At 38.4% G+C, this 70695-nt stretch overlaps 6 protein-coding genes across 10 annotated transcripts in view; 2 read left to right on the forward strand and 4 right to left on the reverse strand.

The window, feature by feature from the left end:
* nr1i2 (nuclear receptor subfamily 1, group I, member 2) overlaps nucleotides 1-1518 on the reverse strand; it is a 19713-nt gene extending 18195 nt beyond the window's left edge. Inside the window, exon 1 of the mRNA XM_027011829.2 lies at nucleotides 1339-1518. The gene's annotated coding sequence lies outside the window, so the exon portion shown is untranslated. The remainder of the gene's footprint in view (nucleotides 1-1338) is intronic.
* A 1565-nt stretch (nucleotides 1519-3083) lies between these two features.
* cfap91 (cilia and flagella associated protein 91) lies at nucleotides 3084-18462 on the reverse strand. 2 transcript variants are annotated; one of them, XM_027011868.2, is made up of 17 exons: nucleotides 18279-18462; nucleotides 18046-18122; nucleotides 16967-17124; nucleotides 16424-16501; nucleotides 16097-16153; nucleotides 15775-15959; nucleotides 13360-13537; nucleotides 12960-13117; nucleotides 12433-12615; nucleotides 11466-11599; nucleotides 10995-11108; nucleotides 10658-10729; nucleotides 10091-10237; nucleotides 9191-9412; nucleotides 8486-8634; nucleotides 6439-6530; nucleotides 3084-3474 (listed from the first exon to the last, which is right to left on the reverse strand). In XM_027011868.2, exons 1-17 carry the CDS (start codon nucleotides 18364-18366, stop codon nucleotides 3269-3271), a joined length of 2298 nt encoding a protein of 765 aa, XP_026867669.2. In that variant the 5' UTR covers nucleotides 18367-18462; the 3' UTR covers nucleotides 3084-3268. The 2 variants fall into 2 exon arrangements, with proteins under 2 accessions (XP_026867669.2, XP_026867670.2); XM_027011869.2 differs by having other exon boundaries at nucleotides 3302-3470.
* A 6535-nt stretch (nucleotides 18463-24997) lies between these two features.
* Nucleotides 24998-32341, forward strand: si:ch211-214p13.9 (cell surface glycoprotein CD200 receptor 1). 2 transcript variants are annotated; one of them, XM_027011867.2, is made up of 8 exons: nucleotides 24998-25190; nucleotides 25387-25461; nucleotides 28151-28228; nucleotides 28779-29084; nucleotides 29657-29935; nucleotides 30275-30380; nucleotides 30711-30774; nucleotides 30896-32341. In XM_027011867.2, the coding sequence occupies exons 1-8, from the start codon at nucleotides 25052-25054 to the stop codon at nucleotides 30986-30988; spliced, it is 1140 nt and encodes a 379-aa protein (XP_026867668.2). In that variant the 5' UTR covers nucleotides 24998-25051; the 3' UTR covers nucleotides 30989-32341. The 2 variants fall into 2 exon arrangements, with proteins under 2 accessions (XP_026867668.2, XP_035390796.1); XM_035534903.1 differs by lacking the exon at nucleotides 28151-28228.
* Nucleotides 32342-33644: 1303 nt separating this feature from the next.
* On the reverse strand, nucleotides 33645-40245 carry si:ch211-214p13.7. The gene is made up of 7 exons (XM_035522016.1): nucleotides 40188-40245; nucleotides 39867-39900; nucleotides 39620-39678; nucleotides 39190-39252; nucleotides 38949-38971; nucleotides 38207-38211; nucleotides 33645-34012 (listed from the first exon to the last, which is right to left on the reverse strand). Exons 4-7 carry the CDS (start codon nucleotides 39216-39218, stop codon nucleotides 33830-33832), a joined length of 240 nt encoding a protein of 79 aa, XP_035377909.1. The 5' UTR covers nucleotides 39219-39252; nucleotides 39620-39678; nucleotides 39867-39900; nucleotides 40188-40245; the 3' UTR covers nucleotides 33645-33829.
* A 5465-nt stretch (nucleotides 40246-45710) lies between these two features.
* On the forward strand, nucleotides 45711-55259 carry zgc:113337 (uncharacterized protein LOC503741 homolog). 3 transcript variants are annotated; one of them, XR_003410763.2, is made up of 8 exons: nucleotides 45712-45848; nucleotides 46568-46643; nucleotides 46727-47047; nucleotides 47244-47573; nucleotides 49266-49550; nucleotides 50418-50519; nucleotides 53975-54062; nucleotides 54865-55259. XR_003410763.2 is itself a non-coding variant. In XM_027011844.2 (7 exons), exons 2-7 carry the CDS (start codon nucleotides 46574-46576, stop codon nucleotides 53977-53979), a joined length of 1053 nt encoding a protein of 350 aa, XP_026867645.2. In that variant the 5' UTR covers nucleotides 45711-45848; nucleotides 46568-46573; the 3' UTR covers nucleotides 53980-55259. The 3 variants fall into 3 exon arrangements, 2 of the variants coding, with proteins under 2 accessions (XP_026867645.2, XP_026867644.2); XM_027011844.2 differs by having other exon boundaries at nucleotides 45711-45848; nucleotides 47244-47513; nucleotides 53975-55259; XM_027011843.2 differs by having other exon boundaries at nucleotides 53975-55259.
* A 2118-nt stretch (nucleotides 55260-57377) lies between these two features.
* Nucleotides 57378-59787, reverse strand: si:ch211-214p13.8. The gene is made up of 5 exons (XM_035522010.1): nucleotides 59625-59787; nucleotides 58577-58915; nucleotides 57948-58100; nucleotides 57817-57839; nucleotides 57378-57716 (listed from the first exon to the last, which is right to left on the reverse strand). The coding sequence occupies exons 1-5, from the start codon at nucleotides 59707-59709 to the stop codon at nucleotides 57408-57410; spliced, it is 909 nt and encodes a 302-aa protein (XP_035377903.1). The 5' UTR covers nucleotides 59710-59787; the 3' UTR covers nucleotides 57378-57407.
* Nucleotides 59788-70695: the final 10908 nt, after the last annotated feature.

Genomic DNA, 70695 nt, shown 5'->3' on the forward strand with positions numbered 1-70695 from the left:
GCTGGTCAAGTGGTGAGAAACTATTTTAATTTTTCCTTTTTTATCCGTTTAGCTCCATTCACCTCCATTCATTGAGGATTAGCTTGCTGGTACCCTCTGGCATTTTGCAGTCGGTTTATGATATAACGAGAGGAATATGAAGTGGACAAGGCTCCTCGTAAAACGGCTCTGACGTTAAATTAACAATTAGTATCGTTAATTCTGGCCTTATGCTTAATTTGCTTTGGTAGATTCCCCACCTAAATTTTTTTTCTTTGTTTGACCCGTTACAAAAATGACCCATAAGTATAATATTTAGCATAATTTCCCATAGTATCTGTTTTTTAAAAAAACAGCTAACATTTTTACCTGTGCACTGGCTCGCAAGCGAATACAATGCTGCATTCACAGAGCTATGTGGAAGTGGAAAATAAACTTTAAAATGTTGAACTGCACAATCTGGCATAGTTTGCTCTCAAATTGCGATTGGTGCCAAGTGAGAACTTTGTCACTGGCGTCAGTTTTTTAACTGCTACTTAGCTTACATGAGTAAGGTATGTAAAAATACGTTTTGAGAGTTATCTGAACACAGCGTGATTGAGGCAGCGTCCCCGGTCGCCTTTGTTATGTTGTCATTCATTAATCCATGGGGGAAAAAAACGATCTAAAACCGAACAGGATTTGAAATTGAAACTGAAATCTAAATATTTGTATAGAATGAAAAATGAAAATATTGAAAATTCCAGAGTTTAATCAAAATTATATTTAAACAAACAAAAGAAAATCCTACACTCATTTTAGTTTTAATACATTGTTGTTTCCGTCAAGGTTCAAAAGTTGATTTCGTTTTTCAAAGTAATTCAACTATTGGCCTGGATTTGGCTCCATACAGTACGCCTACGTTATCTCTGTGTGACCTGTAAACCTACCTAGGTTATTTATACCAATCCAAATACAAATCTAATCTCATTACTATCATGGTTAACAAAGGCGCGTGATCTTGTTCAAACCAGCCTATGACGTCGCACATTCATTTCGATTCGGAAAGTAGCTGACTTCCGCAAATTCCATAGGTGACGAGAAAACGTGAGTGAAATGTCTTGAGATATGCTCAAGTACTATCACAACGCTTATAAAACACAACAAATAACATACATTTTAGGAGCCAAAGTACTATTTTGTAATGTTACTACCAGTTACTCTCAGTTCTTGTAGTTTAAATGCTATTACGAGACCCAATATTAAATTAAATTAAATTAAATATTTAATTTATTGTACACCATTTTCATAACCAACTGTTTACGCAGTTTTGACTCATTGCATGTGTCAAAACAAAGACATCCAGAGCCCCTTTCTTACCATGTCACGTACGCACTATTCTTGCAAAGTTCCGCATCCAGACGTAACATTTCAATCACGACTTGTGTCTGGGAAGTCGTGGTACAACAGACCCTTCCATATATCTAATTTTTGAATGCCCCTGCTTCGTCGTCTCGCAAATAACCGCATAGACACGTCGGGTTTGACAACCACGGTACTTCCTGGTTACGGATTTAGACTACGGTAAGGGAGCCGCGCTTGTGCGAGCTGGTTTGTCGCACGGTAATTTCTTATAGTTAATGTTCTCTATATAGGTGAATGACCGACTGGTAAAGCATACCAGTCTACTTTCGAGTACGGACACACTCGAACTATTCTTTAAATTTGTTAAATATATTAGTCAAGCGTAAGACAATGTCACACAGTCATTTATGCAACTAAATGCTGTGTGAATTGGTAAATCTGGTTGAATGCTGTCTCCCGTTAAGATGTCGTAAATACGTTTGAATCTCTATCTTATACATCTAATTACTGAAATATAAAGTATTTCATATTCCTTACTGGTAAACGTTAAACAAACAACTTTAAACAAGTTTACCTCAACATAAAAGTCACCAAGTTTTTAACAACACGATATTGTCTGAAGAGAACCGTACAGTCCTTTCCCTCCAAGGTGGTAACCATGAACCGAACACTGGGGTGGGAGACCAAATCTACTCAGGGGCAGGGAATTCATTAACTCATGAGATGAGTTATTATTATTGTTGTTGTTGTTGTTGTTGTTGAAAGAGACAAATAAAGTATAACCATGTAAACAGTAATCTGTTAAATGTTATATGAAGACAAGTTCAGATATTGTGACTATTATTATTGCTTTTTATTAGGGCTTTTCTTTATTATTCATATTTATTTTCACATGTAATTTTTAACAAATATAACAAAATATAAAAATACAAAAATATATTTTAAAAAATTAATATTAAGTGAATTTGCCAATGACCACTGTTGGATACTGCATGAATGTGTGGCTAATTAAATTTCCAGGTAAGTTAGTTATGGTAGCTAATGTCAGTAGTGATTGATTGATTTATCATTCGCAAAGTGGCCAATTCTCACCAAAATTGGGCCAAATACTGACACTTTTTAGTAAAATATTATTTATTTCTACAATTACAGTTTTATAGTAAAATTATGTATTGACATTAAAGTTACCTTTTACTACAAGTCAGATTTTAGCTAGTCAGCTAGCATAGTGATACGGTGTTACAATAATAAATGTCCCATCAAGAACAGATAGGAACTGATGGATCCTTACATTGTACAAAGCTAGTGAGTGGAAAATATATATATATAGGATCAGGTCTTGTCCCTCCCAATATGAATTGTGACTACAGCCACATTTCCCTCAATATGTGCCAGTGAACTTTGATCTTGATGAAGCATATGTCTCTGAAATTTGACCCATAATTGTTACCTTTTAAATTCAAAAGTCCAGTCCAGCTAGAAGGATGAGGCTTAGGGTCAACAGGATAGGACAGCTTTGCGAAAACGTCAGAAAGTACATCAAAGAACATTCCAGTGTCAGGGTCAAAATGCACAGTAGCACTGCTCTGAGCTCAGCTTTTAAAGATGTATTTAAGGAAACAAAATCTAGTTTGGTTACTATTGTGAACTTTAAAGGAAAATGTCTGAGAACGTGGCCTTTTTTCTTTTCCTTTATGTGAGGAGTGGGCTGACCTGAGGCATAATGAGGAATGTGAAACCGCACATATTAGGAGGTAAATTGCTTTATTGAGTGTGCATTAGCATGTACTTGTGAACAATGCTATTTTTATTTTCTACTGAATGTTGTCACTCTGCATTAAACACAACCATAGTAGACTCGAAAAACAGGGAAATTCTGTTGACACATACACATAAAAAACACACATAGTAATGCTATGGAGCTGAAATCTCAGTTCTCACCAGCCTACCCAAAGCTGTTCCTTGCTGGGGTCTCTGCTGGAGCCCCAGCCTCCTCCACCTGGTCAAGCATCTGGGAAAGCAAGGAGACTGAGACTCTGGCCGAGGGGGAAGGAGGGTGGAGGCACTGGACAGGAGATCCTACAGCAGATCCATTGGTGTTGTGGATGAGGGAATGTGCTGCATGCAAGTGCCTTCTCTGACTCTGTCTTACTGAAATAGAGTGAGTAAAAAAAACGAAAGGATAGTATTTATATAGGACTTTTCATACATAAACATGAATATAAAACAATAAAGCAACATAAATGAGTAGGAATAACACATATAAGTAAAAAGGGGAAAATATTTACAAATATTTTTGCTATATTAAAATATATTTAACATTTACCTCCTGATTTTTATTATTCACATTTATATTTATATATTTCATATATTCTACATAACACAGTATAATAGTGCCATATTCTTCATATTTGTACAGACAATGAAGTACAAAAAAGCCAGTGTGACTGTTTATTTCAATTTTGTGGTTCAACCAAAAAGGTGTTAATAAGTATTTCATGGAAATGTAAAACCTAAACAGTACAATGGAATCTTTGTAAGATGCTTTTTGTTTGCATTTTAGCCAGTGAAAGAAGAAATGAAGATGCCCAAAAATTGTTTTTATTTGTATTAAATGTTAAACTAGAGGCTATATATAGCTATAGCGACAAAATGTAAAACGAGTGACGTCATTGTTTTTCATTCACTGTATCTAGTGTACTCTCCGCATTGCGACCATTAGCTAAGTTGGCCACCATAAGTTACACACAGACAAAGCATGAAGGCCTGCCATGTTGTTGGTTTCATCCTAGTCATAACACAGCCCCTGCAACTGTTTGGTAACCGAAGCTCTAGCATGTATAGTTTGATATTGTTTGTTATTGCACTTATCATTGTCTGAGCTTATATGTGTTTTGCACTTCTAGGCATCAGCATTGATCCCTGTATTTCAGCAGTATTCTAGTTCAATAGTATCTTGAACTCTATCCTACTGTACTGGCTAGGATTGATTCTATGAGTAAATGACAAAGCACTTTTGTAAGTCACTGGATAAGAGCGTCTCCTAAATGCCTGAAATGTAAATGTAAATGTAATAGCAATTAATTTTTACAATAAGTACGTATTCATAAATAAGGCTTTTCCACGGAGTTAGCACAGCTAACTCATACATCACACATTACAGAGGCATTCTGTAAGGTTATAGACCGACTAGCACACATATAAGTGATTAAAGGCCCTGCTGAAAAATCAGGCAGATATAATTGTATAGCCTTAAAGGGATGTCTCAATGGCACTGAATAAAAAGGTGAAGGTATACATTTTTGACTAACAATGGAAATATCAGTTTTATGTGATTTCATTTATTGCAATATAGTGTGTGTGTGTGTGTGTGTGTGTGTGTGTGTGTGTGTGTGTGTGTGTGTGTGTGTGTGTGTTTGAATGGTCATTTTTGGAAAGGGAATAATTTGAAATATGTCATTTAAACACAACTGGAATTTTAATAAATGGGATGTATATTAGTCTCCATGTAGCATCTATTTGTACTTATTGCAGCGCATTCAGATGTGCACTTCTAAAGAGCAAAGTGCAACAAACCACATTAGATAAGTTCTGTGTATCTGAATGCAAAATAAATGACATTTTCAATTCCATTAGTTTGTGTCTAAGATACTTCCAGAAAAAATAATGATAGCATTTCTGAAAGGACACTCTGACAAAGAGATGGATGGCATGAATCCAGCATTCTTTTACGAATGAATGTTATGGTTTTGCAGCTTTTTTCTCTGCTGGGAAGGGGTGTCAGTTCACTGAGTCGGAATGTTTAAACACTGCTGGTTAAACCAGTCTGGTGATAAACCAGTCTGGTTTATTTGCTGGTGTCCACCCACTGCCCTGGCCCTTTCGATCGAAACAGCATCTTATAACAAAACCTTGTGTTTGCACCTCAACTGACAGACTTGTATAATTATAATTCAAGTCAAAACTGCCTCTCATTTAAATGCTACTGTCCTTGCAATCATTATTTGCAATTACCAAAAAACTCTGTAATTTCACATAGTCAGAGTATAATCTTAGAATACCATGGTTGACACTTGACAGTATTCGATCATTAGGCAGCAGACGTGTTACTAAATGGAATTCATAAATTGTAGCCTTTCAAGATTATGTAGCTGTGTAGAGGGCAAAAATTCGAAATGACCATTAAAATATCATTAATTTGTTCAGCCTTGAATTCCACCTGGGTAAAAAAACAGAAATTGAAAACTCAGGCAAGCCATTAGGTGCTCTAAATAGAACACTGTGTCAAGTCCCTTATATTCTTCTAGAGAGACAGATTCTGCAACCTTTAAATTACTGCACAAAATGCTAGCCAAACAGTAATGTTATGTGTTGTTTTCCTGGAACTGCAGGTAGCAATCTCAGGTAGAAACAGGAGAAGGTCCATGGTGAATCTGAGCTCATATTGCAACAGTGGCTATCCTGTAGGAGTTTCTAGGGAATGGTACCTTAGGAACAGCAAACACTAACAAAGGTACAGTCAGATATTTGATAAACTATTACAAAATATCTGTGAAATAGAAAATGGTGTATGTTTTAGGAATAACTAAAGTCAATATTAGCTGTTTTATCTTAGCATGATTTAAGTGAAAAAATTACTTAAAACTAATTTACTGTCAGAATTTTCTTCTCAGAGATATGCCATGAACAGTGTTGTCTAAATGTTGACAGTTCTGTCCAAACAATTTCTCTAGACGTTGCTGGCTTATTCAAGCTGCCCTTGCTACCCCCTTTGTGTTTGATCTGATGCTTTCTGTGCTGTTTTACTCTAACTCTTCAGAGAAGACTTTATACCATTGGCTTACAAATGACTGATTTTGTAAGTCTTTTCTGATTTTTGTTAAGTTACTAGGTGACAACACCAATTGTAAAAAAGTTTTGTACAAATAAGTTTGAATCAAATTGAATATTTCATACAAAACCTTAAATAATTTAAACAATACACTTTCTTTTGGTATTTATGCCAGCCATCTTTAATCAATAATGCTTCAGAAAACCCCTGGAGTTAGGTGTTGTTCGGTGACTGTGTTAGTTCCATGTTGTTTTGGTGCCATTGCTGTGGGATGCATGACGTACCTCTGTCTCTCACAGTGATCTTGTGCACCTCAGGAATGAGGAACCTGTAGACAAGCTCTGCCACTATCTCTTCTGACTGCACACTGTCCCTCCTGCTTACATACACACAGACAGAAAGAGAGAAAACATGGCAAAAATAGATTTTATCTCGTCTGTTTAGAAAACTAAAGATATGCTAACAGAATCACATGACGAGAGAGAGAGAGAGAGAGAGAGAGAGAGAGAGAGAGAGAGCACAAAACAAGTGTAAACAAGCCTTAATTTTAAGAACCACAAAGCATATCTTTCTAAGCATAAAATATACCAAATGAGTTAAACTTCAGATAATGCATTTCAGACCAGCACTAACTAGCTTGCAGCTCCCTGTTTTCTAGAGACTTTTTTAACCCCTTTTGAAAACTAGTTTTCAAACCTAAAACTATGACACTTTGTGTATTTCTTCTGACCCTTGGAGGTAAAAGACATAAAATAAAAGGTTATACTTCTATCTCTGCAAATATCTTTTGGAAAATTACAGTAGCCTATTTGCATTTAGAAATCTGCATCTTTTTATAAAGCTCACTTTCTTTGGATTTAGTTTCCAAAGAACTGAAAATACATTATTCATATGTGTTGAAGACCTTAGTCTCGACACAAGTACAAAGCTGTTACTCCAGAACAGTTCTCACTTGCTTCATCACCTCCATTACACCTTCGAGGCCTAAGTCTGTTTTGGCCATAATTGAACCCCTTCCTTTACTAACAGCTGATTCACCTAGCCCTGTCCATCCAACATACCTTCTGAGAAGTTGAGCTTCAGCTTCTGCTTCTCAGTTTATATTTGATATGCCATCTTTTGTAAGTTACTTTGATCAAATAATTTAATAAAAGTCAAATTAATAAATGCAAATGCAAAACGATAAATTAAATCTATATACTGTGTCTAGAGTTTATTTCACAAATTACATGCTTTTAGCTATGTTTTGCAATGTCGGCTAATCACAGACATAGTGTTTGGAGCCATAGATACTATGCCATAAAAGCCATAATATACTTCTAGAGTACTTATATAGCCATAACATACTTCTTATTCCTCCAATATTGTCTTCATGGTTCAATAGCAAGCACTTTAGCTTCAAGGATAAAGTGATAAATAGCCTTTTAAAAGTACTTTAAACCCAAGACCTATTACATCATAGTGACTAACAGAGTCTGTTGTATGCAGAGCATCATTACCACATTATAGCCTTCAGCCCACCAATACGTCTTCATCTGATCCACCCTCTAACATATGTGCAACTATCAATGGAACCATACAGAAATAACTGTAATATAATGGGTCCCCCAGGGCTCAGAAGGGCAGAGCAATTAGCTATGAACTGAAATTCTCTGTGAGCATGTATTGACCACAATGACAGGCAACAATGACAAACCATGTCTTTAGGTGTTTGTAAAGATAAAGTATTACATCAAAGACAGGGCAGACCTTGGGCTAAGAAAACATTAGCCAGTCATCTCAAAGACTAATAATGTGATTTGTTTCCTGGATATTAAAAGCAGACAGCTGTATTTATTTAAAGAGGACAGGAATTTTTTTTACTATAGTTATTTCACATGAAAGCTGAAGATAGCATGAGCTAATGTTTATTCAAATAAGATTATAGAAATGTTTTCCAGTGGCTTGTTTTATGGGCTCAGGACACTGAATCTTGATGAATCTCTTAGGGGTAGGAAAAATGGGGAAAATATGTGCATGAAATGTGATTTTCCTCTCCCCACAGGAATGCTATATGAAATTAAGTTCAAACTACATTTGACTGTGGTTTGGAATATGAAAATGTGGCTAAACAGAAAAAAATGAAAATGTGGCTTAACAGTTTGATTAACTCCATCCAGCTCATTGCCAGGCTCTCTAGAGCTAAAAAACAACATCTATGCAACCAATCTCTCTAACAACAGCATTGTCTAAACAACAGCATGAATAAACCTAAATTGAACTCCATGTGTGAGCCTCCTTGACTGATGCTTTAACTGGGAGAAGCTGAAGAGTAATTGGACGGCCACATACGGCTGCTCCATGGCGTGGGCAATGGCATCGAGTTCCTGGGCCATGTGGTGAATCTCTTCTCTGGCTTGGTCCTCAGCAGTGTGCTCAATGGTTCGAATTATCACATCCTCCAGGTATAGATCCACTGTGGCCTGGTGTACCTTCACCACCTGAGTGTACACATAGCACAGTTAGAGTCTACACACACACACACACACACACACACACACACACACACACACACACACACACACACACACACACACACACACACACACACACAGAGACAGAGCGAAACCAAAGGGCTTTTTTGGAGACGTGCCTGCAAAGGTTTTCTAATTTGAATAATTAAGATAGTTAGGATAATTAGTCCTTAATTCCCTTGAGAGCAGAAATACACATGGGAATAAAGGCAGGAAATAAAAGACCCCCATTAGGTCCCCAAGGACACTTTGACACTTCATGGCTTTTCATGAAAGCAACCTAACAGAAAGAAACCTTGAACTTCAGCTCTTTCACCCTGAAAACAGAAAGTAGAAAGCAAACACAACAACAGCAAAAGGTTATATTAAATGTTAAATGTTATATTAAATTAAATCAGATGCTTCTCATGACCAGCACTCAACTGAATGTAGGACATTGCTTTTTAAAACAAAATGTTACACAACTTCCTTGCTTGACAATATGCGCAAAAGTCATATTTTTTGGAGGAGAAAGTGTGTTCACCTGTTTAAAGATCTCATCTTCCTCTCTCCGTCGCCGCTCCTCCACCTGTCTCCGCCCACTCTCCTCTGCCTCACGAATGCGGCGGTCTCTCTCAGCCAATAGTGTGAAGGCGTGGATCCGCCTCTCCTCCTGTAGGCGAACCAGCTCCTTAGCCAGGAAGTCCAGCATGTCAACAAGTACTGCTCCAGACAGGCCGGCCATATAGGCATCTATTTGAGATATCTTAGCAAGAAAGAGGAAAAGGGAAAGAGAAAACTAGAGATAAATGAAAGATGTTTGACTTCATAGAAAAATGTAAAGATCTTGACAACAAGATTGCATACTGAAGAATCACTAGTTGATTCAAATGTATCAAAACAGCTGTTAGATCAGGCTACACTGACATTAACTACAGTCAAAGCAAGGCTAGTTATTTTGTCATTTTTCACCATCCACAGAGCTTGTTGAATTTAAGCCCACAAATTTGTTTTCATTCTAACAGGAAACATAAAAACCTACCACTCAGCACTTTTCTGGTGCCTGAACCTTTGCACGACAGCTAGAAGCAATGACCGAAATAATTCATTGTTATCCTCATTGGTAGGCTAATACAAGTTTAGTATCATTCCAATATTTTTAATACTTAATACTGTTCCCTGGGTCTTTAGGTACATATTTTTATTCACATTTAGGCTTGCATTCTATATAAGTGTATTCAACTCGTACACCTCGCAGACAGCTCACAAAAATAAATAAATAAATAGATAAAGGAACCAGATCAGAGGTTAGGTATGGAAATCAAGTAACGTGTTTCTTTCATTGGCCCAGGAACATGCTTTGCCCAACAACTCAAGGCAACTACTCGGCAAGAGCGCTCTTGTGACAGTTACAACAATCCACACCCATGATTTTGTCCCTCACCTTGGTACTGTGGAGCTCCCGCTCTCTTTGCAGGGCCAGCGTGACCTGTTTGTCGGCCCTCTGCAGCTCCTGCTCCTCGCGCTGAAGGGCGTGGGTGGTGCGTAGCTCCTGGATCAGCTCTAGACGCTTGGCTCTTCCCTCCAGCATCTAGCCAAGAAGCACAGCACACAAATTAGTGCCCCATGAACAGGCTGCACCAGTTAAAACCTCACACCAGAGTCTGACGAGAGAGCACTCCCACGGACACGACTCCATAAGACACTCACACCCACACACATTCATGCTAGATATTATATGGCAAGTTGAGTGATTTGTTCAGGGTATCTAAGACTTGTATAAGTCTAACACAGCATCTAAAACTAATATAGCTCAGTGAAGAATCATCACTTTAGGAGTACCTCTGAGTGATTTTTTTTGCAAAAGTTTTTGCAACTCATTCATACAAATTCAAATTCGTAATTAAAGCTACAAATTCATGACACATTTAGTTGCCATCTTTTACCATGGATGCATAGGTGTACACATATACAGTATCTTAGCCATGTCTCCATCCTTCTCTCTGTATACCTGGTTCTGGATGGATCTTCCCCTGAGCAGTTTCTGCAGATAAATGACAGCAAGCTCTTTCTTCTCTTCTGACTGCAACACATACAACAAGCGCCATCTAAGGTGACTGTAGGCACACTGCTTTGGGATGCATCACCACGTGAGGGCAGTCAGGAGAAAAAGTTGAGTTCTATGGCTGTGAAGTGTCAGGGGAAAGATGAAATGCAGGGAACGTGTTTTGACATGCACAATACTGCAGTGGGCTCCCTGAATCCCAAGTGCGTGTGTGTGTGTGTGTGGACTGTGCGTGTGGACTGTGCGTGTAATATTTTATTATTTAGCCCTGAGAGAGGAGTACCTCGAGAGGCACGTCCACGACAGGTGTTGAGGGGCGAGGCACCGGCTTCTCCTTCTTATAGAGGAAGCGCAGGGGCTTCTTCTCTTCTGCTCGGACCTTTGTGTCTTTCAAAGCCTGCAGCAGACGTGCAGAATGATGATACTGTGGACCATTCTCAAACGGTCAAAAGAGAATGCTGGTATAATCTTAATAATCATTATTTTATACCACTTTAAAGTAATCACTCTCTTTACTTTACCACTTTAAACTAACCTCTCTGTTTATTCTATCAGTTTGTTCTATAACCTTTCTGAGACGCTCGAACCAGAATCTCACCCCTTAAAATCCCCATTAAGATTCATGGTCAAATCCAAATGTCACTGAACCAAAAGTGCATATGGCTGATGTGAGACAGGTTCTGTAGGGAACCTCTGCTACTCAAACTACCCCCTTAAGAGAGGCTGATTAAGAGTGACCAGCAGTTCACCACACCTGATGCATCCTCATCAGCTCCATCTCCCTGCGTTCCGAGCGGCTAAGGAAGCCCTTGCTTGCTCTGGGCTTGGGAGCCTTGATTCTTGGCTCCAGGGCTGAGGCTGGGAGGCTCGTCTCCAGCTCCAGCAGCCCTTACACAGAGAGAGCCATAGACCAGGAGAACACACAGAAAGAGACAGTCACATGTGAACAGCGGAGGGGTGTGTGACACTACAGAACTGAGAAACTGAGCTGGAAAGACTCCAGGTTGCAAGCAAATGTGTTGCGAGCTCACGCACTGATGCATATGCTAAGGCTCTGTATATCACTGAGACCTTTATTATGAGGAGACAGCTGCTGTTGGAGGGAGCTGCTCGTGTCCCCGTCATTCATCTGAAATAAACACTTTCTATCACGTGTAACACGGGTAACAGCAGACATTGCTACTGATATGATTGGAGAGAATCTAGCTGCTGACCTTCACAGCAAATAGGAGGGCTGAGCATTTGGCACCTCTTCCTTCGTACAGAGCCAGTGAATGTTTAACTTGTTTAATGTTTAATGTTTAAGCAAGAGAGGCATTACAAACAGATGAGTAGCCTACAAAACTAAGGTTTGGGCTGGATGACCATCAATTGTTTTAGAATCGAAATGAACAAAAAGCTGAGTAGCATGCTCTGTATATCACTGAGCGTTTCTTGCCTAAAAGTAGCCAGACCCAGTTATATTCTAGATGTCCTAAACCAGCTGTCTGCATTTTTTGCTTCATCTCCACATTACCGGGAAACTTATTTTTCAATTTACTAGTTGACTAGATTAGTACAATTTAAATATGCGCCCTGCCTGCCCAGTACCAAAAAATAAACACACAGCACAGCTTACGTTCCCTGCTGTAACAGAACTGATTAAACCCGTGACCAGCCCATGTGGGATGGAAGCTGGAGCGTGAGGAGAAGCCCCAGAAGGCAGTGTGGTAGCGTCACACCTTGGTAGGTGCTAAGGAGGCGGCTCGTCACCGTGCTGCGGGCCGTGTGGCGGTCAGGGAAAACGCCGTGCCGGGAGAGAGGAGCGTATGTCTGCGAGCCGTAATCAGAGTGCTCGCTAATGACATCCCTCTTCCCCCGCTTCACATCCACAGCCCTCCTCTTTGCCAGGAGCTTCCGGACAGCTGCGAGAGACAGGGGTCGAGGGGTCAACACATTTCTTACTTCCTGCCTTTTGATCGAACATTTCGACATATATCATTTTCAGTGGCTATAACCTAATTATAGCCATATGTGTGCAATGTGTCTTCGTATTTAGCCAGACATTAATGCTTTTAAACCTGAATTACTTCAGTTCACGCATGCTTTGGTCCTGTGCGTTCTCATTTATGTATTAAAGAGCAAGACGGTCACTGAAGAGAGAGACTGCCAGAAACTTCTGCTGGAAGACCAGCCAGAGTGCACTACTGAGCCAACAGATAGAAGGTGAGCCCTGGTCTGATGGGGCCGTAAGTCTGCACTCCCATACACAGGACGTAGTCACTGCGGATCTTGTGGAGGCGATCCTCCTTCTGTCTCTGCCGCTGGGCAAAGTATTCGTCCAGCTGCCCAACCGTGGCCTCCTCTTGCTGCACCTCCCTCTGCTGCAGGAGCTGCATGAGCAGGTCCAGGCGAGCCTCCTGCAGCCTGGCGCAAACACACACAAATGCAGCTCACCGGTCCGCACACACACAAATGTAATGCATGCACCCCCCCCCACACACACACACACATGCACCACTCCTAAACACACACTCATACAAAGGCTTGAGAGGTATACTGTTGAGTATGAACGTGTAGTTATTTATGCAGCGGGAGAAAGAGACTATCGCTTCAGGCCACAGAACTGAGCTGCAGTTCAACACTGTGGGAAGAACACAGCTCCTCACTTCTCGATCTCCTGCTCTCGGAAAGCCCACTCTTTCCTCTCCATCTCATCCATCATCCTCTTCCTCTGTTCCAGCTGATTGAGATCATTAAGGGGTGGCAGCGTGGTCTCCCAGGCCCTCTTCTTCCTCGCTCTCTCGATCATCTCCACCTCCTCCAGCCCAGCAGGCAGTCCCCGGCCTGAGGGAAAGCGTTCACATTACTCCCAGGGCACTCCCGCCACCGAGCAAACGTACTCTCTGAGAAAATCAGCACAGCAGTTTTTGTAAGCAAGGTCTTGTTCACCATGTAAACTGCCAGGTTTTTGCAAATTTCCAAATGTACTGAGAAGCAGTTGCCAGTGTTAGTGTCTGCCCTGGAACAGAACTGCTGGACCTACCAGAGAGGGCCATAGCCTGATATACACAACCACGAAGACGATTACATGTTAGAACTATTATATTTTTATATTTTTGAGCCACATGGATTTGCAAATATCAGCTCCCTATGTGAACTGTAAACGTTCTGTTTTACATCAGTGAAAAAATAAAAAAGTAACATGATTATAGGCTGCATGCACCACCATAACAATAACCTGTACCTGACAGTTCATATAATAAGTCAGTATTCTGAACTTCAAGCCCATCATCATGAAGTTCTTTGAGAAGCTTGTCATGAGGCACAGCAAGATACAACTGCACCCCTCACTGGTCTCCACACAATTCACATATCGCCCGGACCACTCAACAGACGATACCATTGCCATCAGCCTCACCTAGCCATTACTCATCTGGAGAAGAGGGACAATAGAAGGCTGCTCATAGACTAAAGATCAGCATTCAATACAATTATTCCTCAGCATCTGAGTGAAAAGCTGACACTGCTGGGCCTGAACACCTCTCTCTGCAGCTGAATCCTGGATTTCCTGAATGGGAGACCCCAGTGAGTCCAGATTGGGAGCAGCAACTCCAGCACCACCACACTGAGCACTGGGGTCCCTCAGGGCTGTATGCTCAGCCCACTGTTGTTCACTTTGCCGACCCACAACTGTGCAGCAACGCACTGCTCGAACCATATCATCGGGTTTGTTGATGATATGACCATGGTGGGTCCTACAGAGAGGAGGCACAGCAGCTAACAGAATGGTGAAAAGTCAACAACCTAATTGTCTCTAATTGTGGAAAAAAATAAAAGAGATGGTTGCTTCAGGAAAGAACAGGTTGATCACTCTCTGCTTAACATCGATGGCTCCTCTTTGGAGATCATCACGAGCACCAAAGTCCTTGGTGTTCACCTAGTGGAGAACTTCACCCGGACCCTCAGCACCAGCTCCATAGACAAGAAAGTCACCAGCAACTCTACGTCTGAGGCAGCTGAGGAAAATTTATCTCCCCCCCAATCCTCACCATGTTCGATAGAGGGACAATAGACAGCATCCTCAGCAGCTGCATTACTGCGTGGTTTGGGAATCTCGGACCACAAAACCTTGCAGAGAATAGTCAGGACAGCCGAGAATATCCTCCAGATCTCTGTCATTTCCAACACAGATATTTATTCTATATGCTAAATCACAACCCTCACACAAACTCCTCTCTCCTGCCCTTGTGTTATTTTGTGTTGCACCATGGTGCTGGAGGAACGTTATTTAATTGAAAATAAAACCACTCTTGAAACCTGTTTAGTCCATTTTAAACTGCCCTGATTAAATGTTTGTGGGTTTTGGCCTGTTAGCTTCCATAACTGTAAGCTTAAGGGGAAGAAAGTCAATGCAGAAACGCATGTTCTCTCAGCTGCCATAATTCCTGGCTCTGCGCCAGTGCATTCCAAAAAACACCTTTAGTTTATAAATGAGCTACATTGCATTCCAGTCCATCTTGAGAATGACTGATCTCTTTCATGTGAAGGGTTACAGAAAGAATAAAACTGAAAAAGCTTTACTGGTCTTTCTCCTGGTTGAAGCACTAGGATTTCAGTCCAAAAGCCATGGTAGCCATGGCGATAGGCAAGAATAAGTAGCCAGTGTGTCCATCCATAGAACTGCATCCATCATAGCAGACAATAGTTCAAAAAACTTCTGTGGGCAGAAAATGTACTATGATGAGATAATGCATCACATTTAGCTTGAATGTAAATGTCAAGGCATTGCCTTACTTACAGAGCATTTTTTTGTGCTCTTATAAAACAGATCAAGGGCATTCCCCAGTTCCAACTTAGCCTTGACCCTGGGCCTGGGGGTTAACCACTGCTTGCCATGTTCATGTCCATTAATACATTATTCGCATGCAGAAATATAAAAAGCCTTGTAGGATTAATATTTTCGCTACAATAACAAAGGCTGTGGCAAATTAATCTGTTAGTATGTTGTGTGTGTGTGTGTGTGTGTGTGTGTGTGTGTGTGTGTGTGTGTGTGTGTGTGTGTTTGGTGTCTGAGGCCCTACCCCACATGAGTGAGGCCAGGGTGAGGAGCTCTGGGGGAGCTGTCCCAGGATGCAGCGTGTACTCGGGGCTATAGGGCTCGGTCTGGGCCTCACTGTCCCGATAATCTGTCTGCACCCCCACCGTGCGCTGGAAAGGGCTGTCTGGATGCTCAGCACCGCCCTCCTGGTTGGAGAGGGGGTCGGTTCTGCCCGGAAAACCCAGTAAGGCAGGCAGTCAAATCATATAGGAGATAACATCTAATTTTATCCAGCTATAAAAGGCCAAACCAGAAACAAACAAATGATGTGCATAGGTGAAACAGTTGGGATAAGCATGACTTACTTAGGCAGAGCAAAAACAACATCAGGTGGGATTTGCTTAGAAAATGGGATCAGTGGACTGACGAGGGCAGGGAGATAAGGAAGAAAGCAATTAGTGCATTTAAAAAGGAATCCATGCTATTTCTCAGAAGAGTAAGTACTTCAAACTGCCAAGACTTTCACATTTCTCCTATATATCATCTTCATTCAATTCAACGTGTGTGTGTGTGTGTGTGTGTGTGTGTGTGTGTGTGTGTGTGTGTGTGTGTGTGTGAGTGCATGCGTGCATGCATGCATGTGTGTGTGTAGGCTAGAGTGAAACTTAAGAAGCATTAGTCTTCCTTCTTACCGTTTAAAAAACTTCCAGCGATCCACTCCGGTCACATCTTCAGGGTATGGTTTGCGGAGCTGAACTCCAGGCAGCAGCCTAGAAGGCAAACACACACGCATACGAAAAATCTGCCATATTACACATAAACACAGCATTTGCAGAGAAGTGGAAACAGTGGGCTTGAGTTATCAAATGTTAGCAGCCACTGTGATGAAGAGAGATGTTCAATTAAAGTTCAAGTAAAGAATTATTTTTCAGGCTTCTCATATTGAGGAAAATGCTTTTAAAAGACATCTGTCATCATTGTACAGTACAGCAGATTTTCTTTTCTGGAGAAGAACATTTGCTGAATGCGAAAGTAAGGTTTAGGCCCACTATGTCATCTCTGCCTGTGTTATAATGACACACATGGGAATAATATACAAGTCAATAGAAACATGACACAAATGCATTAAGACAAAATACTTTGTGTGTGTGTGTGTGTGTGTGTGTGTGTATGTGTGTGTGTATGTGTGTATGTGTGTGTGTGTGTGCGTGCGTGCGTGCGTGTGCACATTTTACCCTGACAGCTTTTGCAAGGTCTCTCTCCTCTGCTCAGAAAGCCCACGCCAGCGGCGGTCGATGAAGTTAGGAACAGGGTCGGTGGCATCCAGACGCAGCGTGTAATGTGGGTGGTGAGGGAGGTTACTGAACATCGAATTAAATTCTGGATACTTCCTCTGAAGAGGCAGAAATATGAATATAAACATTTTTAATGACCTCTGCCATACAGTTAAGCAGAGTGAGAACTTTTGGCTAGAACTATTTAGTTATCTTGAAACTAAATAACTCTTATTTGAACTTTCTGTTTTATGAATAGCCAATGTAGCCTCATGCTCTGGGAAAGTGAATATGAGCATTTTTGTCATGGCCCTGTGGAGTAGGTATCTAATCATGTCAATAAGTGCCAGTAGGCTTCATTTTCTTTGCTGACTAAATTCTATATGGATATTATATTTAACATTTAAAGGAGCAATAAATAGTTTTCCAGTGATTCTTCGCGCTATGAAATAGCCATTATATTGACACCTAGTGGAGGGAGTGGATGTTTCAGTACTAAATCTATTTGAAACTTTTAATGATGGGAGCATTGTTCTTTGTGGAGCATTATTTATTTGAGGCCTACAAAGCAGTTTGATTCTTCATCTCATGTGAGCTGCACTTAATAAAAAACATGCAAACATATCCTAATAAATAATCACTTTCTTAAATAGTGTTTGCTACTTTCTGATGGTAAAAATAACATATTGCTCCTTTAAAATTCAATATACTTTATAGTGTGTGTGTGTGTGTGTGTGTGTGTGTGTGTGTGTGTGTGTGTGTGTGTGTGTGTGTGTTTGCTTTGACAATAATGTAACATAACATTCATGCCAATAAAGCATTGTTGAAGTGAACTGAGAGAGATTTGTAAAATGACCCATAATGGAAACTGAATGTAATATTGTTTTTAAAAGTCCATCTGGCCGCCAAACCATCTGACTGGACAGGCATGAGCAATAAAGATCGAAATTACACTTACTTTTTAAATTTAAACGTACAATAATGAACATCTGTCAGCTAAGTAAGTGATTAACCAAGGACTTGGGACTTGCTTGACTCACCACACGATCCACCGACGAGAGCGCCTTGTGACTTAACCTGGTGTGGTCTATCTCACCTGACACCGTGAAAGTGGGATCTGGAATACAAAACGACGCGCTGTTTCATAGCATGTGGCGCAGTTTCATTATACTGGGTGAAAATGGAAATAGAGTCCATGGGTAACTAGATTAGTTAGCGTTAGCTAGCTAAGATAGCGATTTAGCGTTATCTTAAATCTGATTTGTCAACTTACCGTAAAGATAATCGTATGCTCGCTGCTGCCTGAATCCCTTGTTACCCTCATTTTTCTCGTGAAAGGTGCGTGTCACGGACACATTCATTTCTATGATTTCTATGCAATGCAATCTAACTTTATATCTAACCTTGTTATAGGACAATGTCTATTTTCCACTCCCAGGATAAACAGTAATCATTTAGCCCTGGCAGGTCACAGGTTGGTGGGTTACCATAGAGATTGTAAACAACCCTACCAGTATTTACCACAAGAGGGCAGTGGTACATGCAAATCAGTGGGTTTGGCTTTGCATAGAACGTTTCTGAATTTCTGCATTTAAAAACTTCTTGATTTAGTTAGTCATAGTTCAATATTATATAATTATTCAGATTTTAGATACTATTTTGTAATAAAAATGTTTTAAAAGAAAGCATGAGAGCTAGCTGATGAATAATTCTGAAGAGAAACTTATAAACTTCAGGTAATTTGGAGTGTGTAACATTTTCAGTTGGCATGTCAGTTGGCAGTCATCTAAAATGTTATAAGAAACATTAAAAGCACACTGAAAACTATTTTAGCATGTATGCCATTTCTAGAAGCGTACATGTGGCAGAGATAAAAGGCATGCGCCCAGGGTACAAAAATATCTGAGCAAGTAAGTGCTTTTGTTGCTTCAAAACTACTAATGTGATGGGAATCAGTTTGAGTAATCTCTCCAATGATTAGAATATTCATGCCATGGGACGCAACTGTAGTAATCTTTTCTGTGATTAGACAGAATATTACTAAGCTATTCTTGTGTATTAGTTGTGCCTGTAGCCAGGTGTAAAGGAAAAAAGATGCTATTTAATATGTCTTTCATTCCCTGCTCTGTCATCTGGTTTGTACTTCATACTTCATACAAAAATAAATAAATAAATAAAATAAATCAAAATTTATGTATATAGCACATTTTATAACAGATGTTGTCTCAAAGCAACTTCACAAATGTCCAAGGCCAAGCCCCCAGTGAGCAAGCCAAAGGTGACAGTGGCAAGGAAAAACTCCCTATAGCATGAGGAAGAAACCTTGAGAGGAACCAAAACTCAAAGGTGGGCTCATATAGTGTAGAACAAAGTACCAGATTCTATTGATAATGCAATGCATTGTAAAGCAATGTGATGTTCACCAGATGTTCACCAAGCATGTCTGTGGAATAAAATGTAATGATTATATGATTAAAACAAAAAGAAATTCAAAAAATAAAAATCTTATTTAAAAAAAAGAATAAAAACAAAACATGTAATTCAAAAAATGTAAATCTTAAAGTCGTTTCTACATGTATATTTTCAGTTGGATTGAGACATGTTTACACAGTCAAGTGGAGAGTAAAAAACTAATTCCACTTGGGTGCTGTATGCATATCTCTCTTCCAGTGGTGGATATCTGACTGACTGTTGGAGCTTTCCACCACTGATGTGCTGGGAGCAAGGAATTACAGCTACTTTCCTAGGAGACATCTGAACAAAGAACATCCTGACGTAAAGGAATAGTTTGGGAACAACAGTATATGCAGACAATTTTTCTCTTAGCCAAAATATTGATGCTCAGCCCAGACATGATTGATGGCTGATACTGCCTTGAGTTTTAAACTGGAGTTACAAGTCTAATTTAGCTAGCAAGTACTAGAAGCTATTTCACCCAAAATCTTTATAAATACATAAAGTTACACAAATCGTAATATTTACTTGCGACGAAATAGAATAGAATAGAACTTTATTATAATACACATAACAGCCATTTTCTGAATAATTCAACTTTCAGAGGAAAGTGAATCCAGTTTCCAAGATGGTTAACTTAATAAAATTACAGCACTCAGCTATATGGTAATGTTTTGTTAATTTTTATAAATTACAGTAAGTAGTACTATCTCCTAAACCACATCGTCAGCTCTGTGTAACTATTTAGCATCTTAATGAGATGCGAGCTAACATTTTGTGTGTTAATATTTTGACAAGTATTTGCAAAAAAAAATAATAATTTGGGTGAAATATCTTCTAATTATTGTTAGCAATGTTACCTTCCAGCGAGAAACTACATAAAAATGTCAAGCACCAAACATGTCTTTGGCTGATTGACTACAAAAAGGTAGAAAATGTCCAAAAAAAAAACATTTTTTAAATAGGGACGTAGATTTCAGAGCAAATACAAGCTTCATGTTGTGCTTTGATACAAATGTTACAGGAACTGTAAAACATGTACAGCAGGACAAAGTGTCATCTCTTTGTGCTGTTGTTGCTGACTCACACACCTACGCATCTGGATTCCATCTGAAACTACTGCATCTGCTCATCAGTCGCATGCCACATGTGAACCTTGTGCAGCATTTTGCTGTAAATGCCACAACCTTGGGTAATAAATGTATGTCTTCACCTTGCAGTGGTTTTTTTTTGTGGGTTCTACTTTCAAGTTTGTATATGTGTGAGGATATGTAGGTGTTTGGGTGTTCATGTGTATGTTACCATATCAGAATGTACTGGTAGATTTACTGCACTGGTGCTTTCAATTATTCACCAAATTAAGTGATGTTAAACATCTTTGGGTGTATCTGTATGTTTATGTAGTGAAGGGGGGGTGCTGATGTCGTAACAAGACACACAGTCCTATTTGTGTATTGTCCCCAAGATAAACTCATCTCATTCAACTCAGTGGGAGAAGAACATCTCAGCATAACAGCCATTTAATCTCAGGACATACTGAGACATAGATAATCATCCTCTCCACCTGCCTGAAGCTCATTATGAACACACCTTTGTGTTTTCAGCCTCCAGCAGTGGAGTGGCTGCCCCCTCCCGCCCACTCTACTGAGTCCCCACCCCAGTTTACGTTGTCATTTCTGGGAAGATGCTTTGACTGTGCTTGTGCAGGTTTCTCCCCCACACCTCACTGATGCTGTGGTAAACAAAAGCTGTGTGTGATCCCGTGTTCCCTCAGCCAACCCCAGTTGTGTGCTGTTCTCAAGAGGAACCCGTTTAAACACGTGTCCTGCCCATGTGGAGTTCTAAGTCCACAAGTGGGACCCTTGTGTCTATTTGAATGGTCTCTGTTTTTGTCCCTGTGCTACCATGCTGGTTGAGGCTTGTACTCACTGCTGTATGGGCTTGCAAAAACCTGCGTTTCTGTTATATTCATGAATCTTGTAAAGTGCGTGCCATGTTTAGTTTGGTTTGGTATGTTTTTTTCAAGCAACTGTAAACATTACAATATGCCTAAAATATGCGTTATATTCTCTAATACCAGTTGCTAGCAATTTAGGGCACATCATCTAGAGATGTCAAATAACACCACCATGGCACACCACAGCGGGCTTTCTGAAACCAGTGCTGCTGTCATGAATCTTGTGCATGTGAAGGGCATGCTTTATTAGGTTTCATATCTCCTTTTCAAGTATCTATAAACATTACAATATGCCTAAAATATGCTATCTATTAAAAGTATACCACATGTATTACTCCTATCTAGAAATAGACAGCCATGCAGTCAGAATAACACCTCAACTTCCTCAAATAGCGTTGGCCAGCTCATGCCCTGTGGTGTGTGATGTTGGAGAATAGGAACGTTCAAAATAGGCCCTTGTTCCAGTGTGTGCAATGCTCTTGTGAGTAATGGCAGCATCAGATTCTGCTTTTGGGAAGTGCATGTCCTCTGTAAAAGAAACTCTCTATGGATTTAATAATGTTTCACCCAGGGCTAAAGCATGCACACACACACTTGCTGCATGTGACAAGGCCAGCATCAAGCACCATGTATACAGCATGAGTTGGAAATGCTGCTTATACAATTGCAGGTTGACATCTTTTTTCAGTTATTATTATTATTATTATTATTATTATTATTATTATTATTCATGATACTTTTGGGTTATAATCCAAAAAAGAAAAGTTGACTTATTCTCTTCTGATCTTGTGATTTTGAGGGTCTGTGCGATTTTTCCACACGTCAGTACAAACAAATTCAACTGTCAAGTACATTTGATCTGTATTCTCTACACAAGCTGAATCAGCACTTTTTCACCAAACACATTCTCTCTGCTGAATAATAATAGGCAAATCTATTTGGGGGGTGGGGGGGTGGGGGGCATTTATAACCACATCCTGTGTTATGTACACGGATGCTAAAATGTTATGTGCAGTAGCCTTATCTTGGTTTCTGAATCTTGCCCTCTCCTGCAAAATTATTTATCAGAAATGGGATGCAAACAGGAGTAGAAAAAACGTGCACCAGTTCTTATTGTTTTCATCTTATGTTTTTTGTTGAGAAGTGTTTTTTTAACTGCCAACTGTGCTCAACAAGAGCTTGCTTGTTTTCCTTTAATGCTCATATGTACAAATGTTGTTAACACTAATTTCCATAAGACAAAACTAAAAGCTCATGAAGTGACAGTGGTGTTTAATAATCTACCATGGAACATATTATTTACAGTGTTGGGTTAGACCCTTTTTTCAGAAATGTTACTGTATTTTTAGATCTTGTGATATACAGGTGTGAGAGAAACATCGCGTAGTGCACAATACCATACCAGATTATAAATGTAAAGAAGGCCTTCCACATCCCCAAGTGACCAAATTATATGACCACTTAGTGCACCTAATCCAGGTAAGGCATGCCAAAGGAATTCTGAATAACTCATGTTAACTCATGTTTTATGATAATAATTTCAATTCATGTTAATAATTTCAATATCATGTTAAAATTATGACTGAGTGAAAAGAAGACAGGAAATATTAATAACTGTTTCAGCTGCTATCTTGTTTACTAGTAATGCTTTTACACACACACACACACACACACACACACACACACACACACACGTGATCCACCCCTTATCATAAACAGTATTCCATATCAAGTGACCGCAGACACCCATATGTCAAATTCTGTCAAATGTCAAACAAATGTTAAGAGATGAAAAAAAAAAAAAACTGAAAACACAGGAAATATTATCAAGATTGTGTGCAGTTCCCCGGATTTCCACCATAACCAGGCATACCCACTCAGCTTGGATGTTGGGGCCCTGCTGCAATTTCTCAAGCATTACTTTTTGTTTGTAAATTCAACCCAGTTAAGACCACTGCAACTTTTATCATAAAGAAGAATAAAACTAACTTTTAAAGTAATATTATCTGAGAATCCTTTCACGCACATCCTGTGAGTTATAAATAACAGATTTTCTGTGTTGCTGAGATGATTTTTTTGCAGGTCTTGAGTCTAGAAATGTTACTTAGTATGATATTATTGCATCTGTTCTTGTTCTTTGTTCTGCATTGTAAGCACAAACAAAATGTTCTCCTGCCCCACAATCAAGATGATCCTACTCAAGCAAATCCAAATGCTATTGTACAAAATAAGCTTGACATTAACAACACCCCACTTAACAATCCTAGAGTTGTAAACATTTAGATCATGTGTTTAATATCACACAGACAGCACAGTTTAATATCTCACAAACTGTCTTCCCAGGCTTTTTATGAGTTGCAATTTAGATCAGTCATCCTGTTTTACATTTTTATACCAACCACAAACAAGGGCACACCTCATAAAGCTAAAAATCTGGCTGAAGATTGATACCACCTGATTAATAAATATAAATAACAGAACATAACAGAATAAACAGGAGCTGCTTTGTGGAGAGGATGTGGCCTTGTGGATGTGGTAAGACTGGACACCTCTGCTTCAGACTTAAGTCACTCCTTACTTGGGTGAGCATAGCAAGATTTTCATTACATTTCACTTTATTGTTTTTGTTGGTATTATTCCAGGACAAATACAGAAATGTACAAATCTACATACAATAGCACCAAACAATACCACCAACACTACATACTACTTAATAATACCACAGTATGAAAGACCCATCATTAATAAACAAGAGGTGTTTTAGTAAATAACAAATGTATGATAATAACATACAAATATATTAAAAAATAGAATAAAAAAAAAAGTATTGAAACCATTTCATATTTATCTATAAAGCTCATACATCACAATGAATCATTAAATTTGTTATGGTGTTCAACATCATACAGTTTAAAGCACAGATATACATACATTTATAAACAAAACTGCTTTTTGCTGCTCAGGCTTTAATGAGTACAGTACAGAATTTATGATTCTTTAGTGTTCAATTTTATGGATTTTGATGTTTCACAAATTATTTTAGATAGCAGGTTAATTTACTTGTTTTCACTCCCTGTTGTTTAGTTGGCCACATCAAGTCTTGCCTACCTGGAGCTTCTGCAATTGCTTTTGCGTAATTGGTTTAAAAGTGCTGAAAATAAGAAAAGCCTTCAAATAGTGCAGACATATGAGAGGATATGAGAGAAAATGGGTGCAACCTTTCCTAGCCACCTAATTGCATTTAGTAAAAGTAGGAAAAATGGCTTGTGCAAAAAACTTAAGAATCTGTTGTTCTGAAAATGGCTGTTGCAAAGTAGGTCTTACGGCTGTAAAGTTGAATGTAGTGCATAATGTTCTGAATGTTCCACTCACAGAGAGACATTTAAACTTAAAAGACAGAGACAGTTGGAGAGAGAGAGAAAAAAAAATGGTAGAAAGATAGTGGAACATTGTAGTTTGGAAAACGTGGTGGTGTGACAGTAGTGGTTCATGACACAGGAAGTCAACATGTCATATATTTGAGAAACGAGGAAAAAAAGAGAGTGTCGGTGAAGGCACGTCACACCGCTGTGGGAATGAAAAGCAGGAGGGCCTGACCAGTCTCTGAGAAAGAGGTTTAGGTAGACAGAGGCTGGATGCTACGGCACCTCCACGAATGCATACAAGACTTCAGCTTTGGAGTTCAGGCAGTGGCTGATCAACGTCTAGGGCAGGAAGCAAGAAAAGAGAGTGAAAGACATTCAAGTGGTGCGAAGTGTGCGACGAAAAAGAAAAGTCAGTGAGCAACATCATGACAAGTGCTTTGAAGTGTAACACAGATTCAGTGGTGGCAGAAAGGCCATGTATATAGTGTATATAGTACTGAATTTGTGCAATTAAGTACTGACAAAAAAAGGCAAGCAAGGTAAAGGGAAGAGCAAGAAATTCAACTGTTTGCATAACAAATTCAACTGTTTGCATATCACTATAGAAGTCATGGCGTATAAGTGGATATTCAGTGCTGTCTGTCTCCTGGCTGTCTGTACTACAGGAAATCTCACATCAGGTATGCTAATCCTGTTTGTTGCTGTTGTCGTGTTTTCATACATATTTGTCCTGGGTATGATTACCTGACATACAATTCAAAGGAATTAAAAGGCTGAGATTTGGTCAACAAAGACATGTTCTCAACAAAGAAATTTGGTTTTTGAGTATTATGGAATTACTGATTACTGATGTCTGAAAGACTATTTCAGCTTTTTCTTATAAAGTTATCCCACTGGCCAAATAAGTTTGTTCCCTTCAATCATATTTTTAAGCATACTTTTTATTGAAAGCAAAAAAAAAAAGATAATCCGTTTGCATTCTTGTGGTTGCTTTTGTGTTTAATTTGGTAAGTCTTAGTCTGTTTCAATGAAAAAGGGAACTGAAACAATTTGCCTGAATTTAAAAGAAATAATTTACAGTTTTGCATAACATAGGGGGCACCTCTCGGTACATGTCACCCACAATGGAAGGAAAGTTTGCCATAGAGCTTACTGGTAGTGCACTGTACACCAGCATGATTCATATCTCCACCTGTGTTGGTATGTTCATGCATGCATGTGTCTTTATTTGGCACCTTTTTGAAGATCAGCTGCCATGTCACTGCTTCTTCCTCTCTGGGGGGATTCTCTGGTGGAACCACAGTTTGGTTTTTTTGCTTTCTTTCTTGTGTGTGTGTGTGTGTGTGTGTGTGTGTGTGTGTGTGTTGTTTGTTTTGAGACCACCCTGTACTCTGAACATGAAATTGGAAACACGAGTTTTAAAAAAGTGCAACCTTAAAACTAATCACAGTGGAACAGGGCATGAGATGACATGTTGGTCATCATAATGATTGTACATATGATATACTGTCTACTAGCATCACACCTAATGAGGGGTTTCTATGCTCTTGAGCTGGCTAGGCATGTGACAATACAAAAAATGATGACCATGATGATAATTAACCTACCTTGCCCATTATCAGTTTATGACATTTTCACAATATTGCTTAAAAACTTTTTTTGTTTGTTTTTTTGTTTGTTTGTTTTAATGTGCTTAAGAAGAAAAACTACTTCCTTTTGTATAGCTCCACTGTGTTAGGAGGCACAGCAGTTACATTTACAGCATTCAGCTGATGCTTTTATCCAAAGCAACTTACAATTACATGTAAGTACAACTTGAGCAACTGAGGGTTAAGGGTCTTGTTTAGGGGCCCAACAGTGGGGCCTGAACCAGCAACCTTCTGATTACAAGAGCCTCAACCACTGAACTACCACTACCCAGTTTACATGAACTGCTGAAGCCCAGGCTTTCAGCTACTTGAATGGACATTTCTTTGGCAATGAAGTATGCTAGTGCTTAAGATGGTACACAGTATTAATTTTAACTTTACACTAAATACTAAATGTAACTTGACAGTAACTGTTAAAGAAACGTACTTACTGGTACTACTATATATAACTTTTCATAGTTTCACTGTACTGTTCATATTGCTGAGCAACTGCTGTATTTCTCTTTGGCCAGGCATGGCATCTAGTATATTGAGTATGAGAGATGCAAATTAATATTATATGCATCTGTCAGATCATACACTAAGAGTATTGCCCATCAGTATAATTTTGTGGAAATTCTCATGATTTCATGCAAGTAGGTAACCACTAGCTATGTTTTAAATAGGCTATCAGGTAATGAACAGTTGCTAATGTTAGCTTATGTATTTATACAACATAATAATTCACAGTGGCCTATTAGCATAGCAGATCACAACTATCCACCACGGAACATTTTAGTACAGTTCTTTCTCTGAACAACTGCTAGCCGCTGTTCAAGTTTCTTTTCCTACCATTGTTACTTTGAACTGACTGGAGATCAGCATGACATGATGCTTCATATTGCTCTTTTGCTGAAATGGAGGGCGATTTTTAACACGTCTAGCTAACTATGGACTATACCACTGAAACAGAGGGTGCGTGCAGGAGAGAGAAAATACATATATGTCAGAATATTTCTTAGAACAAATGCCAATAATATAGGAATTATTAGAACACAATCGCGAGCCCAACCGAAAACCCGTCAACTCCCGGTTGGATCAGGATGTAGGCCCCTAATTTCAGCTAGCCAGACCTTTTGTTTTACAACATTACCATTGTCATGCTGTTCAAAAGGGATTGCAAGTGCCCTAGCTAGCTAAATTGCTTCGCATGATTACTACAAATAATCATATTGCTCCTGTTTGCAAAATGTCTGCGATCACCTGTTGTTATTATTATTATTTCTTAGCCGAAGTACTTCCATCCTTGTTTCATGGCAGGAAAAGTTGCTGGCCACGCTCCCTCTAATCTATGTTTACATCTCTCACGGAAAAAGACACGCGTTAAGACAGCCACACAGCAATGTGTGGGAGAAGTTGTTATAGCAAGTGTGCTTTGTGTCTCTGGCGAAATGTTAGCTTTTTAATGTAGTATTTTGAACTGTACCAGTTACATTCTCATGGTAAGATCGTGGTAAGATTACCGTATATCAGCACATGCCTGGAACTGTCCAACTAACAAAATGACAAAGTTAACCTATTAAAGAATCTAAATCTTCTATGGCTAACATCCACAAAATGAATAACAGCATATTGCTCACTTATATTCTGTCACAACATTCCTGTACTTACATCACAGTTACCTAATCTATGATGCAGCTCTATTAACCTGTTACTAACCCTCTGGACTGTTGACTCTCAGGAAAAGATTTTAAAACGTCTCTGGATGTTAACAAAACAACACCACACAGCCAAGCTTCTGCAGAACGATATCCTGAAGGTAAACGAACTAAATTAATAAGTGAAACATAACTAAATTCCTAACAACAAAGTGCACTACTTCCACACTTGCCATGTTAACAGTTCTTTTTAGAACTTAGCCTTTAGCAGTTTTGCTTGTTTGAGAACTGTGGTGCATTATTGTGCAATATTGTACAGTATTCTGCAGTGAATGGTTTTCTTTTTTTTATGTCAGTCCAGATTGAATGTTCTACTTTATTGTTCACTTGAGGAAGTTACACATTTCCTGTTATACAGTTGCCCCAAGTGATAAGACCAGCCTCGTACTGAAGGAAATATTACACGCTCATTTAAAAAAAAAAAAAAAACCTTTACATACTCACAGCATTGTCCCTGTACAAACATGATAAATTTAAATTTTGCAGCTGGTCAGAATAGCAATTTAGTATTTTAAAGGGCTTGCTGTCAGATGCATTTTGAAAGAACATGTGAGGAAAGTGTTGTTACCTTTAATTCCTTAATTATTTTAAGTATTTGGACAGTAGGTTAAATTTTTTCACATGATTTTTTTTTTTACACGTATCTTGCAGTTTTCATGAGCGTTGAAATGGGGACCAATGTCACCTTACTATGCACTGAATCAAAGATAGCGTGGAAAGAGATGATCTATGTTATCTGGAACATTACCATGCAAGGCAAGAGCTGTCGCATCACTGCCGCTGTAAATGACACAGAGTATGACACATGCCAGGATGGAAAGACTCTGGAGCGTGGCCCACACGGAGAATTCTACCTGACCATCCCAAAATTCTCCATCAAAGATGAAGGAAATTACAACTGTGATATGTCCTACCGTGCAGGAGGCTACAATACAAGAATCTATGTATCTGCATGGAGTAAGTAATCAAGCTGCTGAAGCCTTGTTCGTTGCATAGGAGCTAGAAATGTATATGGGTGCATGAAGCTTGACGTCGTATTTTTTAAGAAAACAAATAAAAATGGATTGTGTGAGGAAATTAAGAAACATCAGTGTTTAGACTTGTCAAATTATGGACATTTCAGACCTGTAGTTGTTGCGGTAAAGGAGGCCTTAGGGTTGTAATGGTATCAGAAATGAGCATAACAAACATTTCGGGATCACTTCTCAACAGGGTGCCAGTCACAACATGCAGGAAATTATGTGGAATGTGCAAAAAAATGCTAATTAGATTACATACCATTGTAGTGAAGGCTGAAAGTGTGAGTGCACTAGCTCAAAGCCAGTAAGTCCATCATTGCTGTTGCAAGCTATTCCGTGAGCAATGTTGTTGTTTTCATGTCAATGCCACCTAATTAGAGCATTTTTCAGTCTGACCAAGCAGGACACCTAATTTAAATGTGGCTCCTTAAGATTTGAACTTTAGATTAAATGTACACTCTGTCCAGAAACATATTTAACTTGCTGAAGTGCCTTGTTCTCTGCCACCAGACCAACCCAACTTGTCTATCAGGCTCGAGCAGGACCACTCTGTCGCTGTCTGTGAAGCTGCAGCTGGAAGACCTGCAGCTTCAATCCACTGGGAAACCACATGGAACACCACCTTAAAAGACACAACATCACAGAAGACAGAAAATGGACTTTCCACAGTGATGAGCCGGTTGCCCCTGCCTCAGAACATCTCACTGAGAGACCTATGGTGTGTGGTCGCTGTCAGCCACCCCAACGGGACAAAGATTCAAATACTCCCCTTGGCTGCCTTGGAGAAAAGTAGGCACTTGAAATTCTCTAAAACACATATGGGACAGTCTTTTGTTGAACAGAAAGTAAGCAGATATTAATTGTCTCTTCTACAATGGGAATGACAACTGTTTAAAGATTTAGTTCCTTACCTTGTTTCTATGAAATTGTCATAACAATTCTAATGTATTTTGTGAGATCTGATTGGCAAAGTATACATCTATGTATATTTACAGAGTAGCTTGTTTTCCTATGAGATCATCATTATCTTATTGGTAATATATCATCATTATATTTGGGTAATATAACAGTTAGTTTGGTTAATTTAACAAGCTCTCTTACCTTATCTTATATCTGCTTTCTTAACAGGTCCTGTTAAATGGCCTTACATTCTTTTGGCTGTTAGTGCCACATGCTTCACTGTGGCTCTTCTGACTGTCTTTTACCTCATGCGTGAAAGACTCTTACAGTTAAGGTAAGATACTTTTTTGAGGAGAAATTCCGGATAGGAATGTGTTGGTGTTTTACTGTATGCATAATTGCTCAATCGTGTGTTTATATAAACAATTGTATGTCCTAAATTTAGTCTTCATAACTTCAGTTTCTTAACAAGGAAATCTCTAGGAAGTATTTTTGTTGATGTTTGATTAATTTCTGTTGTTATAATAATAATAATAATAATAATAATAATAATAATATGTTAAAATGTGTTACTTGACCCTGAAAAGAACAGGGTTTGCATTACAGTTTGCAAAATTTTGAGGTGCATTATTAGTAATGTTTGATCTCATTAATTGACTTATAGCATATTTAGAAAGGTTTGCTGTGAACCCAAAAGATCGGCACCAATTGAAGAAAAACTCCCACAGGTAAAATACATTTTCTGAATTAATATTCTTATTTATTTATTTATTTATTAACAATTTTATTTGATCATTTTAATGTACAAGAGGGGTAAAAAGTTGTCAGTGATAAATGTTCTTTGTTCAGCCTCATGATCCTGAAGAAGTGGAACCCTATGCCAGTTATGTGCAAAGAGTGAATTCCATTTACAACTCCTCTGCAGAGCTCTTCAATGCTTGAAACACACATACAATGCACATACAAATCTGGACAATTTAATGAAACCTATGACAGAGTCCCATACATTGCATGCTGCAATGAGGCATATAGCAGTTGCTGTGGGTATGTGTGTATACGCTAACACTTTTGGAAACAAAACCTAATAAAACCCCTTTGAAGCAACATCTTTTAACAGACAGACTCTAATCAGAGAAATGCAAATGACAGTGAGTAAAAGCAAGAGGAGAAATGGAAAGGATTTGAGGGCTGTCTCTCATGTTGAGAGTAGAAAATGCATGTTTGCAGCATGGGAAGGTTCTGGGTGAAAGCTATGCAATTTGGACTCAAATGTCCAGGCCTCTGTAGGTCCAGTTGTGTCCAGACGTCAGAAGAATCCGTTCAAAGCACTAAGAAGGGTGTGAAGATCACGGGAGAGTTTGTCACGCAGGTTTACTGTGCCATATGACTTGATTTTAAAGCTGAGAACCACTGGGTATTGGACTGAAATGGCTAGTGGCTCATATGCAGTTTCTCCAAGCAAATCAAAGAATCACAAAGATATGAAAGTGTGGGACTTATTGCTGCCTTTACTCATGTGAGGTGTGTGCTACTCCAGTCAGTTACCAAGTGAAATTATATAGAATTTAGGCTGGGTTCTTTAACATTGCTTTTGGAATAGACAATTACTGAAATTTAAAAAAAAACTTTGATTTATGTTACTTTGCTTTATGGTTTTTAAAAGTGTAGCAAATTTTGGACAGAACTGAAAATATATGTAATTCCAATATATATTCCTTTATTTAAATTTCTGTTTTCATAGGCTAAATGGATGGTTCTTAATGGTGGTTAATTAGTGAGTAAACGTCACAGTTTTTTTTTTTGAAGGTGTAATTAAATGACATTATTCCATCTCCTTATTTGCATAAGTGGAACCCACGTGATAGCCGTTCTCTTTTCCCCTTTGAAGGTGTCATATATGCTGTTCTTTGAACAATCTTATACTGTAAATAGGCAAGCTTCTGCTGAAAGAATACACAAGAAATAGCTAGACAAAAAAGAATAAAGAGAAAAAAGCTCACAACATTATGCTGTTTCTGCTGCAGAAACTATGGGGGAAAAATCCAGACTCAATGGATTAACAATAACCAATTTTTAAAACAAGATTTTGTTCAATGTGATATAGTTTTAATTTTAGCCAGTGTATTTTTTTTTCTCGTAGATTTGATTACTTCTAATTTACATTTTTGCTGTGAAGACTCTCATAGTATGAACCTTTGCTAGGTGTAAGATAAGACATTGGATAACACAGGGCTGTTGGTTATTAGGGGTAACCCCAATAAAATTGACTGACATTGCAGGACTGTAGTTTTTTATTTATTAAATTTTTATATAGTATATTAGGATGGTAATACTACTTCACATGTGTGTAGAAGCCACATGTGTGTTTAAGCCACAAGTTTTAATCTTACCATTGCTTTTAAATGTATCAGACTGAAAGCTTTAGTGTGAGCATATCTATTTCTCATTCGCTGTCATAGGAAATAAACGCTCAGATATGTTGTGAGATGCCACTCTGACCAAACCTCGACAAAGAGGTCAATGGAACGATAACGTGATTTTTGATATGATTAATCTGGGATTCCCCAAAATTATAGCTAACTGAAACAACTCCCCTGTGAGCTAACTTTAGACGTCGCAGTATTGCGCTCTTTGTTATATGTTTAGTTTTTGTTACATTGTGACGCAATATAAAAGTGTGTGGCTCCATCTACTGGTAAATTATGATATTACGTTAACAAATGGAGTCCGCACATGGGCAGAGTTCAGTTGTCAAAATATAGTGGTTGTAGTTGTTTAGAAATGGTGTAACATTTACTGAGATTAATTGACAGATAGCACAAATAACAGAATATTTACAAGTGCATAATTGAATCTTTCTATTCCCCAAAACAAATGTTTTACTAATACATGTATGCAATACATACAATAAGTCTGAAACAGATTGATCATGATTATTGTAATTTGCAGTTGAAATACAATGGCATTTTTGCCTTAATTCAATTTTGGGCAAAAAAAATTTAACAGCCAAAAAATTAAACATTCCACTTAGAAAATACATGATATAAAATAGACAAATGTTTTAGTACTAAAAACTCTCTCTTTGCCAAGAATGTCAAATAAAGTGATGAAGACCAACCAACTGTACACAATGCACATGCTAAGTTGATTCTACTATAAATATAAATTAGATGCAAACAGGACTGTTTAGAGCCTGTTAAAAAACAAGCAAACAACAACAAAAAAATACAGCAGACATCTTTAACTCTGAACCTGCGATACAAATCCACTTTGGAGTTTGTATTCACTGGTAGTTCATTTATGTCATTAAATGAATGTTTGTCATTTAGGTCTTCAAATTACAGTCCATCAGCTGCAGAACTTACAGACTGTGTTTCCTTTACCCAGGTGTTAGGGTTTATATTAACTGGTGATTTAACTTCTACTTACTACCAGCAAGTGGTTCCAGGACTGGGAGCTGGATTCAATGCCTGGAATTAAATATGTATGGGTTTTGAGAGAGAGAGAGAGAGAGAGGGGAGAGAGAGAGAGAGAGAGGGAGGGGGAGAGAGAGAGAGGGAGAGAGGGAGAGAGAGAGAGAGAGAGAGAGAGAGAGAGAGAGAGAGAGAGAGAGAGAGAGAGAGAGAGAGAGAGAGTGAGTGTGAGTGTGTGTGTGTGTGTGTGTGTGTCAGGGATGGGTTGTGATAAGTGTATGTGCTTATTTGCATGTATTTTTGAAATTGCACAGTCCATAAATATATCTAATATTATCTTTGCATTATGTTATGCAGTGTATCTTTAAACTCAGCTCATGAGTACATAGTCATCTGCACAGTCCTCGTTATTTTCAGGGTTGTCAGATGGCGCACAGGGTAATCTGACTATGGCATAATCACAGTCAGTGTCCCCAGGATTGCTTAGTGGTCTTGTTGTCTGTTTTTCCCCATGGTCAATAGTGGCATAGAGAACATCTTCATTAGGTGATGTCTGTGTACAAAAGAAATAGTCATTGAATAAGATGGATTAATAATACAGCTACAGTGAGTTTGAAGGGCTTTCATTGCTTACACTATATCAGTAAGAAATATCAGTAAGAAAAAGAGGTTTGCTTTCTTCCAAAATTTACTTGCAAACACAACCTAGGCCAGCAGCTCCAGATAATCAATGACCTTCTTTTGTTTGGTGTTTTAGTAATGTTCTACTTTAATAAGTCTACTCAGAAATGTCGAAGGTTCAGATAATAATCATTTCCTGCAACAAAAGAGTTATGTCTTTACAATTAGTCAGTATGTTTTACAGAGTGTTTTACAACAGCACCATATAGTATTTGCAGTGACAATGATATTCACTTAATATCTTTCTTTAATATGGATCTATAATTTATAGGCCAGAAGAAATGTTATAAATGTTGTTTAAGCCAAATAGTTGCAATTCCATCAGATATAATGTTATTGCATTATGTATCTTGAAAATAGGGTCCAGAATGTACCATATTATTAGGATCTAAATTATTTTTGAAATTGTATATAGGTAATTTTATAAAAAGTTTTAAATTAGACCTTTTTCAGTTTTTTTCAAGTTTCAGGGGGTTGGATTTGTGCCACCTCCCAAGATTTAATAAAAATGTTACATGTTAAAACCAAAAGAAGTAAGAAGAAGCAAGAAGCTCAAAATTCCCTTTCTATATTACCTTTCTTGGCTAAACCATCTTTTGAACTGATTAAAACATTAATCTGTTTCACCAAAATAATACAATTAATTATTTAATTATAATTTGTAGAAAAGCTTGAAGATTAGTAGTATATAAAAGCTTGAAGATTAGTAGTATATAAAAATAAAACTCTACTTGAATATAGAGAATTGTACAACAATGGACAATTCTTCCTCATGCTCTAGGGAGTTTGTCACTGTTGCTCTTAGCTTGTTCACTGGGGGCGGGGCTTGGGCTCGGACATTTGTCAAACTGTTTTGTGACAACAACTGTCATAAACGCGCTTTATATACTTTGACACTGACATTCTTATCAGCCTGTGGTGGGCCTATAATGGTTTACTGTTTCAGAGCTGACTTTCTGTTACAGGAAAACATGAACACCCAAATGCATGTACAGTTTTGAAATGGCAAAATCTAAAACAAATATATATGTCAAATACTTTTAGATACCAGTTATCATTCTCAGTGTTTCAAACCTGACCAGTTATCATTCTCAGTGTTTCAAATCTGACCAGGTCAGGCAAGTATTTCCTTTGCAACTTGCAAAGAATTTGACCATTTCTCTAATGGGAAACTTCCAGGGTGCTTATTCAGTCAAATGTCATATCAAGGCTTGACTACTGCAACTTGCTGGTTGCTGGTCTTCCTCTACAGGCCATCAGGTCTCTACAACCGATCCAGAAAGCAGTAGCATGGCTGGTCTTCAATTATCTGAAGTTTTTACTCCATATTACTCCACTGATGTGTTCCCTTGAATGGAAATCCATAAAAGGACAAGTCCTCCCTACATGACAATGGTCAAAGCCCAATCCTTTCCTTGAGAACTTCAAACCACAAAGTTTGAATTGCCTTGAAACGCCATCCTTCAAGTTGCACTCATCAAGGTTATTATTTTTACTAGCTACAAGTTGGTGGAACAAATTTAAATTGGCTTTAATATCAATGGCTGTCTGAACATTAGAGTTCTTTGTTGTCTTCAAATGCACACTGAAGACTCATCTATTTGTGAATTATTTTAGATGACCACTAATCCTGCACTTATGTAAATATCATATTGCACTACTATTGAGTAATTGAACTCTCACTTATTGATGTTTGGTATTGAATTTATACTCATTTTTTAATTCTATCTAGGTATCAGCATTGACTACTGTATCTAGCAGTAACTTAGATCAATGGTATCTTGGACTTTAATCTATTGTACTGGCTAGGACACATTCTTTGAGTAGATGACAAGACACTTTTGTAAGTAGCTCTGGTTAACGTGTGCTAAATGCCATAAATGAAATGAAATGAAATGTAACGATAAAAATAAATAAAGAATTAGAATAAATCATTAAGAAAGAACAAAATAACTTAATCATGAGAGAATGAATGAGTTACATTTTCCGTTTCATCTGAAAAACTGGGTCAACTTACTGCTCTTGCTAATTTCCTCCTCTGTGCACACACAAAATAAATGACAGGCAAGGAAGACCACTTCCTGAGTAGCATAGAGAAGCTTTTTGACTGGTTAATATAGTCAGACCATGATGACATTTTTATCTACCAATTCCAGAGCCCTTCTATATCTCAGTAGTTAAGGTACTTGAATTGTAATCAGAAAGTTGCTAGTTCAAGCCTCACCCCCACCAAGTTACCACTGAGCAAGACCCTTAATCCTCAATTGCTCAAGTTGTGTTCAGTCACAACTGTAAGATGCTTTGCACATAAGCTAAATGCTGTAAAAAAAAAAAAAAAAAAAGTACATCCAAAAACATTCTAGGTGAGTAACTACAGTGTACTGCAGTAAGAAATGTAGATATTCAAAATTGTAGTAAAGTACACAGTTTCCAGAGAAACAGAATGTTTTGGACAGAGGCTGATATACTTTAGAGACTTTAGATCCAAACAAGACCTAGACCAAGACCTATGGACTGGCAGGCTCCACTACTACAATGGTCCCCTTAGAGTCTTATTATTTCTGTGAAATTCACTAAATGGCTTAGGACCTAAATTCATTTATATGGCACACTCGCAGAATTCAGTGTGTTTGATCAGTGGCGACTTACATTTATGGCATTTAGCAGACTTGTCAGCTAGAACAACCCTGAATTACAAGAAAACTCCCAGAGGATCTCAGAGCTGCACAGATCTTAGCCATTAAAAAGATTATCTTGTACCTGCCATGCACTGCAACTATTTCCATGACTTCAATTTCCTTATATCACTGTGAAGGTACGTATTTACATGTTTCTATTGTACTGTTATTTCTATTTCTATCTCTTTTATATATTTTTATCTGTCTCATTTATTGTTTTATGTAAAGCACCGGGAATTACATTTTTGTGTATGAAATGTATATAAATATATTCACCATAACTTGCCGTAGGTGAATTGTATGAGTGTATAATAACAGATAGTAGTTCGTGTTAGCACTCCAATCAGCTCTTTCTATTCCGTTCATCACCACTCAGCTTCTGCTCATATGACCCCTGCCCATATGACCATACAGCATCAACGCATGACATGCTAGTGACATGGTTGTATGTATTGACCTTGTACACCCACAACTGCAGTCCTCAGTCCTGTGGTGTTTTTACACTCATCAGCGGTACCACTGGATTGAGAGTAATTTCGCAAGCCAAAAATTCACCTATACAATTAAAAATAAGTTTGTATGTGGATGTCTGTTCAGTCTGTAGACTTATGCACACCACACACCTTTGGGTTTTTCTAGTCATGTGCTTTTATTTATTCATTTGTGCTTAATAATGGCACCATGAGTGTTTTCATGATTTTTGTCATCAAAGAATGTGGTTTCCACATAATTGCGTGCATGTTAATCATTTATCTTTTCCTTGGTGTTAAAAATAAGAACAATCATACAATAACACTATAATATAAAGTGTTGCTTCTTGCTCTGAAATGTTCAATAACTCTCTTTTATACAAAATGTTATGACCACATCAACATTCCTTACAACTCAAACAGCAGAAACAGCAGCAGGCTTGTGTTGTATGTGGAGCTTATTTGAATTTGCCAAATATTCACCAACCGTTCATGTAAACATCAGTGCCATCTACAGAACTCTGCAGTGCTATGCAGAGATGCAAGACATATGCTGATAGCAGGTTTCGTAGGGTTTTACATTTGATCTTATCTTGGGTATCTTTCTGCTCTTCATTTGTAAGTCTTGCTAAAAGTAGCAGAGGTTAACTGAACCTAGATATCTTTAGCAGTTCAGATGGTCTGTGGGTGTTAAATGAACACTGTTGGTTTTAATCAGTGTACAGTAAACAAATTATTTCCATCATTTGACTGTTTCATACCATGCTAGTGCATTAATGTTTTAGCTATAATCACTAATATACCACCCAAATATTTTCATTTTCATTTCATAATGATGAAACGTGCAGAATACTTTATACTGATTCTGTGCATTTTTTAACATGCAGTATAATGTAATGGTGTTATTAGGAGCCTTACCTGTTCTGTTTCAGGCACATGCATCAAACAGCATTTAGGAATTCAGAGAGAGAGAGAGAGAGAGAGAGAGAGAGAGAGAGAGAGAGAGAGAGAGAGAGAGAGAGAGAGAAAGAGAGAGGGGTGGGGAGAGAGAGAGAGAGAGAGAGAGAGAGAGAGAGAGAGAGAGAGAGTCACTTATGGCTGAGGAACAAACAGATCTGCTTTAAAATCACAATGAAGTAGTCATCAGCACAGTTAAAATCCTCTAAAACTCTACATTTTGCTTTAATCAGTCAAGTAAATCAAATAATAAACCAGAACCCACCCCCCAGTCCTGGGGTTCCACTGCCCCTCCCAGTTCTCCCTGTTCTAACACACCCAGGGAAGGGCTTGATTAGCTGATGAGCTGGATCAGGTTTGTATCAAAGAAGAGCCCTGGGACTGGAGTCGGTCAAATATGAGCTAAAACTAATATCTCTGATGGGGAGCCTAACACTGAATTCGCATACAACCACCATTCACTTGCCCCTGTATGCTTCAGCATTCTGCCATTACACGCGATAAGATTCTCCAAATATACTGCTTTATGCTTGAAATTACACAACTCTGTGATTACAAATGTTTTGGTCAGAGAGAGACAATCTGTTGCAGTGGTATTCATACATTTTAACAAAACTGTCACAAATATAAGAGAATCTAGTTTGCTAGCAATGCTTTTCACTCTGTGACATAGACGGAAAGAAAGAGAGTGAAACATTCTTACCGTCTTTTTTAGATGTTCCTTTCCTAAAGAAATAAGAAGAAGTATAGGATTTCATAGCTTAAATATTTTAGTAATTACAAAGGCAGAAAAGCATTTTGTGTGTCCGGAATTTGTGATAGTGCTGTGCTGCTTCACTTATATGATGTCTGCTAGCATCGGTGGCTTATGGTCTGCACTGTTCACTGGTAACAAAAGACAAGTTCATGTATTTTTAAGTGAGTGAGGTCCGTTTGGCACCTACCTTCTGTTGTAGCATGAGAGGTTTCCCATAATCCGTATCCTTTGGGGGATCCTTTTAGGACTGCTGCAACAGAGAACTCCAGATATTACAGTGAGAAAACCGCTACCTGAATAGTCAACGCACCCCCTTTCATAACTAGATACATATCAAAGAAGTAGACAGAGAGAGGGAGAGAGAGAGAGGGAGAGCGAGAGAGAGAGAGAGAGAGAGAGAGAGAGAGAGAGAGAGAGAGAGAGAGAGGTCAAACAAGAGTGTTTTTGTTACATTCTATTTCCTGTGTTCTGTGGTTTGCATGTGATGTCAAGTGCCTGTCACACACACACACACACACACACACACACACACACACACACACACACACACACACACGCTGTATTTTTCTTTTCCAATCACATGGCTTAATTAGTTTTTCAAATAATATGCAGCAAACCTTTTGCCTGAGACTGCTAATTCAACCTGCTCTTCATCTCCTTTAACAGGTGCTTCTTTCTAGAGTGCAAAACCCATTTTAGTACCATATTTCCATATTCAGGCAAATGCCATTGATGGTGTTCAGGCTCTAAAACTACTCATTCCACATTTACAAAGGCACCTTTATGCCTAGGGAGGGATGCTAAGTATGTAGAAGAGGAAGTCCTGAGTGTGTCTGTGTATGTTCAGGTGTAGTGGGATTTTACCTGTGTACACACATCACTCCTCCCCGCATTCCCTCTATAAAAGACAATAAGATACATGTTATGAGCTACTACCTTCTAAGAGAGTGACATTTACTTCCTGATTCATAAAAATGCACTTCCTGGCAAGGCTACAATAGAGGATGTCTTAGTTTGAAATCAGGAAGTGAGCTCTTTCAATCTTTGAACATATATAACAAACAAACAACAAATTACTAAGAATTCTGATATAGCTACATTAGGAAATAATTTTAAATTTACATAAGGAAGTTAATTCTAAAAACAGAGATCAAATAAAGTAAAATTAAACAAAAATGGTATTACAAACAAAATTGAGATGAACAGTAGCCGTCAGCATCAGCGCAGCTGTGTGTGGGTGTGAAGAAAGTGTTCATTCTGATAAATTTTTCACTATGCTTCAGTATTTACTGTTGAAACAGGAAGCTGATTGTTTCCTCTGATATTACTAAGCAGTCAGGTTAAAGGACAAAAAGGCACTGACAATTTTTACACAAGAAAAAAATTGTCACTACAAAGCAGCAGAAGTTTTTAAATGTCCTTGTTAGTAACTTGTTAGTATCCACAGCTATTTCAGAACTGGAAGGAAAGACTGTCTTTGTGTGTGTGTGTGTGTGTGTGTGTGTGTGTGTGTGTGTGTGTGTGTGTGTGTGTGTGTGTGTGTGTGTGTGTGTGTGTGAGTGTTAGTGTGAGTGTGTGTGTGTGTGTGTGTGTGTGTGTGTGTTTAAATTCATAAGGCATATGTTTTCTGTGATGTGTGTGCATGCTTGTTGCAGGAATGTGTGTCCTCTATGAGTATCTGTATATGTATAATTATATACATTACCCCTGAAATGTCTTACTTTGTCCAGCTGGAGGCAGAATGTGATTGACATTTGTCATATGAATAGTCTCTTCCTGACACATGATCACACTTAAAACATATTAACAACTCTACCTATACCACAGAACCACAACTTTGTTGCCAGACATTCTTTCTGCGAAGGCAGGTTTTCCTTTTCTAACACCTTCTCTATATCTTAGCGTAAATTATTAATGCCAAACAAGGACGATGTTGTGCTGTGCAGATGATGTGGAGTCTACAACGTTATTGTTTTAGAATGGTTAGAAAATTCCCTCCATCCAGAGATGAAATTTTATGAATACACAGCTATCATCCTCACCCTTTTACTACCAATCAAAGGTGAGCAAAGGTTCAATTTGCAGTTTGTTACGTTTGTTTGTTACAATATACTTTTGTTAAACTGTGTGCAGAAAATGTTATTATTAAATAGGTCTAGATGGCTCTGGACTTTGTTAGAATTTTGGTTGTTTTATAGTATATGATGTGTAGCCTTTATTAAATGTGATCAGTGTGATACACTTATGACGTCAATAAGCAAAACTACACTGAAGCAAGTAAACTACTATACTTTTACTTGTAAAGTGCATATTAATGCATACACATATAATAAGTAGCATTGAGGGAAATCTTTAACAAGATGTGGCTGTGGTAACTATATGAGTACACTGATGAAGAGAATATGGACAAATGGAGAGAAAGAGAACAATCACTTGAATGTTCTGGAATGTTTTGAGTATCCTTATAGTAGCAGTGATCAATTAGGGCATTGAAGGATCAATTACATAACTTATAAGTAGTAAATATACATGTACCTTTTTTGGAAGGGTGATACAGGACATAGTAATCTCCCTACTAAACTCTCTTGTAACACTAAGGTGTGACATTTACCAACATTTCCCTGCTGGAAGGAGAGAGCTTCATCTACCACCTACCAGATGTGCCTCATGAATCCAGCATCGTCTCAATTGAATGGAGTCATCAGACAGACGAAAACCAAAGAAAACACAGAATGCTGTCCCATATTGACCTAGACAACAATAAGACTGAGGTGTTTCATCAGAGGAACAGACTTGAATTCAAAATGAATGGGTCAGTCTACATCAGAAACCTCATGCAAGAAGATGCTGGGAATTACACTTGCAAGACCATTTTCCAAGATGGCAGAATTCAAACACATGTTGTTTGTCTGGCTCTGCACACAGGCAGGTTTTACTGTTCTGCAACTTGCTTGATGATGTATGAAAATAATGCAAATCATGGTTTATTTCTTTGAACTTGAAAGAAAAGCATGCTAAAACAGAGCAGATTGACATGGCTTCCTTCCTTGATCTATTTCTAGTCACCTGCCCCCACTACCCCCAATCCCCCACCCTCACGTAGTTCGAGCATCTTCAGTTTCTCTGAGCTTTGCTACAACATTGTTAATGAGTAGTAATAATAATAATCATTATTAGTCCAAATCAAAAATTAATTTTTATTCAAAAATTAGACAAAAAAAACCAGACAAGGGGCTGGTTGGTACCTAATATAGTGAAGAAAGAGATGGCATATTAATCAGATCATCTGTAATGTGACTGAATATTGTTTCTAGTGTACATTTTAAAATACCAGGTATTGTCTAATGCTCTTTTTTAAAATTGTCATACAATTAATATAAATTATTTATGACATCCATAACTTTTTTCTTCCCTGAAGTCACTGAAGTCTATGAACCTGGTTTTAGATTTGAGATTATAATACCAGTAACTTCAACCATCTCAGCCTTGGTTCTGATTGGTATCATAATAATAATCATTTACAAGTGCACACCAGGTTAGTGAATTTACTGTTCACACACAAACTTTCAGCTATTATTCATTTGATGGTTTACACAGCTATGAATGTAGACCAGTTACAATAGTCTGCTTATGTGCATGAACAATAACGTGTCCGTCTGATTTTGATACTACATAACAGTTATTTCCTTTTCTAGATCAACCTGTTTATATCAACACTTCACGTGAATTAAACCCAAGGATACATACGGCCAGGCATTATTAGAAGGAGCCCTGGTTAAGACACCAGCTTATATGTTCTCATTACCAACAAACTTATGCACTTCCCCTGAATATAAAACAGGCATTAAAGCTTGTGGTTTCCTATTCAGTTGCAATGTGTCCTTTGGGTTTTGCAATAGCAAGGAAACTCACACTTGCTCACACATATGGTGGGCTTTGAAGCTCATTTTACAGATAATGTTTTGCATGTAATTTATAATTTGTTATATTAATTACTCTGTGTTCTCTCTTCTTACATGTAAGTATTGTGTATAAGGCAAAATATGTCCCTTCTATGATCCTGTATTTATCTAGTTGCTTTCATTTCTTCAGGGAAATTTCTAACATAAGTGATTCCAAGCTATTTACAAGGCATGCAGTATTTACTGGAAACTTATTTTCTTCGGGCTAATATTTGACCATAATAATATGGAGATAGGGCAGTGTGGAAGGAGTTTGTTATTCTGTGGTAATGTCAAATAAAGATATGTTCTCATCAGTTTCTGTGACGCAACGAGGCACTCAGGACGTGGAGAAGGGGCACGGCTAAACATACGCTTTATTTTTATATACAGACAACACATCTATTATTGCACGTACATTGTGCACACCTCAATAACCAACAAACACACTGCGACACAGGAGACATATATACACTAAAGAATAATGGCAAACGTGGATGAGACGAGGGCGTGGCAACATAGACGAACACGCACACACACCAAGACGTTTAAGGAGGGGACGGGGCAATAACGTGACAGTTTCACGATTTTGACTACAGTCACACTGGATGTCAACAAAATGCTCAAGATATGCATTTGACTTTAGTACATCATTAAACTAAGTACTCTGAGAAAAGCTTGTTTCATCCATACTGCCTGCCCTGTCAAAGTCTAGTAGCTGATGAAGATATAGACTGGATACTATTTATATAGTCCCCCCCCCCCGCCCCCATTTCTTAGAAAGACATGCACCTACCCCACTGCTCACATTTTCTTGGCATTTTGGCATTTAGTGGATACTTTTATCCAAAACAACTTACAATTACAACTGAAAACAACTTGAACAACTGAGGGTTAAGAGACTTGTTCAGGGGCAACAACAGTGGCAACTTGGCGCTTGAACTGGCAATCTTCCAACTACAAGTCAAGCACCTTAATCACTGAGCTACTACTGGCCCCTAACTAGGTATACTGCATGGTGAGTTTACACGCAGTGATTACTATAGTAGGTATACCTAATCTGTACCTGTAGCCTTTCAGCTACAATAGGTAGATATTCAGAGTAAATATTTCCCTCACAAACCATCCTCCTCACTCTGCATTGGGCCAATTTACACTTGCATCCTGTTTTATGCATGAGAACTGTTCAAAACATATGTTTTAAACTTCCTTTTATTATAAGTGGAGATTGCATGATTTGATTAAAAAGCACATTTTATATATCAGTTTATGCCATATTGAAAAGTATTTATATATCTGAATATATATATATATATATATATATATATATATATATATATATATATATATATATATATATATATATATATACTTTTCAATATATTCATATATATATTCATATATTCAATATTCAAAATTATAAGCATCCAGTTAACTCCTAACTCCTACCCATTGGTCAAAACCAGAATGTTGACCCAGCATACACAGGGTGCTGGACTGTGATTCAGTCTATGACTTCAGTGTACGATACTGTGCAAGCTGTGGAGGATCATGAAGTAGTGGATAATGTACAATTGACTGTGTATTGTAGGGTAGCCTATTTCGTACAGCTACCAAGAAGATGTACCTAATAAATGAATCACTTTTAGTAGTAGGCTATATAACACCTATATATTATACATCTAGAATTTGAAATGTAAACAATCCAAATAGAAATAGAGACTTTATATTTTCCATAATTACTTCTTGAAAAACCATTTTCAACGTTTTTATTTTTCAACATTGCAACAGAATCGTTTCTAAATATTTTAAGTCTTATTTACATAACTTTAACCAACGTACTGTAAAAACATATGGGCGAGATCTCAACTTTGGCCACCAGAGGTCGATGTTACTCTATAGTATTATTTGAGTTAACGGTAAGCAGTTACAATGTAAAGGTACCGTTGCGCGGAAGAAAAAAAAGATAAATGTTAAACAACGTTTTGGTTTATTTCATTAAAACAGTTAGATTATCTAGAAATGAATAGGACAATAAGGACAGTAAGAAATCCACCTATTTTTTCCCCGAATGCAGAAGTGCTGGAAAAGAAACCTACGGTTTAACAGGTCTGCTTATAGCGCCAAACCCAGACATTACTTCCATGCTGGATTTTCTGCACTTGATATGCTTGTCTATGATACTGGTAGCAAAAGACAACAGAACACTAGCTGACTCTCAAAACACGTTGATCACATTTTCTTGCTTTTAATATCAGAATTTCATGTCTGAATCGTTATCCTTTAAATTAATAACAATGATGGATGTCACATGAAATAAATTACTAATACGCACACGATGCATTTGATAAGTGCAATGTGAGAACAGAAATAATCTTTTGGGGAAAAAATAAAATTTGGGGTAAAAGTAATTAACGAAGACATTTCGTGAAAATTATCTGTTATGGAAAAAAAAAGTTTCCACTGTGGTGATATGATGGAATATAACTGTTATGCTGTATAATGCTGAATTCACTGGTTATAACACGCTCTTTCTTCATGAAAACCATGACTGCGGTTCGTTGGTGCAAAATGTCCCCTAATGATAAGCTATAAGCACAATCAAGGTTACGGTTCTCAGCAATGTTGTGAGTGACCAAGATCGTTTCTTTGGTTAATGTCCTCTGAGCAAAATTAGGCAACTGAGAAATAAATATAATATTTAATGTAGGTGTCAAATCGGAATAGGCGAACTGGTCAACTTACATCAGGAGTCCTCCAGTCCACGCCCTATTCGAGAGTTGGGCGGAGAAGGATCAGACTGGGAAGACTGTGTGGGAAACTATGTGGGAATATTTATAGACTTAATATTTCTGCTCTTATTTAACGAATTTCGTGCTGCAGAGATACGCGCGCCAGAAGGAAGGTAGGAATTAAGCATCTTCACCATTCAGAACTGTTATTATGATTTTTGCGGTCAACTTCTGCTTTCTAATTTTGTCTCGCGTTTCGTTTCATTTCCACATCTGTTTCAGTTTTCACCGTCTTCTGATGTTACTGGATATGAGTGCAGGACACTGAATACCTTGAACGTATTCTATAGTTTTATTGAGCTCAGGTAGTCAGATAGTTACAGTGCGCAAATTTCCCCTGAATCTAGATTAGACATTTTGAGCTCTTTAGACTCTTTAGACAACTAATTTAGTTGCAGCGTATGTTTAGTTTTGTTGTTGTTGTTGTTGTTAGTTTTATTTTTTATTTAAGTAAAATTATAATAAAAATGAAAACAAGTGTGAAAATCAACTATGTCTGAGTTAGGTATATAACTCGATGAAATGAGAAAATGAGTTGCCCCCAGTCCTAATGATCAGGAGTCAACCTCTCACAGTTCCCCTGGAAACCATCGGAGATTAGCGTCTTCACCAGATTTGTTTCACCTGTTTATAGTCAGCCTGTGTAGTTCAGCCTGATCACCAACCCACACTACAGGAATTTGACCGTGTGAAATTTTAACTTGCGCATTCTGAAAAAAATGGTAACTATTTGAAAGGTGGAAAATAAATACAACAGAATGTAACCTACATTATTATGTTATATGCATTTACATTATGTATGGTGAAAATATTATGTAATCTCTCTTTGTAGGCTAAGATGCTTGAAACCAGCCTGCCAAAATGCTTGCAGCTGTGCATCACCCTGGTTATTGTATCCAAAATACATGGTATGTCCTTGAGGAGGGAGCAATGGGTGCTGTGTTATCCCAATCCCAGGTTTTGCGAAGCCCATTAACTGTATGTATTGCAGGCAGGGTGCAGGCCCCGGGGCGTGTGGAGGCTGTCGTGGACCTACCCTTTACCCTCACCTGCATGCTGCAGAAGGCCAAAGGGGAATCGGTCAAGCAGGTACGTTGGCTGGACATGAAGAATGAGACACTCATCTCCTACGTGCCAGGCCAGCAGGCCAGTGTGAGCGGACAGCAGCACGTTGAGTTGGGGAGTGCTGCGCGTGACGCCAGCAATGTGCTCATCAAGCGCGTGAGCCACAGGGATGAAGGATGCTATACTTGCATCTTCGACGTGTACCCATCTGGCTCCAAGGAGGGAAAGACTTGCCTGATAGTCACGGGTAAGTTGCAGTGTTGCATGCGGCAAGGTTGAGTATGCTTGCTGAAGATCCCCCGTTTAATTTGTTCATTTTATGCTTGGCTTTGTAGTCCCTGAATTAACTAGGTATGCTCAATAGAGTGGGTCCCCCACATGGAGGGAGACATCCATTATTCCGTGTTAGAGTTTTCCCTTGTTTGTTTCTGTTATCTCTGCAGCATCAGTGACTCATGATGGTAATAAGACCATCGTGAGTGGTAAGGAGGCATCCCTGTCCTGTCGCTATGGCCTGCCCGAGAAGGTGCTCCAGATTTTGTGGAAGAGGACCAGACAGCCTGGTATTTCTCAGGATGTGGCGTCTTACGCCAAACGCGGTGACCCCATGATCGAGGAAAGCTTCGCGGACCATGCCCGCCTCACCCGCTCACTGTCAGACTCGCAACTCACTCTGTGGTCTGTGAGGACCGAGGATGAGGCTTGCTACACCTGTGAGTTCCACACCTACCCTGATGGCACCAAGAGCGCCACCACCTGCCTCACCGTGTTCGGTAGGAGCTACCTTTCATTTCCGACAGGAGAATTAGCTAATGCCGTGCTGAGTAATGATGGAGGCTTTGAGGCCATAGTTTGTAGATAAAAGAGAAATGATAAGTGCAACATTAAATGACTGTATTTTTGAGATTTTATTTCTGAAAGGGCTAAGCATCAATCAGTTTTAGGTTTTGAGGTAGAAAATTCCAGGTTTGGGCCATAGTAACTGAAAGTAGAATCGCTCCTCTTAAGCTAGGTTTCTGAAGTGACCATGAAAGCATTTAGGGACTAATAAAATAATCTCACAATCTTGTACTTATACATGCGAGGACACTGGCAGCTGCATTCTGAACGTACTGCAAATTAGTAATGGAGCTGTTGGGTAGGCTAGACAACATTATTCAACATGTTAGCGCATTACTCAAGATTACACTTAACACGCGTCAATAATTCTGGATCATTCTATATCTGGATACAACAAATGCATGTGTATCTTTGTCACTGTCAGCAATGGAGAAAATGTCACAAACCTTACTGCTATTACAGAGGTGACAGTATACAGCTTTACATGCCTAGTCATAGTATTTGTTTAACTTTTCAACATCAATGAAACATGGACCAATACCAATCATTTTCAAAAAAGAAATTATATGATTGTGTTTTGGGCTAATCATAGTGCTTGTGTTGTTGGTATTTATTTTTTGCAAAGGTTGGTCATGAATTGCAGGTTGTGGCCTATAGGAGAACACTGCTAGGATGGAGCAACATTTTTTATTTGATCAAATGTAGGGTATTGTTTATTACACTGATGTTGACTAACAAACTCTAGTGCTTGTTTTTTGCACTTATTGTTGTCTGAGATAGAGCTTATGTATTTGGCACTTCTAGGTATCAGTACTGATCTCTGTATTTTAACGGTATTCTAGTTCATTGGTATATTGGACTCTACTGTACTAGCTAGGATGTTTTCTATGAGTAAATGACAAAGCACTTTTGTAAGTCACTCAGGATAAGAGCATCTGCTAAATGGTGTAAATATAAATACCACAAAATAAGGGTTTTTCAGTCTCTTGGGAGGTTCTGCCATTTTGCGTCATCTCAAGCAAGTTGGTTAGTTTTTTTAGGTTTGACATTTGTGTAATCTTGTATTTAAAATGAGCAGAAACAAATCCACCCCAGTGTGTGCAGCTGGTACATAGAAAATGACAAAGACAGCGAGGCAGAAAGAGAGAGAGAGAGAGAGCAAGAAAGAGAGTGAGACAGAGTGAGCGCCTTGTGAAAGTAATGTATTGTAAGAGGCTCTGCCTGTGTGAGAACTCAGACTGTGGGTGCAATGCATGATTGTGCCACACAGTGCACCACTCTGTGCTCTCACAATGCCTCCTTCCTTTCTTTCAGTCTGTTTTCGCATTCATACACACTTTTTTTTTGTATGCCAAGAAATGTATTTAAACGGTCAGTCCGTTACGTTATTACCATCATCCAGTGTGAAAAGCGCCTAGCCCGAAGTGCTCTAGCCAGCAAAAACTCACTTTTCTCCTCAGATAATGTAGAGCGGACGGTGTGGTTCTGTTAGGACTGTAAAGCTAAAACAAACTTCCCAAGCTCACAGTATCAGACTGTCTAATTTAACCGTTTTCTAAATAGTAGTGTTGAAGCCAGCACTGCTCATGTACTGTGTTTTAACATGCTTCTTTCCCTCTCCCCAGTCCTCCCCAAACCTCAGGTGAGTTACAAAACCACATCTCCAGGTGTGGTTGAGGCCAACTGCACGGCCATGGCCCGCCCAAAGGCCGAGATTGTCTGGAACGTGGAGGGGGACAACAGGACTTTGGGGCCACCCACTACGGTGGCCACAGTGCAGGATGACGGGACGACGCTGGTCATTAGCACCCTGAAAATGTACATCTCACTCCTCAAGGACGTGTCTGTCAAATGCCTCGTCCACCACAAGGGGCTGGAGTCTGCCATCGCTGTGTCCATGAACACCAAGAGTGAGTGCAGGGAACCTGCGGGACCTCCAGCGTGGTGTGCAGAGAGCTGGAGTGGCCCCCAATATGGTGCACAGAGAGCCGGAGTGGGCCCCCAGCATGGTGTGCAGAGAGCTTGAGGGGTCCCAGCGTAGTTTCATTAATTTTCCTACATGACTGCTTGTGGCAAAGCTGGAAAAAATCTAAACAGTGTTATTCCTTGCTTTTGAAGGCCCAGACCCAGCACAGACATTGCCACACTTGCTACATGCAACTCAAGAAGAGCATGCTAGGAATCACTTATTCCAAACATTAGTACAAAACAGCTACTGAAGGGGCCAAGGGTTTTGAAGAAGTTAGCTAGGTTTTGCTGGTTTCTCATGGAGAGAATGAGTTTAATTATATTACCAGGCAAAAGTAGAATCTGAGGCAAAAGCATGTAAATGTAAAAATACTTAATACTTAAAAATGTGTGTGTGTGTGTGTGTGTGTGTGTGTGTGTGTGTGTGTGTGAGAGAGAGAGAGAGAGAGAGAGAGAGAGAGAGAGAGAGAGAGAGTCCTTTGTGCAGAGTGAAATATGCAAGGCAAACCATGGTGTGCCAAGGCAAATGATGTGCCATGTCTCTACATGGCATCGTGACAAAGCTAATATAAAATGTTCTTAAGTGGTTATATATTTCAGGAAATGATCTCTCTGTGTTTTGAATTTTTTTCCTACTTTGAGAGGTAAACTAGATGAATATGCTGCCTTTTGTAAAACACCTGGTTTTAGTTTTGGTAGTGGTAACCTATTACCATGATTAACTAATTCTCTCTCTCTCTCTCTCTCTCTCTCTCTCTCTCTCTCTCTCTCTCTCTCTCTCTCTCTCTCCCTACCTCTCTTTCTCTTAGTTGGAACAGCTCTGGCCATCCTGATTTCAGTAACTGCAGTTGCTTTCCTTTTGGTCCTCTGTATGTGTGTCTGCCTGTGGAAGTGTATTTTGCGTAAAAATGGTAAGTCAGTTTCTGTACAGTGTGTGTGTTTTCCTAATACAGCAGGGCTCAGGTCACTCTCCTCATGGTGACCAAATTCATAAACTGCAGGATGTGGTATGTTCTTATCAGTGAAGAGAGGAAGTTTTTTTGCACACCCTACAGAGGATATCCCATTTTTTAATCCAGCAAAAAGCAGTGCTTCTTAGTCCCATTCAGTAACTTAACTACTGTAGAGGGTAACGCAGTATGGTCTAAGATGGAAACTTATCAGGGTAACTCCCAGATTGTGTTCTGAGAACTTTAGTGACCTTTTGTGTATAGGGGAGGAAGAATGCTATTTCCATGATTTGTCACAGCTGGGATCATGTCCTTAGGCTGGTCACTTTGAGTGAGAATTTTTTTTGTGTGTGTACTTGGCAGTAGTTTGCTGTAATGACTCAGTGAAATATAGTTGTTCCAGTAGAAAGAGAAAGCTAAATGAATATGGGTCTCTTCATTGTTGGTGAAGTCTGTGTGTGTGTGTGTGTGTGTGTGCACGTGCACAGCTTAGAACCAACTAGGTGATGTCCAAGAGAGAAGCTGAATAGCAATGGAAGAAAAATGTTAAATGCTTTTAGTTTTGTAAACAGATTTCTGTTTTCATATCATTTTATTTATATTTGTCATATCTATAAAAAATCACATATGTAATAAATCTCACTAAAAAATCCCAAAGAAGTTTCATCAAAATGACTATAATTATTTTTAATTATTATTTATTTATTTTGTTATTGTTGTTTTTTTAGTATCGGTATCAGTATCAGGTGATATTTAAATGCAAGATTTCAGTATCAGATTAGTACAGAAAATTATTGTACCATCTATAATGCTGACACAAAGGCAGATGGAGGCAGTGGCACAAGTTTACTATAGCAATCACAATGACGTTTTCCTTCTGTTCTTGCTGTAGCTGGGAGAAGGCTTAGTGACAGTCAAATATCTTCACGTCTCAGTTTGAACTTCGTTTTTCAAAGTAGCTAGTGTGACAGCAGTGGCAATAGGGCCTCCCTCATGAGCACTGCGTAATCAGACACTGCGAGGGAGGCACTGAGAAACCGCTGCCGCTCACCCTCGAGAAAGCCAGGAAGGTGGGTGGCAGCAGCATCTTTATGCATTTAGCATTTAGCCAGTGCCTCGTGAGAGACTGTTCACCCAGCATGCGCATGTTGCTATGAGTCTTCCCATTACTTTTGACTAAATAGTTGAGCTTGAGATGTTCATTTCAGTAGTCTTGGCTGTAGGTTTCACTCACTTCTGCAGTATGTCAGTAAGCAGAAGGAGTCTGTCCCAGGGAACTACACTGAACTTCAGAGATGCTTTCTCTGGGAAACCCAGTGTTGAGTTTCAGATTATCTGTTTAAAAATCTGTTAAACTGTTAAACCCCATAAACTAAATGCATATGTAGGACAAATATAGAATTGAAAATATTCACTCTCAGATATTCACTCTCATACTAAGAATTCCTTTAAACATCTTTTTCTACTTATGAGTTTACTTGTTGTTTGTGGAAAATATGTGCGGTGGCTTATTTCAGTTTCCTAATCGATTTGGTTGTGTAACTTACAGCAATGAATGCAGCAAATCAGCTGTTTGTAAGCAAGTGAGCTACTGTTAATATTTCGGTATGGATGGTTATGAAAACATTGCAGATTATGAAAGCAGACAGTTCAGGCAGCTGTCATTCTGTTGCTGTATCTACCAATGGATAGAGTAAGAGCAGCAACCTCACTTTGCATACATTTACATGGGCATACACCTTACTTTAGCTAAATGGAAAATATTTCACATTTTTGTACCACAAGGGTCTATCCACACAGACTGTGCATAAAGATCATACAAATATTACATTTGGGGGAGTTGCATTTACTGGGTTTTTATAGCTTATTCAAGCTAGTTTCAGGAAACTCATATTTAAACTCATATTTTAGAGTAATAATTTCATGTCATGAAGTAGAAAGAGAACACATTAAACATAGGCACATTTGAACTTTCTTACCAAAACCAGGCATGGTTTTTCTTAATTATCTGAGAACATTTCAGCAAGCCTGTCAAAATTGGATTTTTGTACAGCTGCTGATCCAATACAGGAGTATCAACAATACCCTAGTTTATTTCAGAAAAAAACCTGGTGGGATTGAACTTTACATGATGTTAGAATTCATCATATTAAATACCAGATTTGTTAGCCCTCTCAGTCTGAGCAGGGAAATAAAGACCTTTTTATAAAGATTCAAAGACAAAATGATTCATAATAAAAGGCTAGCAGTGAGCTCTCTTTCTGCGATAACTTCCTGTTTCCTGTTGGCTAAGGTTATAAATATAAGGAGATCAGGTGTGGAAAACAGGCCTGTTTGGTAACCAGGAAAGCTAACATATACAGGAAAGACCTGGTTTTCATTATGAGAATGGCTGTACTTCACAACAGGACTGTGAGGGAGAGGAGCTTAAACAGGAGAGTTCAGTGAGGGAGAAAACGGGCTACAGGCGTGTCTAGTTAGACGATGGTGGGAAGAGGTGGGCATGCAGTGAAATGTTGTTTTTGACTGTCCAGCAACATAAAAATAATACAATGCAGACAGCTGATAGTGTGAGAAATGAAGTGTGCAATGTATGTGCAAAGTGACACTTTAATGTATATGTGCGTGTGTGTGTGTGTAATTGTAATAGTCCTAGTTGTTGTCCAGTGTCTGGGTCTCAATGTGTGTGCAGTAATCCTACTTGAACAGTTTCCTGTTCTGTGTGGATGTGAAGCAGTCCTAGTTGTTATCAGCAATGGGTGTGGCTGAAACGCCTGGACTCAATAATATGATGTCCATATTTGTTGGTCATATACAGTAGAGAAATATAGTGAAAACTGAAGAGCACTGTATGTTGTCAATTATTAGTCCTGCAGTGGCCATGTGGGCAGAGACTGTTCTAACCCATCTGAAAGCAAATGGGTATCTGTAGGGAAGTAGGCACACACAGAAACCCTTCAGTTAAGACACCATAGCAGTCCCCCATATCATGTGTGCTTGTCAAATTAAACTTATCTCCTATTTTATATTAATTAGACTAGGAACAGATAAAGGCAAACATTTTTCCCCAAATCTCTCTCGTGCTCAGCACAGCTTAATAAATCTTATATAAATCTAGCATCAGATATGTCTCCAGTGTCCTGACTTTGATGGTATATCTGATTAAAGGTCTGTGAGTGAATGTTGTTCTATGTGGCCTGCATACAGGATGCTTTTTCTGTCTGTATCAATAGCTCTGCGTGCCTCAAAGACCCTCTGATTAATCTCACAAACTGCATGGCTCATTCATAGTTTGTATCCTCACTGGAGGGTACTTGTTATCAACATATTTGACCCCGTCAGCACTAATGCGGAGCCTTTTTTCTGTGTAATTTTAAAATTTGACACCTGTGTTCTGTCTCTCAATGTCTCTATAGAATGAAATGTGGTGATCACAACGGCCTTCAGAAGGAGGATGGCAGTGAACTTCAACTCTAAATCAGAGTTTGGACGGCTGTGCCTGATGTAAGGATATAGAGAGCATGAAGGCACCCACTCCCTGCATCCATAACTGCTTTGCCCAACAGAGACCTGACATTAGCAATGACCTGCTTCCGTACAGTTATGGTTCTTAGCCTACAACCTCAGCATACAACTAGAGAGGAGAGAACTACAAGATCCAGCACTGTGCACTATATAAGTGCATAGCATAGGCATCAATTACACTGGGGATGCTGAGATGTCCCCACTACTTTCTGAAATGGTCGATTTTGTCCCCAACACCTTTTGAAAATATTAGTATTTCTTCTGCAAGGTACATTAGTGTAATTTATAAAATAATAGAGTAATAATATGCTTGTTTAAGTCAATAAAATGAAATGTATTAGGTTCCCAATGACAGAAACAGAAAGCATTCACGCTTATATTATAATTATATATATAATTAAGGTCATAAGATAGCTCGCAACACTTTCTCTACCTGATGGTAAACATAACTGATGCAAGGGCATAAGTATGCAGTCATGATTGTGCCCCAGAGGAAGCTACTCTGTTAAGCTTTAAAATGCTTGAACCTTCACTGGGGTTGATGCTGCTGTCTAAAGTTTAGATGGAACACCATGGACTTAATGCCCCTCTGACACTCATAATGTGATCGAACAGGCATTGCCACTGTTTCATTAGATCTGGAGTCCTGAACATTTCCATCATTTCCTGCTGCTCAAAGAGTCATGTTTGTCACTGAGAGAGGACTTCATGGTGCATTTCTGAAGTTTTTGAAATGCTGATCTGAGGTGTGAGCTCATTCCCTTGTGTCAATTTTCTGGAGGTTTGCGGGTACTTGCAGATGGCTTGCGTCTGTGAGCGGTCACCCTGTCGGCAGTGTGCAGTAGACAACATCAGTTACTGAAGCGGTGGGAGTCACGAGACAATGGTAATGGCACCGAGCATTACAGCACAGAACAGCCATTGTGTGTGTGTGTGTGTGTGTGTGTGTGTGTGTCTATGTGTGTCTATGCAGTATCTGTAAAATGCTGAAATGTATTGCATTTATATTGTAGCACATGATGCATTATATTGTTTAGGTTAGTACAATAATGTGCGGATGCATTGGGACAAAGTTATTCTAAGTTACACTTTGGTTCTAGTTATGATTATTCATATGATACATGTGTATTTACTTTATTTATAATAAATGCAGAATCATAAATAAGTAAGTACACATGAATAAATAATTACATGTTTTTTTGCCCTGCTTTTGGATGCATTTCATAGATTAGATTAGTGTAAACCACCTGAAAGTTATACCAGGACGCAGTGTCTGTTTTCTATAGGTTACAGAACATTATCAACAGCAATGCAGAGTGCAATAATTTTATTTACTGTGACACATATCTGTGATGGACATTGCCAAATAATGTTATATTTTAATGTCTGTATGTAGCATTTTTTTATATATCTAGTTTACATTAACTGTATGCAACCTCACTGTTAGCTGCAGTTTTCTAACCTGTGTTATTGGCAGCAAAACAATAACAACCTCTTTTGAGTCATTGCAAAAATCTCACTGAGTGATTATATTGAAACAAATTATCTCAATATTTAGCAGGGTTTCATTATATCCTATGCAAAGTAGCCAAAATGACAAAGCAAAAAACCCAAAGCAAGCACTGTGGGAGAAAAATAAAAATCACAACTTTGGAAAATGTATCATATTGTTGGTTTATTGTAAAATTTGACAGCACCGATAAGTATGAGTAAATGCTTCAATGAAGATGAATGCTGAGCATTTTGATTTTCAATTTACATTTGGAGTAGTAGATTTTGACTTTGGGGGCAGTTTATGCAATCAGTGTTTGTTCTTTTAAAACTGTGCAAAGCCAATTGTGCTTTTGAAGAAATTGAGGCCATTTTGGAGCACTCCATTGTCAGGCATTCCCACCACTCCTGGTCTGACTTGGAGCAGAGTGCAGATGATGTGCTTAGTTACGCTCTGGTCTTCCCTGGCCTCAGACCTGAAGGTTCCCATGCTAAATCTGAACCTGTTGCGCTTGCTCCTCTTTTTCAGGTTCACTTTAAGGTGTTCCCCTACTCCACAGTTAGCATGGAGCAAGCTCATTAAAATCTTATGTCCATGCATTTCTTTCACAGACACAGATTGCTCACATTAATTTAATTCTCAGTGAGAGATTTTTCTCTCTCTCTCTCTCTCTCTCTCTCTCTCTCTCTCTCTCTCTCTCTCTCTTTCTCTTTCTAGCACACAGCAGGTTCATTGCAGCTCTAAATAATGCCCAATAGCAACAAACTGTCCAAGTCTGAATAAGTGTAACCCTCTTCTGCTTCACTCCACATCACGACTCTCTCTTCCCAAAGCCACACACAATCAATTTAGTAGTCACGAATTTTTCATGTATGTAAATATTATGTTAGCACAGAAAAAGAAAGAAAGATTTAAAATCCTATATGGGGAAAAGGTGCCTTTGTACTATCAAATCTTAGATCTTAGAGAATCACAGATGAGCTTAATATGTTAAAATTCTCAACAGACTCTGAATAGCTGTAACTGAATAACTAAAATTCTTAATCACTACCAGACCAAAAAGAAAAAAGAAGTGCAAAATGAAAATTATTAAATATTTTGGGCATGATCGAACACAGATATCCGATCATATAAAATTGTGTAATGGTGTAAGAAGAATTACTCAAAGCTTGCACAAGGCTGTGGTGGCTAGCTAAAGAAGGAAGTGGTGAGGTAGAGTGGTAGGTTAAAATGGAACTTATGAGTAAGAATGTGTGTCAAGTAGAAATAAGGCCCACTCTATAAAAATACTGTACCAAGTCCAAACATAAAACTAGTGTCCATGTGAAATTTTTTTTGTTGTGAATCTATGCATGCTTGTACTTTCATGGCTATGGGTTCCTTGCGGCTCTTTATTGGTTAGTGGCATGTAATTAGTCACTGATTGTAAGGGGTGTTTTGTATTTAAAGGTGAGATACGTTTTTGTGCAAACTGAACTTTTATGGTGGAAATGATGGTCCGCTTCCTGTTCCGTTTGAAACCCTCTACGATGAGACCCCAGATCCCTCTATGTGTTACACCCAGAATGACTCAAAACAGAACAGCAGTTTGACACTACTCATTGTTTCCATAAAGAGGTACATATGCTGGTAATTTTGTAAGCAGAAGCAATTACATTAATATTAGAGAACTGAGTTTTTTTTTGCAATGAATGATACACACTGAATCTTACCACTTCCTCTCAGTTCAAGCTGCTGAGGAGAGGTCTGCATTACTCTGCTTACACTGTATCCAAAACATCACTAATTTCAGAAACATGAACTACAATTTCCCTCTTTATTGCAAAAGGTTTTTAACATATTCGGAGTGAGGCATATTCTGAGAGTTGTCCTTTGAGTTGATTTCCAGATCCAGAATATGTCCTAGGTGGGAGATGTTCAAGAAAGGCATACACAATCTGCTGTGACCTGCTCACTGTGCTGTTCTCTTGGAGGTCTCTGCTCCTATGCAGTGTATGCCCCTGACCCATCCCTGAACACAGTGAGATGTCAGGCTCTTCCATCTCTGTGACTTTATTTGGTTGCTGTATTCTGGCCTGGGAACAGCCCGTTCCACCATGTGCGAGGTTCTGATTGGGTGGCACAAGGCATGATGCTGCATGCTGTGAAAGAAGAAGAAACCGACTTTTTAACCCCCAGACCAAACACGGTGAAGAAAGTCAAACAAAGAAGCAAAAGTCCAGGAGCAAATGACATGCTTACTTGTTGTCTGTGGGCTTTTGAGCCTAAAATTGTTTTATAAAAAAGATAACTTATTATTTTGCCTTTTGTCAAATATAATCAATTTTAAAATAGCATATGAGATACTAAAAGGTTAATACTACAGTACTCACATCTACATCCATATATGCTCAGGAAAGAGATCAACAGAACAACAGTGACCAGACCTATTATTCCTGAGCAAATGAAAATGTAGGGAAGCCACCCAATACTGTCTCCACCTGTGGTCTCTCCAGTTGCGTTATTAATGATGGCAAAGGAGTCGGCTATCACAGGGAGAAGAAGGTGAAGCAAATCATTTTAACAAAGGTTATATGAGCAAGAGTGTAAAATATTAAATTAGTTAGTTAGAGTATGTATGGAAGGACAATTAAATTTGTGCAAGTGAGAGTTTTCATTTTAGGACTCCACTGACAGGTGTTGATATATTTCCTGTAAAATATCAATTTTGTTTGCAACACATTTCTTATTTAAAAAAAAATTAAAATGTGAATATGTTTTATATTAGTATATTAATATTTTATATTATATGTCATTGATATATTTCCTGTAAAAAAATTAAAAATTAAAAAACATTTTTAAACATCTTGAATTAATATGTTGCTCTTACTTCCATATATAGTTGTAGGGTTATTAAGTCCATTTGTGGGAGATAATTATAACTTCAGTTCAGCAGGTCACCTTTTTGCTCCCTACCAAACTCAGTTTTATCAAGTTAACAAATATCAGGTTCATTTCTTACCTGAAACAGATACATTGATATTGTGGCTTTCTGATGAAAAGCTAGATACAACAATTTTACATCTATAGACTCCACTGTCATATTTCGATATGCTCTTGAAGCTCAGGTGTGAGGTGACTTCTTTCAAACCAGAATTAGACTGTTCCTCTGTAATTGTTATTTGATCTGTTTCATAGAGTTGCGTCCACGTGTCCATATCAGAAATTTTAACCCATTTAATAGTGGGAATCTTTTCACAATATGTCACAGGACAAGAGATTCTTGACTGGCTTTTACTGGTGACTATCAAAAAAGAGTTCTTCCGAACTTTGGCTGCAGGAATACATGGATCAGGAGGACCTGTAAAATAAAATAACTTCAGCTAGTCAAATGCTATTTTTTCTACTCATGTTGCTTGCAAAAACATAAAATGTATGCCAAAAACATGTTCATTTCAGTACAATGACTTCTACTCAAAGACTTTAGCAATGAGTAATTTGAGTAAAAATAAAAATAAAAAATGTCTTATTTGAGAGTGAAAAGAAGGGCCTGTGTATTAGGTTTAAAACTTAAATTATTGAATGTAGATATAACTACGCACAGTGTCACCTATGAATTTGGTAAAATACACGAACTCAGTCCTTCATTATAACATTTTACATAAAGGCATCTGCTTGAACCAGTAACCTGCTCCCATAAGTCAGATTCAAAACAAAACCTAATGACATCAAACAGATGTTAGGCTTACATTTTCTTCAGGTTTGTTATGTTCCACATGAGGGTGTAGAAGCATACAAAAATATATCTGAATATGTGTTCACCTTGATTACCTGATGTAAACACTGTGGGATTGTTTTTGTGAAATAATTCCCTTCTTTTACATTAAATATATTTAACAGTTATAATACAATGCAAATGTATCAAATGCACCGATAAAGAACATTTAGTGGCATATGATAACAATATCATACTGTAATACCCGAATTGAGATCAGTATAATATAAATAGCCCAGTTGAGCAGACAGTGGTCATGCCTGACATAACTGTTAACTGGTGGAAAGCAACTTACCTTGTGCATCTATAATTACAAGGAGAACAAGAGCCACAAGCAAACCATTTAATGTTGAGGACATTTCTAATAATGGCCTGTCCATTGCGAATGAAGTAGAAACTAAAGGGGTTCAAAACCGAAGTAAATTCATCTAAGGTGCTTTCGTCTGGCATCAGTCATTGTATATGTATCTGTGGAAATGTCAACCCTGCTGCTCTCTCACTCTCTCTCTCTCTCTCTCTCTCTCTACTTGTGGTTTTCATTTCCTTAGTTTTGATTCCATACACATATTTGCAAAAGCCAGTTTAAAAAAAAAAGCAAGGTTTGCAACATTCACATGTTCACACTTCTCATGTTTGCTTCATATGATTTAACAGATAGTTTTGTCAGTAACCAGCAATACTCACTTTAATACACTGGGATCCAGAGTTTGATTTTATCACCACTCTTAAGTCATGACTTGTATATCACGTGTGTGTAGTGTTGATTGGATATAAAAGCAGTTGTTGTGCAGTGTTTATTATAAAGTGACCTTGAGAACTGAGAAAGGCACTATATAGTACAAGTTTAATTAATAACAATTTAAAAATAATCTAATAACCTCTAATAATCTAATAATCTGTATGTGTGTGAGGGCAGCCATATGAATTTTTGTCTTTAAGTGCTAGACAAGTGTTATTAATTTTTTTAAAAAGAAATAACTAGGTTATAATCTTTTTTGAAAAATAATCAGGTTATTAGATTGTCCTTTTTAATTATTCCAATTTTGTCTTGATGGAATTTGTGGATGATTTATCTCTCATGGGATTTTTATTGGATATTCAAGACCTGGGCCTAGTTATTAAAATGTCTGTAACAAGCCAGTAATTACTTCCATCACCCCATAACAAGGATTCAATATGGCCAATATCTGCATATATACTGCAGATTACTTTTGGAGTCTGTGGATGAGTGGTGTCCTTTTGAACCCAGCACAAAAGGAACATTTAAGGATCTGTGGAATTTTATGGTACCGGTCCGAAGAGGGAAAAATAGGAGGTGTCAGCATACAGAGGCAAATAAAAACAATCTGAAGCCAGAGATTACTGAACTATGATAAATTAAAGCCATGAGTGGTGAGCAACTCCTCTCTGTCTGTTCAGTGCAACAACTGGCCTTCAAATGTAAAACGAGCATTGTAAAATTAAAATTGAAATCAAATCTAAACAAGCATTGCCAACCTTTTTTTTCTCATAAACCCCAAATCTCTTGTGAATAAGATGGATGGCTATTCTACAAATAAATAAATGTACTGCAGCAGTATCACAGACTTTGTTCACTTGTGATCATCCTGAGACTTTTCACCAGATAGATGGCTATATTCAGAACTCAAAATCCATACTGATTGAGGGGGTAGTGGATTCAGGTTATATTATAGAGACTATAATCTAAATAACCTAATGCAAGTGGTTAAGCACATTACTAGGTGAGATGCTGTTTTAGATCTCATTATTACTGACGTGGCCCTGTACTACATATTCACCACAGGTTTTACCCCCCGATAGTCCTTAGTGATCATAGCTCAGTCTGACAGACACCAAAAACAAGTGCACTAAAGCAAAAAGTGCCAAATGAAATAAGCAAACATGGAACAGTTTGGAAAATGGATGTTACCATGCATGGAAAAGAGGTCTATGATACCCATGACACTGTAGCTAAGACTAATGCTTTTTATCAGCTACTTAATGCTGCTTGTGTTAAATACTTCCCATTAGGAACTATTAAACACCCAACTGATAAACTTTGGATGACTCGTAACATTAAATTCCTAAATAAATTAAATTCATTAGCGGCAGACATGACAGGGACAATAATCTAGCCAGATATTATCAACACAAAGTTATTGGTACATAAAATTATTAGTAAGCAAAGAAGGTATTTGATTCCACACAGATCTCTCTTTTGAAAAATGAAAACCCAAACTGATGGTACCATGCGATTAGGTCTTTGGCTGGGATGAAGAAATCATCCCTAAAAATTGACATTCCAACATGCAACCCTAAAGAAAATAAAACCATTGCTGATTTTATACAAAAAAAAATATACATTTTATACATTGCCCCTCTGCCTGCCTTTTTGCCTGCTAAAAAAAACCTCTCCCTTTGATCCATCCAGGGGAGGCGTAACTCTAAACTGACAGTGATTAAAATGAAGAAAGCCACAGGCCAGGATGAAATACCCCAGATAGTACAAAAAAATTGCTTGTGAACGTAGCGAGCCTCTGTGTGATATCTTAAACACATCCTTCTGAGCAGGGATTACCCCTCCATAGTGGAAAGAAGCAAATGTCACTCTGCTCTTCAAAAAGCTCTTCAGACTTTGGCACTACCTAGTCTACAAGAAAGAGGAGGCGCACTGTGTAAGGAGTTTGCTTTTAGCCTCTTAAATTCCCCTTTTAGAAAGTGATTACCGCCCTCTCAGGCTCAGACATCTGATCAGCAAATCAGAAATAAAAAATGTAATTGACAACTGAGGATTGAGGATCCCAAAAATGAGAACCAAGAGACATGGGAAATCACCCATCCCATTCTGAATTTTAAATGTGAACTTATAAAATGCCTAGCAGTTATTATATATTATATATACTTTGATGAGACTTTTTTTGTGTGTGTATTAGACTTTAATTATTAATTTGAAAGAAAATTGTGTAAATTTGCAATTCAGTTCTGTAAACCTGTGAAATAATAAACCATATTTGTGACAAAGGCTGAAGGCAACAGCCATACCTGGGTCTTAAATATAATACATTTAATTAATCAATCAAGCAATTAATTAATTGATAATTAAATATAATCTATAAAATTGGGAATACAAAAACAGGACGGAATAGAGAAGCAATTTGCTTTCATAGCTGAAGGACCTCTGTTTGACATGTCCTGTTTCTCCATGTGTAGTCAAATGTGTAACAGATGACACTAAGAGTTTGCAGGTTAAATTTAGTAGCAAAAGACAACACAAAAGACCAAGGCAAAAAGAAATCCACAATACAGAGCAAGGTCAAAAACCAGAGGAGGCAGAGAGCAAAATAGCACCAGTGCAAAAGGGCTAGACAGGGATCAAAGACATTAAAATGCAGGTTAGGTTCATGACACAAGAGACACAACAGAGTGCAAAACGGACAGACTTAGCAATACATTTGAAAATCTTGACAGGTTCTGGCACCTCACAGGTTGAAAACCCCAGGTTTAAACAATTAGGGCTAATATTACCAAAGTGGACAGTATTATCAAAGTGCCTAGACCACATAAAATAAAACCTTCATCAACGATCCCAGCACCTGTAAGGAAAGGAAAACATGTTACATATGCCTACAAGGGAAAAGCAAAGGCTAACAGAAGCCTAGATTCTAGAACTGAGATGAGATGGTCCATTTAAGAAAGAAGACCAAAAAAGGTTTCATAGCCAATACATGGTCAGCCATTAATTGCTTACTTTTCATTTTATTATTATTTATTTATTTAATCATATGTATTAATAGCATGATAAGAAGTGAATGTGTCAGTGCTTCTGATGTATTTATAGCAAATTGCTGCTCTCTAGTGGTGGAGTCACAGTCACACGGCTGGATGAGTGATGACTTTTAGTATGGGTAGCTAACCACTTGAGGGCAGTAAGCCACAGCATAGTAAAATATTGCTCAGTATCCCCACGGAGAGGAGAATGCATAACACACACAATCACATATAGTTACACAGACACTTAGGTTCAAGGACAGATGATAAACACACATTCTCCTTCTCTTGCAATGAATGAGTAAAGGGCGTTAGCATTAAACCTATGGTGACTGCACAGTTGAGTGTATTATAATATCTCAAAACACTGTGGCTGTAGTATTCTGCAATAGGGCAGAAATACAGTTTAGCATAATGCTTAGACTCTCCTCTCTGTCTTCTCTCTCTCTCTCTCTCTCTCTCTCTCTCTCTCTCTCTCTCTCTCTCTCTGTCTGCTTCTCTCTGTTTGCCACTCTACTTTCGGTCTTTCTCTCTGTCTGTTCTAGGTTCAATGTGTAATGTCTAATGAACAAATCTAATATGTGATATTATTATTTGTGAGTACCTTCAATCACTGAAATGAGAAGGCCACATTTTAATAACGGTCATTTACTATAGTCCTTTAGTGCTTGTTTACTCTCATTCAGATGTGTGGATGGCCTTGGCCCTTAATGTGACTGCACCTTCACTATTGGCTCAGCTGTTCTTGCATTTGTGTGTGCACGTGTGCTTTTGTGCATGTGAGTATCACTAAGTTGAAGAAACAAGACCCCAGGATACTACAGATACACAGAAAGAGAGTGTGACAAGGGAAGAAACAGAGACAAAGAAAATTAATTGAGCTGATATGGGTATGCATACACACTGTGGAGTCCTGTAATAAAACAGGACTCTCTCTTTCTCTTTGTGTCAAATGTAAAACATGAGCAAAGCTGCTGTCTGGGTAAATATGTGAGCATACATGAGAATGTTTGATGGTTTTCAGATCCTCTAGACCTGCAGTCCTGATGTGACACATGGTTAAAGTTACATATTTTTGTTCTTTCCCCTTTCATGTAGGCCATGGTAAAGATTTGCACACCACAAAGATAGTTAGCAGCATGGGAATATTTTCACTTGATGGCCCTTAGCTAGTCTTTGTAAGCTACCTTTCTCAATTATTTGAAAAGTGTGTGTGTGTGTGTGTGTGTGTGTGTGTGTGTGTGTGTGTGTGTGTGTGTGTGTGTGTGCATGTGAGAGAGAGAGAGAGAGAGAGAGAGAGAGAGAGAGAGAGAGAGAGAGAGAGAGAGAGAATTCTCAACAGACTTTGTAACTGAATAACTAAAAATTTACTACTTCACGAAAAAGAAAAAAGAAGTGCAAAAAAGTGCAATAGGAAAATGAATCATGAATCTATGCATGCTTGTACTTTCATGGCTGTGGGTTCCTTGCGGCTCTTTGTTGGTTAGTGGCATGTAATTAGTCACTGATTGTAAGGGGTGTTTTGTATTTAAAGGTGAGATACGTTTTTGTGCAGACTGAACTTTTATGGTGGAAATGATCGTCTGCTTCTTGGTCTGTCTGAAAACCTCTACGATGAGACCCCAGATCCCTCCACACATTACACCCAAAATTACTCAAAAAAGAACAGCAGTATGACACTACTCATTGTTTCAATAAAGATGTTTGTATGTAGTTAATTATGTAAGCAGAGGCAAGTATATTAATATCACTGAAAGTTTTTTTTTTTGCAATGAATGATATATACTGAATCTTACCACTTCCATTCAGTTCAAGCTGCTGAGGAGAGGTCTGCATTAAGCTGCTTACACTGTATCCAAAACATCACTAATTTCAGAAACATGAACTACAGTTTCCCTCTTTATTGCGAAAGGTTTTTAACATATTCAGATTGATGTATGAGAGTTGTTCTTTCAGTTGATTTCCAGGTCCAGAATATGCCCTAGGTCAGGCTCTTCCATCTCTGTGACTTTATTTGGTTGCTGTATTCTGGCCTGGGAACAGCCCGTTCCACCATGTGCGAGGTTCTGATTGGGTGGCACAAGGCATGATGCTGCATGCTCTGAAAGAAGAAGAAACCGACTTTTTAACCCCCAGACCAAACACGGTGAAGAAAGTCAAACAAAGAAGCAAAAGTCCAGGAGCAAATGACATGCTTACTTGTTGTCTGTGGGCATTTGAGCCTAAAATTGTTTTATAAAAAGATAACTTATTATTTTGCCTTTTGTCAAATATAATCAATTTTAAAATAGCATGTGAGATACTAAAAGGTTAATACTACAGTACTCACATCTACATCCATATATGCTCAGGAAAGAGATCAACAGAACAACAGTGACCAGACCTATTATTCCTGAGCAAATGAAAATGTAGGGAAGCCACCCAATACTGTCTGCATCTGTGGTCTCTCCAAGTGCGTTATTAATGATGGCAAAGGAGTCGGCTATCACAGGGAGAAGAAGGTGAAGCAAATCATTTTAACAAGGGTTATATGAGCAAGAGTGTAAAATATTAAATTAGTTAGTTAGAGTACGTATGGAAGGACAATTAAATTTGTGCAAGTGAGAGTTTTCATTTTAGGACTCCACTGTTTGATATTCACTGCAAGGTGCTGATATATTTCCTGTAAAGTATCAATTTTGTTTACAACACAAAATAAAAAAAAATAATAAAAAGAAAACTGACAATGCAAAATAATTTCTCCAGGTTTCATTATTATTTTGTCAGGCAGTGTGTTATACACTAATTGTATGTAATAACATTGAAGATTTCTAAAATGTTCTTTCTGTTCTGTGTTGTGGGTTAATTTGAGGGGCTGTTGTGTATAGACAGAGAGTAGACAGGCATGCAATGCTTCCCACCCACTCTCCATCCATACCCACTGCCGTGGCCCAAGAGTCAGTTCAGTGAGGCTCATCCAAAAACTAGGATCAAGATTGGAATGAACTTTCAGATTCTCAAGTCACTGTTTAACTGGTTGAGACTGTTATGTGTTCAGCTAGCCAAGGTCCATGATTTATACAGTGCTACACAATATAGCCATGATTAGGAAGGAGAGTGTCTCATCTGTCGAGCCACAGTGCCCTGGTTTATGGATTCTGTCACTTCACTCTGCACAGCAGAGTGCAGGGCTGTGCAGAACCCACAAAAGGACATGGTGGACATTTTTATTTTATTAGGTTAAAAAAGCACTTGCCTGCTTAAAACATTTCTTTTTTTCGTGATAATTTCATCGATTTAATTTCTCAGGTTAATTATATCTACAAATTTAAGTTTATTATTTATACTCACTTTGCCCTATAGGTGGCAGCATGACGCCATTCGGGCAGAATCTCATACCCAGCGCGTGTATATTTATTCAAACGCATTAGAAGTTGTGTATCCGAGATGGGAACTACTCTGAAATTGACCACTGTAAAACACTTTAACTATGACGCACATAGAGAACGGAACCTTTTGCTGGGTAGAATTGCAGCACACAAAAGTCTTACAGAGTAATTAACAAACCAGACTTATATTTTAACTCAAAATATTTGATATACAATGGGGCCCATTGGTACTGGCTGAGAGCCCTTAGAAAGATCCCGAGAATATATTCTTTGTTGGATCTCAAATCATTTTTCCATTTAAATTATGTTGTTATAGGTACAGAATTGCATATCTGTTATTATTGTTCCCCTTCTTTTCATCTTTAGGAGTGTCTTTTTGTATAGATCTCCTTGTTTCTTGAGAGAACTATATTGCAACAATATACGTCTGCTATAACCTAAAATGTACAATAAAATATAATTTTTAAAAAATCAAAAGAAAAGCACACAAACCAATGTTTCAGATTTTTATTTGTACAATTTATTAATTTTTTCAGCAAAGGCGAACACCTACATCAGACAGTAATATTATTAGAGAATTATATGAAAAGTAGCAGTACTGTACCCGTTTTTTGGTACTCCAGCTGTTTAATTTCCGTGTAAATCTGTAGAAGTTTGTACTGTATGTGTAGCTCAAGGGTTTTTTTGTACAGTTCTCTCACAGCGTCTGTTCCTCCTTAAACAGAGAATTATTACTCACTAGCGGGAGATGTTACAATTTGTTCAAAAATGCAGATATATTATATTTGTTGTAAAATATTGATTTACCTCTGAGGACAGCACGCCTGCATGTGGAGATTGTAGGTTGCGAGGAATTCTGTCACAGTATATTTTGTATATTAAGAAGGGGAAATCTATGTAAGCCACATTTTTAAACACCACTGATACTGTGTTTTGGTTGTGCACAGAATTTGTGGTAGACCATTTGACCCCTGAAAGTCTCCCAAAGCACCCAGAGATCATCATAATAATCTTCATCATCATATTCATCATCATCATCATCATTATTATCATTAATATCACCATCCTCATCCTCATCAGTAGCAGCAGCAGCATCCTCTTGTATGGCAAATAATTTGGAAAATTATATTATGTACAAAATGGCTCCAGTACAGTCTGGCCCTTAATTGTGAAACAAGAGAAAATTGTTATGCAATTATTACACTACTGATGTAATTAGATTCATGTTAGACTGCATGCACTAACCTTCTGCCTAGCTTGCACATGCTGGAGCCACCTGGGCCAGAAGAGATGCCTGCAGTTATCACCCTTAAAGGGTGACCCTGATGCTTAAAGTCGTTACTCCTGCTAACAGCATATTCAAGGGGTGGAATACCACCAGATTGTACTTTTTCTTTATTTTTCCTGTTAACTGAATGAAATATCAAACCACATTGTCAGAGGCCAAAGAAAATTGTAAGGCAATCAACATTTAAGCAGAGAACTTACTTATCACTTTGAATTTTATTTTGAGATGCTAATCACCTCATGGACCTGGCTTGTAACTCGTACACATGTAAAACTAATATTTTCCACAGGTTTGCAGTGTTGGCACTGAAATAGCTCCACATCAGTGACACTAATCACACATCAATGTGTAATTATTAGATTATTAGATCTTGCTTTGCTGCAAGATCACCAAGGGCAATTGCGATTGCACCTGCAATCAGGAATGACAATTTTGAATTTGTTTCTTTAAATGTCCTGTGAAGCATGCTTTTAGGTTATCTAACTAGGCCTGTGCATTTATACAGTCAGCTATTTTTTGCTTCATGTGCATTGGCAGCATATAGCTTTTTGCTGTTATTGTGGTTTTAAATTATGCAAAGGATGATATTTACATTTATGGCATTTAGCTGATACTTTTATCCAAAGCGACTTACAATTATGACTGAGTACAACTTGAGCAATTGAGGGTTAAGGGTCTTGCTCAGGGGCCCCACAGTGGCAACTTAGCAGTGGTGGGGCTTGAACCAGCAACCTTCCGATTACAAGTCAGAGCTACTACTGCCCTGATATGGGTGATATAGGTTTCCTAATTATGGAGGTCCCTTTCCTCTTACTAGGGACCTAGGACACCGCCCTTCTCAACCCTCCTTCAGTTTGAACCCTGTCTGCCCACCATTCACCCCCCCCCCCCACCTCCCTCCTTTTTCTACGCAAATTGTTTTCCCCTGGGCAACCACTGTACATCATCAAATAAGATCAGTTCAGCTTTTTCATGCGGCCCTGAGCCCAATCTTTCATTCATCATTAATGAGGAAAGATTGAGAGGAGGAGAACCTACCCCAGTAGATCTAGAGGTTTCATCCCATACACCCCATGGTGCAAAACACAGTAATAAATGGAACATTGAATCTTGGTTGCTACAACTCCTTACGCCAGAAGTTTGATTAGTGCTTATGCCCAACTTCCACATTATGATCTGTATTGTGAGTCAGTAAATGCAACCAGGATCAGTCCAGACACAAGCCTGCAAATCGTCCAGCCCACACTAATTTTCTGCCCTATCAGATTCACGTGGAATCCTCACATCCCAGTCATGAACTGAGAATATAATCTGCCGTAGCAATGTTTCTTTTTGTTTTCTTCAAAGCTCATGTATAGTTTTTGGGTTTAGGTGAATATGTTCAGTGAAACAAATTCAAGATCAGTTCCTGTCTGAAATTATATGTGTGTATGTGTGTAACTTATAGTTTGCCTCTCTGGATTGTCATTGAAAAAGACTTTATTAGCTTGTGATGTAGGGTTTGTGTTTGTATTAAAGAAACACAAGTAAAGATCAAATTCAGCTGTATCTGTGCTGCTGAAAGAAATATATATTCATGATGCTGAAGAGAAATCTCACATTACTGAAAAATAATAAAGGCCTGGCTAAATTGAACATGAAACAGAAACTCAGCCACAAACAGTATACCATCTCTGTGCTGTACAAAATGGACAGGTCTCAAGAACTACTTTACAGAAATAACAAAATAATGCTGACCAACTTCTAGATTTATGTTTCTGATCAGTCCAACAGGAGCTATTTTCCATTATGGAAACTATTTATTCATAACCCTAACTGCCTCTCCTCTTCTCTCCTCTCCTCTCCTCTCCTCTCCTCTCTGCTACTATCTTCTCCTCTCCTCTCCTCTCCGCTACTATCTTCTCCTCTCCTCTCCTCTCCTCTCTACTACTATCTTCTCCTCTCTTCTCCTCTCCTCTCTTCTCCTCTCCTCTCCGCTACTATCTTCTCCTCTCCTCTCCTCTCCTCTCCTCTCCACTACTATCTTCTCCTCCTCTCCTCTCCTCTCCTCTCCACTACTATCTTCTCCTCCTCTCCTCTCCTCTCCACTACTATCTTCTCCTCTCCTCTCTTCTCCTCTCTTCTCCTCTCCTCTCCTCTCCTCATATGTGACAAAAAGACATGTGATCTCTTTAAAATGTGGTACACAGACGATCTCTTCTTCTTCATGGTCTTGGTGCAGGAGAACAACGGGAATCTTTAAATAGCACTATGCTACATTAGATAGAGTACAAACATATTCCCTGGGATTGTAAAGATGAAAGACTGTTGTGAAGCAGCAGTTTGAGGCTTTTTATCTAATGGAAAGATAATGCATCTATCAGACATGAAAGAGCTCTGCTCAACATGAGCCAGGCAAGACTTATTCAATCCTCCTGATGTCAGTATTCCACTGGCAAACTCCCTCTGTCGTTTACATGCTTGTTTCTTGTCAGTTGAAAGGGAATGAGAATGTAGAGCGGTGCATGATTTCATTGAACTGTACATTTGACTACCTGCTGCTTTTTTACCAGTTTGTACAGATCTTATGTCAAAGGAAATAAACTGATAACATCATTCATTTTCTTTACTCTGTTTAATGGTGTTTTCTTTGTCTCTCTGACTGCTCTGTGCAGGGGGAGAAATGTGCCATCTGTGTACCCACTGTAAACAAGGCTAGCTGTACCAGTCTCACCATCAAGAATCAGGACAAAAGACTGACTCTCAACTTACATTTTGATGGGAGCTAAATTGTGGAATCCTCTTCTTCCTATGCAGCACTTAACAGAGGGATAATCGCATTAAATATTTTTGTGGGTGGTTGAAAATTGGTCTAAAAAAGTTTCTGCTCCCTCCCATAAGTAAACACATAAATAAATGATTAATACAAAAAACAAAAAATATTTCATGCAAAAAAAGGATTC

The sequence above is a fragment of the Electrophorus electricus genome, chromosome 2 (assembly GCF_013358815.1).
Source record: "Electrophorus electricus isolate fEleEle1 chromosome 2, fEleEle1.pri, whole genome shotgun sequence".
Taxonomy (NCBI): domain Eukaryota; kingdom Metazoa; phylum Chordata; class Actinopteri; order Gymnotiformes; family Gymnotidae; genus Electrophorus; species Electrophorus electricus.

Bases quoted from the DNA above. Each gene is read 5' to 3' on its own strand.
- cfap91 (XM_027011868.2), bottom strand. From the start codon at position 18,366: ATGAATGTGTCCGTGACACGCACCTTTCACGAGAAAAATGAGGGTAAC. The intron at 17,125-18,045 runs GTGAGTCAAGCA...CTGCCTCTTCAG, and splicing joins TCTCGTCGGTGGATCGTGTG to AGGAAGTATCCAGAATTTAA. The intron at 6,531-8,485 runs GTATGTGGCCGT...GTATGTAAGCAG, and splicing joins GCCCACGCCATGGAGCAGCC to GAGGGACAGTGTGCAGTCAG.
- si:ch211-214p13.9 (XM_027011867.2), top strand. From the start codon at position 25,052: ATGCTACGGCACCTCCACGAATGCATACAAGACTTCAGCTTTGGAGTT. The intron at 25,462-28,150 runs GTATGCTAATCC...GTTGACTCTCAG, and splicing joins TACAGGAAATCTCACATCAG to GAAAAGATTTTAAAACGTCT. The intron at 30,775-30,895 runs GTAAAATACATT...TTCTTTGTTCAG, and splicing joins TTGAAGAAAAACTCCCACAG to CCTCATGATCCTGAAGAAGT.
- si:ch211-214p13.7 (XM_035522016.1), bottom strand. From the start codon at position 39,218: ATGGGAAACCTCTCATGCTACAACAGAAG. The intron at 38,972-39,189 runs GTAGGTGCCAAA...TTATTTCTTTAG, and splicing joins CTCTCATGCTACAACAGAAG to GAAAGGAACATCTAAAAAAG.
- zgc:113337 (XM_027011843.2), top strand. From the start codon at position 46,574: ATGCTTGAAACCAGCCTGCCAAAATGCTTGCAGCTGTGCATCACCCTG. The intron at 46,644-46,726 runs GTATGTCCTTGA...TATGTATTGCAG, and splicing joins TATTGTATCCAAAATACATG to GCAGGGTGCAGGCCCCGGGG. The intron at 49,551-50,417 runs GTGAGTGCAGGG...TCTTTCTCTTAG, and splicing joins TGTGTCCATGAACACCAAGA to TTGGAACAGCTCTGGCCATC.
- si:ch211-214p13.8 (XM_035522010.1), bottom strand. From the start codon at position 59,709: ATGGACAGGCCATTATTAGAAATGTCCTCAACATTAAATGGTTTGCTT. The intron at 58,101-58,576 runs GTAAGAAATGAA...TCCCTGTGATAG, and splicing joins TATCAATGTATCTGTTTCAG to CCGACTCCTTTGCCATCATT. The intron at 57,717-57,816 runs GTAAGCATGTCA...CTTCTTTCACAG, and splicing joins CAAAAGCCCACAGACAACAA to CATGCAGCATCATGCCTTGT.